The sequence below is a fragment of the Bubalus kerabau genome, chromosome 1 (assembly GCF_029407905.1).
Source record: "Bubalus kerabau isolate K-KA32 ecotype Philippines breed swamp buffalo chromosome 1, PCC_UOA_SB_1v2, whole genome shotgun sequence".
NCBI classification, from domain to species: Eukaryota; Metazoa; Chordata; class Mammalia; order Artiodactyla; family Bovidae; genus Bubalus; species Bubalus kerabau.
The window spans coordinates 76,042,917-76,115,005 of NC_073624.1; the positions used below are offsets into that span (position 1 = coordinate 76,042,917).

General features: G+C 37.1%; 1 protein-coding gene and 1 long non-coding RNA gene across 4 annotated transcripts; one reads left to right on the forward strand and one right to left on the reverse strand.

The window, feature by feature from the left end:
* Window positions 1-3,348: 3,348 nt before the first annotated feature.
* On the reverse strand, window positions 3,349-16,260 carry LOC129651214 (uncharacterized). The gene is made up of 2 exons (XR_008714073.1): window positions 16,121-16,260; window positions 3,349-4,117 (listed from the first exon to the last, which is right to left on the reverse strand). It is a non-coding gene; the product is annotated as an uncharacterized LOC129651214 (long non-coding RNA).
* Window positions 16,261-16,725: 465 nt separating this feature from the next.
* CAND1 (cullin associated and neddylation dissociated 1) lies at window positions 16,726-49,825 on the forward strand. Of its 3 annotated transcripts, none has more exons than XM_055579894.1 (15): window positions 16,726-16,858; window positions 26,072-26,215; window positions 31,905-32,059; window positions 34,272-34,395; window positions 35,363-35,619; window positions 35,700-35,805; window positions 36,896-37,041; window positions 39,611-39,903; window positions 41,504-41,645; window positions 41,988-43,481; window positions 44,350-44,445; window positions 46,886-47,055; window positions 47,132-47,296; window positions 48,365-48,472; window positions 49,205-49,825. In XM_055579894.1, exons 1-15 carry the CDS (start codon window positions 16,791-16,793, stop codon window positions 49,427-49,429), a joined length of 3,693 nt encoding a protein of 1,230 aa, XP_055435869.1. In that variant the 5' UTR covers window positions 16,726-16,790; the 3' UTR covers window positions 49,430-49,825. The 3 variants fall into 3 exon arrangements, with proteins under 3 accessions (XP_055435869.1, XP_055435875.1, XP_055435883.1); XM_055579900.1 differs by lacking the exon at window positions 16,726-16,858 and adding an exon at window positions 17,398-17,516; XM_055579908.1 differs by lacking the exons at window positions 16,726-16,858; window positions 26,072-26,215 and adding an exon at window positions 31,193-31,318.
* Window positions 49,826-72,089: the final 22,264 nt, after the last annotated feature.

Here is a 72,089-nt window from a genome sequence, read left to right on the forward strand (position 1 = left end):
GATTTAAAATGTTGTGTTAATTCTGGTATACAGCAAAGTAATTCAGTTATATATATATTCTTTTACATTATGGTTTATCTCGGGATATTGAATATAGTTCCCTGTGCTATGCACTAGGACCCTGTTGTTTATCCATTCTATGTTTAATAGTTTGTGCCTGCCAACCCCAAACTCCCGTTCCATCCCTCCTCCACCCCCACCCCACCCCCTGCTGTTGGCAACCACAGGTCTGTTCTCTGTGTCTGTGTGTCTGTTTCACTGATAGGTTCATTTGTGTCATGTTTTAGATTCCACATATAAGGGATATCATATAGTATTTTTCTTTTTCTGACATATTTTGCTTAGTATGATACTCTCTAGGTCCATCCATGTTGCTGCAAATGTCACTATTTCATTCTTTCTTTGCGGTGGGTGCTGAGTAGTATTCCACTGTATGTATGTATCATGTCTTCTTTATCCATTCATCTATCAATGGACATTTACGTTGTTGCCATGTCTTGGCTATTCTGAATAGTGATGCTATGAACATAGGGGTGCATGTATCTTTTTGAATTGTAGTTTTGTCCAGATATATACCCAGAAGTGGGATTGCTGGTTCATATGGCGACTCTCATTTAAGTTTTTTGAGGAAACTTGATGTTGTATTCCACAGTGGTTTCACCAACTTAAATTCCCACTGTGTAGGAGGGCTCCCTTTTCTCCACACCCTCTCTAGTATTTGTTATTTGTAGACTTTAAAATGATGGCCATTCTGACCACTGTGAGGTGGTACCTCATTGTAGTTTTGATTTGAATTCCTCTAATGATCAGACTTTATTTTGGGGGGCTCCAAAATGACTGCAGATGGTGACTGCAGACATGAAATTAAAAGACGCTTACTCTTTGGAAGAAAAGTTATGAGCAACCTAGATAGCATATTGAAAAGCAGAGACATTACTTGGCCAACAAAGGTCCATCTAGTCAAGGCTATGGTTTTTCCTGTGGTCATGTATGGATGTGAGAGTTGGACTGTGAAGAAAGCTGAGCGCCGAAGAATTGATGCTTTTGAACTGCAGTGTTGGAGAAGACTCTTGAGAGTCCCTTGGACTGCAAGGAGATCCAACCAGTCCCTTCTAAAGGAGATCAGCCCTGGGTGTTCTTTGGAAGGAATGATGCTAAAGCTGAAACTCCAGTACTTTGGCCACCTCAGGCGAAGAGTTGACTCATTGGAAAAGACTCTGATGCTGGGAGGGATTGGGGGCAGGAGGAAGAGGGGACGACAGAGGATGAGATGGCTGGATGGCATCACCGACTCGATGGACATGAGTTTGAGTGAACTCCGGGAGATGGTGATGGACAGGGAGGCCTGGCGTGCTGCGATTCATGGTGTCACAGAGTCGGACACCACTGAGTGACTGAACTGAACTGAGTGATTAGTCAGGAAGCAACAGTTAGAACTGGACATGGAACAGACTGGTTCCAAATAGGAAAAGGAGTACGTCAAGGCTGTATATTGTCACCCTGCTTCTTTAACTTATATGCAGAGTACATCATGAGAAATGCTGGGCTGGAAGAAGCACAAGCTGCAATCAAGATTGCTGGGAGAAATCTCAATAACCTCAGATATGCAGATGACACCACCCTTATGGCAGAAAGTGAAGAGGAACTCAAAAGCCTCTTGATGAAAGTGAAAGAGGAAAGTGAAAAAGTTGGCTTAAAGCTCAACATTCAGAAAACGAAGATCATGGCATCCGGTCCCATCACTTCATGGGAAATAGATGGGGAAACAGTGGAAACAGTGTCAGACTTTATTTTTTGGGGCTCCAAAATCACTGCAGATGGTGACTGCAGCCATGAAATTAAAAGATGCTTACTCCTTGGAAGGAAACTTATGACCAGCCTAGAGAGCATATTCAAAAGCAGAGACATTACTTTGCCAACAAAGGTCCGTCTAGTGAAGACTGTTTTTCCAGTGGTCATGTATGGATGTGAGAGTTGGACTGTGAAGAAAGCTGAGCACTGAAGAATTGATGCTTTTAAACCGTGGTGTTGGAGAAGACTCTTGAGAATCCCTTGGACTGCAAGGAGATCCAACCAGTCCATCCTAAAGGAGATCAGTCCTGGGTGTTCATTGGAAGGACTGATATTGAAGCTGAAACTCCAATACTTTGGCCACCTCATGCAAAGAGTTGACTCATTGGAAAAGACTCTGATGCTGGGAGGGATTGGGGGCAGGAGGAGAAGGGGACGACTGAGGATGAGATGGCTAGATGGCATCACCGACTCGATGGACATGAGTTTGGGTAAACTCCGGGAGTTGGTGATGGACTGGGAGGCCTGGCATGCTGCAATTCATGGGGTTGAAAAGAGTCAGACACAACTGAGTGACTGAACTGAACTGAACTGAATAATTGGTGATGTTGAGCATCCTTTCACATGCGTCTTGGTATGTTGTCTTTGGGGAAATGTCTATTTAGATCTTCTGTCCGTCTATTGATTGGATTATTTTTGAATGTTATGGAGTTAAATGAGTTGTATATTTTGGAGATTAAGCCCTTGTTGGTAGCATCATTTCTTAAGTATTTTCTCCCAAGCTATAGGTTGTCTTTTCATATTGTTTGTGGTTTCCTTTGCTGCACAAAGGCTGGTAAGTTTGATTAGGTCCCATCTGCTTATTTTTGCTTTTATTTCTATTGCTTTGGGAAACTGACCTAAGAAAACATTGGTATGATTTATGTCAGAGTGTGTTTTGCCTATGTTCTATTCTAGGAATTTTATGGTCTTGAGTCTTATATTTAAGTCATTAAGGCATTTTGAGTTTATTTTTATATATGGTGTGAGAGTGTGTCCCAACTTTATGATATACATGTGGCTGTCCAACTTTTCCAACACCACTTGCTGAAGAGACTGTCTTTTCCCCATTGTATATTCTTACCTTATTTATTAAAGATTAATTGACTATAAGTGTGTGGGTTTACTTTTGGTCTCCCTATTCTGTTCCATTGATCTATATGTTTTTATGCCAATACCACACTGTTTTGATTACTGTAGCTTTGTAGTATTGTCTGAAGTGTGGGAGGGTTATGCCTCCTGCTTTGTTCTTTTTCCTCAGGATTGTTTTACAATTCTGAGTCTTTTATGGTTCCATATAAATTGAATTATTTGCTCTAGTTCTCTGAAAAATGTAATGGGTAATTTGATAGGGATTGTACTGAATCTGTAGATTGCCTTGTATAGTACGGTCATTTTGACATTTTAATTCCTCTAATTCAACAACATGGGATATTTTCCCATTTCTTTATATCGTCTTCAATATCCTTTATTAACGTTTTATAGTTCTCAGTATATAAATCTTTCACCTCCTTGGTCAGGTTTATTGAAGTCATTTTTAATATAAATGGTTAAAAAGCATTTTTCTTAGATTAACTCAAATTTATTCCAGAAAAAAAAAATCAACCAGAGCATCCTTCATTCCCCTAATTGAGAGGCTCTCTCATTAACAACCTATTTTGGGGGGGCTAAAGGGTGGGTGAGGAAGGTGGGGGAGGGATGGCAGTGATGGTGGGGGTCTGGAGCTTCCACAGGAAGAGTTAACTAACAGTTTCTATAGCTGAGATTAAAGTCCTCCTCTTCTGGAGCTATGGCAGGGAAAAGAAGCCTGTCACTATCATCCATTACATTTTCTGTGAGATGCAAAATGAGTCAGTAAACAACAACAGTGCACTTTGTTTCATTATGAAGTTACTATTGTTTGCTATTGACAACCTCAAGCTGAAAAATCAGAACAGTACAAGGACATTTACTAAAACCAGGGCCATGGGATATGGGGTAATTTGAGGCTTAAAACAAAACAAAGCAAAACAGAACACCTATGCCCATGAAGCAAGTACAAAAGTCCAAATCTAGCTCACAAGTGTATCTAGTCTCTGGGAGAAGATATGTTGAATGACATCATGGGTCTGGCTTTTTCCTGCTGTGTAACCAACCCTGGCATAATCCCCAGAACCCAAGATTTAAAAGGCACAAATTCTCCTTGTGCAGCGTTTCAGGACCACAGCAGCTTCTGACAGGAGCACAGGCATGGTGCCCACAGCCCACGGAATGATGTAATCCAGGCTCTCTTGGACTGATGCTGCATCTGGAAAATGGGAAGAAGGGGGTGTAATGATTAACCTCCACCCAGTGTTTTTAATTGCATACCCGAACACATCTCTCCAGCATAGGTGATGTAGTCATTCACAAACTGTATACATGTTATTATACTAATAAATGATGCACATAATAAAACTTCTACAAGTAGAATTTTTAAATACAAATATGTAAAGCAAATTTCTATTTTCTGGCTGTATCTCCATGGGTTGTTTTGAATAATCTCCAGAGGGCACACACCCACCCTGTTCCCAATGAGTGGACCATTGGCCTGGACAGGACAAGTACAGGCTAACATGTACTTTCTTTCAAATCTACAAGTCCCCTGATTAGCAACTATCCGGATGTCTTTGTTAGGAATAGGATGAGGCAACACTTGAAAAAGATATTACATTTTCTCAAGAACAATATTTCTAGAGGCTGTGTACAATGGTGGAAAAGAATTTTCCTGGTATCTAAGCTGTTTGTCATATTGTGGAAAACATTCTGCTCAAAGTTAAAGCCAGTTTGAGAGCAGCCAGTATAACAGATTTAGGGTTATACAAGATTAATCACTGCAGATGGTGATTGCAGCCATGAAATTAAAAGACACTTACTCCTTGGAAGGAAAGTTATGACGAACCTAGATAGCATATTCAAAAGCAGAGACATTACTTTGCCAACAAAGATCCGTTTAGTCAAGGCTATGGTTTTTCCTGTGGTCATGTATGGATGTGAGAGTTGGACTGTGAAGAAGGCTGAGCGCCAAAGAATTCATGCTTTTGAACTGTGATGTTGGAGAAGACTCTTGAGAGTCCCTTGGACTGCAAGGAGATCCAACCAGTCCATTCTAAAGGAGATCAGCCCTGGGATTTCTTTGGAAGGAATGATGCTAAAGTTGAAACTCCAGTACTTTGGCCACCTCATGCGAAGAGTTGACTCATTGGAAAAGACTCTGATGCTGGGAGGGATTGGGGGCAGGAGGAGAAGGGGACGACAGAGGATGAGATGGCTGGATGGCATCACTGACTCGATGGACATGGGTCTGAGTGAACTCTGGGAGTTGGTGATGGACATGGAGGCCTGGCATGCTGTTGTTCATGGGGTCGCGAAGAGTCAGACGCAACTGAACTGAACTGAACTGAACTGAAATGTATATTAAAGCCCAAGATAGGTGCCCATAAATATTGTTAGATCGGATCATAATCACTCATTTATTTATGTATCTTCCATGGCCACTTTTGTGCGGCAATGACACAGTTGAGTAAATACAACAGAGACTGCAGGCCCAGAAAACCTAAAATATTTACTGTCTATCTCTTTACAGAAAAAGTTTGCCAACCTCTGACTGACAGTGATGAAAGGGAAAAGGGGAGGAATATAAAATTATAGATATGAATGCACAGAGAATTCTCCAGTGAGTACATGAATTTATATTTAAAAGACTTTTGAAAAAAATATGAATAGAAATATGAGGGAAAGATTCAGAAGAAGAAGGAAGGAATAATTTTGAGAAGCAGCAAGAAATATATGGAAATGTCAGTGAGGCTAAAAGCCCAGAAGATTCTGAAGCTTGTGAAAAGTATTAACAGCAAGAAAAATGACCCTTATAAGTAAAGGAAACAAGAATGGTGTGTAAGAATGCCACTGGGGTGAATGGTACAATGCTACTGAATAGAGAAAGTTAAGTCAATTACTTAACTCTCTGTTAACCCCTTAAGTATGTTTGTGTCTTTTCTATGAAGATTTATCATCACTTATAAAGAATAAAATTAGTGGTAATAAGAAGAAATGGAGATTAACACAGTAAAATAGTGAAAAATACTCATCTGCTCTTGTTTATTTCCAGGTTTGCGTGAACAATATCTCAAGATACCAAACGATATAATCTCAATCCACCAGGAAGTTATTGGTAATCTTTAGGAGTTGGGAGAGAACTGAAAAAGTGCTTAAAATATAGGGTTAGATTAAAAATCTAAAAAAAAAAAAAAAAGAGAGAGACAGAGAGAGACTGAAAACTATGGGATCAAGAGCTTGCTATGACTCCCAGTAAAACTCTAGAATAAATTGTTGCGCCTTTGAGAACTGAGGAAGGAAAACTGGGATTAGGAAGATAATAGAAAGATAATATTAAGAAAATCACACCAGATAAACCTCATATAAGTTTTAGATAGGATTATAATATATAGGGAGAAGGCAATGGCACCCCACTCCAGTACTCTTGCCTGGAAAATCCCATGGACAGAAGAGCCTGGTAGGCTGCAGTCCATGGGGTCGCGAAGAGTCGACATGACCGAGCGACTTCACTTTCACTTTTCACTCTCATGCATTGGAGAAGGAAATGGCAACCCACTCCAGTGTTCTTGCTTGGAGAATCCCAGGGATGGGGGAGCCTGGGGGGTCTGCCGTCTATGGGGTCACACAGAGTCGGACATGACTGAAGCGACTTAGTAGCAGCAGCAGCAGCAGCATAATATATAGAGTCCTTTGACAGGTTATCTCCAAATATCATTTGTAGAAGATTTAGAAGGGATGATGTTTGCAGTTATTAAGAGGTATCATCAGTGCACTTATGTGTATTTATAATTAAAGTACTTGATTAATGATATTCTCCGATGTGCTGATTAATGAATTAAGGAAATTAATGAATTTCTCATTAATTCAGCATTCATTCATTAATTCTCCAGGATTTATATTACTATCTTATTTCTTTCTCTTTTTTTACCAATTATTTGGTCAAGGGTATTGCTGCATGACACCTAAATTTGCAGAAACTCAGTAACTGCAAGGAATAGCTAGAATGTCTCATGGTAAAGACAAGATCCAAATAAGATCTTCAGTGCCTGCGTGCTAAGTCGCTTCAGTCGTGTCTGACTCTTTGCAAACCCATGGACTGTAGCCCACCAGGGTCCTCTGTCCATGAGATTCTCCAGGCAAGAATACTGGAGTGGGTTGCCATGCCCTTCTCCAAGATCTTCAGAACCTAAAGCAAATCTTATAATTAAATGCCAAACAAAACAAAGCAAAACACGAACAATAAAACCAAAAACAAACAAGCAAAACAAAATTGTGGTTCTCAAAACTAGTTGCACATTAGAGTTAGAGATTTTTATTTAATTGGTTTTGGGTGCAGGCTGAGTATTTTTAACAGGTATTTCAGTTGATTCTAAGTTCAGTCAGAGCTGAGAATCATTTGGAATACACTAACTGTGAAAGATGAGGAGGGAGTGACAAGTGGAATAACCACAGTCCAGTGCAAGTATGGAAATATTTAGAGGATTCTGTCAACTGTAAAATCAATGAAGCAATGGCGAGATGTGACAACCAAAAAAAGCTAAAATGACCATTAATTATAAATATTGAATAGAACTAGGAAATAGTAAAAGTAACTCCCATTTTTTCAGGCAATTACTCTTGTATCAGGCACAGTAAAAAAGACTTCAAGTGCATTATACAGTCATCCTCAATTTGCAGTGGAGAAAACTGAAGTTTAGTGAGGTTAAGGAACTTATCTAAATCACTCATCTAGCATCTAGTGTGGCAAGGGCTTAATGAATGCTATATAGTAGTAAACTGAGGAGGGCCTGGAGAGACTAATTGTATTGGGAATTTAATAGAAAGGGACATCTAAGTGATATTTTAATGAAGAACTGGTGTTGAAGTGAATATAATGAATATAGAAAAATACAAAATTCAAATATTTTCCCAAGATTTTCCATCTAAGAGCTGGAAATATTTGTAGGACCTATGAGAAGAAATGCAGTGGTAGGCAAGAGGGCTCATTTTTTGGAGAAAAATCACTTTGGCTTTTAATAATAATAGGTATTATTTATAAAGTAGCTGTGCCAAGCATTTTACATTCATCTCATACAACCTTAGGTACTATTAGCATTATTCTATTTTAAAGGAGTTGTCCAGATGATGGATTCAGTGCTATATTCGGGATTTGAACCTAGGTCTTTGTAAGTTAGAGCCTACACTCTGAATCAACTGGCTATATGTATAACATATTGAATGTAATGTAACTGTGCAATATCTAAGCAGAAATGTGCCAGAATCATTGGAAATATGGGAGTAGAACACAGACAAAATAATTGATTATATGTTCAGAAAACTAATAGCTTATAAATAGATTTAAGTTATTTTTAACTATTTAATTGAAATATAGTTGATTTAGAATGTGTTAATTTCTTCTGTACAGCAAAGTAATTCAATTATACATATATGTATATAGATTTTTTCATATTCTTTTCCATTATGATTTGTCACAGGATATTGAATATAGTTGGGTTTCCAGGTGGCACTAGTGGTAAAGGATTTGCCTGCCAATGCAGGAGATGCGGATTTGATCCCTGGGTCAGGAAGATCCCCTAGAGTAGGAAATGGCAACCCGCACCAATATTCTTGCCTGAAAAACTCCATGGACAGAGGAGACTGGTAGGCTACAGTCCACGGGGTTGCAAAGAGTCATACACAACTCAGCGACTAAGCACACACGGAATATAGTTCACTGTGCTGTACAGCAGGTCGTTGTTTATTCCCTCTATATATAATAGCTTACATCTGCTAACCTCTCTCCCCCTCTACCTCTCCCCCTTGACAACCACGTTTGTTCTCTGTGAGTCTGTTTCTGTTTTGTAGATGTTCTTTTGTGTTATATTCTAGATTCCACATTAAATGATATCGGGTGGTATTTGTCTTTACTTCACTTAGTATGTCTTTCCTTTATTTCACTAGGTCCGTCCATGTTGCTGCACGTGGCATTATTTCATTCTTTTTATGCCTGAGTAATATTCCATTGTATATACATCTTCTTTATCCATTCATCTGTCAATGGATATTTAGGTTATTGCTGGTGTCTTGGCTATTCTTAACAGTGCTGCTATGAACACAGGAGTGCCTGTATCTTTTTGAGTTACAGTTTTTTCTATGTATATGCCCAGCAGTGGGATTGCTGGATGATATGGCAACTCTCGTGGCTTCCCTTGTGGCTCAGCTGGTAAAGAATCCTTCTACAATTTGGGAGACCTGGGTTTGATCCCTAGGTTGGGAAGATCCCCTGGAGAAGGGAAAGGCTACCCACTCCAGTATTCTGGCCTGGAGAATTCCGTGGACTGTATAGTTCATGGGGCCGCAAAGAGTCAGACACAACTGAGCAACTTTCACACACATGGCAACTCTATAGTTCTTTAATTTTTTAAAATTTTAATTGGAGGCTAATTACTTTACAATATTGTGGTAGGAACTTTGATAATGTTTCCATAGTGGCTTCACCAATTTACATTCCTACCAACAGTGTAGGAGGGTTCCCTTTTTTCCACACCCTCTGGAGCATTTGTTATCTGTAGACATTTTAATGATGCCTGTTCTGACTGTTGTGAGGTGATACTTCATTGTAATTTTGATTTGCATTTCTCTAATAATTAGCAGTGTTGAGCATCTTTTCTTTTGCCTATTGGCAATCTGTAGGTCTTCTTTGGAAAAGTGTCTATGTAGATCTCCTATCCATTTTTCGATTGGGTTGTTTTTGTTGTTGTTGAACTGTATGACCTGTTTGTATATTTTGGAAATTAAGCCCTTATCAGTTGCACCATTTGCAAATATTTTCTCCCAATCTATAGGGTGGGTGCCTTTTCATTTTGTTTATGGTTTCCTTTGCTGTACAATAGTTTGTTAAGTTTGATTAGATTTCATTTGTTTATTTTTGTTTCTACTTCTGTTGCCTTGGGAGACTATACTAAGTAATTTTAAGTGAAGCATTAGCACATAAACATCTTTGTCATAAATACAGTATATAAAATGTATAAAACTATAGGTAGTATCTATCTATAGTTTATAATATATATATGAAATACATACTCTTTTTATACAATTCCTTGCTGCTCCTCTGGAGCAAAAATCTCTTGCTTTTTGTCATGATAATACTGTTATTTTTCTAATGCCTCAAGTCAAACATTGTCTTCTGAGGAACATTCGTGAAAGAAGACTAAAGTTACTTTGACTCTTGTATTCTAAATATGTTTGTTTTTAAATAACTTGGCTTCTGTTTTTATCATTATTTTTGCATATTTACTGAGATGTAATTGACATTTGATAAACATACATTTAAAGTGCATGCTTTGACGAGTTCTGACATATGTATACACATGTGATACATCAATACTGCAATTAAAAAACTTTTTCATCAATTCCAAGACTGTCCTAGAACCCTTAATAATCTGTCCCTGTCTCCACTCTCATTCCTAGGCAACCACTGATCTGCTCTGTGTCCCTACAGATTGGCTTTCAATTTCTAAAATTATATAAAAATAGACTCATAGATTATGTATGTTTTTTTCTCTGACTTATTTCACTCAGAATGATGATTCAGAGACTCATCCATGGGTGTGTATTAATGTTTTGCTCCTCTATCTCTAGGACGTATTCCACTGTATGGATACATCACAATGTGCTTATCTGTTCTCTTGTTGACAAATATTTGGGTTGTTTCCAGTCTGGCATGACAAATAAATCTGGTAAGGAAAAATCATGTTCTTGTCTTTATGTATACATATGCTTTCATTTCTTTTGGGTAGACAGCCAGGAATGGAATACCTGAATTATATGTAGATTATTTTAGCTTATAAGAAACTGTCAAACTGTTCTATACCAGCAGTGCATGAGTTCCTGTTTTGCTATATCCTCGCCAACACTTGGTAAGATCACTCTTTTTGATTTTAACTATTCTGATAAATATGTAATGATGTCTCATGTAGCTTTATCTTTCCCTGATACTAATGATATTGAGCACCTTTTCATTTATTTGTCATCCTGTAGCTTCTTCAGTGAAGTGTCTTTCAAATCTTTCACTTATTTTTAAGCATAGATTTCTGTCTTATTATGGAGTTATGAGTTCTAAATACAAGTCCTTTGTCAAATAAATGTTCTGCAAATATTTTTTCCTGTGTTAAGCTTTGGTTATACTGTTAAAAGTAATAGTTTGCCTCAATCAATAAACATTTTCTTCTAAACCACTTCTAGGTTGCACCATATCTTAAATGTTAATAACTACATCCATTATAACAAAGCTCTCACACTTACAAATTGATGAAAAATTTTATTGCATTCTCCATGAAGTACAAAGAGAGTTACTTGGTCACACAGAAAAGTCTGTTTTTTCCAAAATGATAAAAGCAAAAAATATATTTTATGATTGGCATTTTTTCTAGAAGGTGATATTTTTACCATTTTATCTGATAGTATAAGTAATAATAATGGACTAATTTCACTGTATAAATATTCATTGCTGAGAGAATCTCAGTACCACTTCATTAAATTCGTTTTCACTAAAATTAGTAATTTTCCCCTGCCTCAATTTTATTTTTTCTGATTTTTTTCCAATCCCTGATTCTGTGGGCTCATGATTTCTCTTTAGTCTTTCACACCTTTTCCCCCTCCTCAAATTACAACTTTCACTTGGTAGTAAGCAGATTACCTTTTAAAGTAACAGGACAAGTCATCGTCAGCAAACATCTGTATTTATAGTAAAATGCAGCATTTGCTGAATTCTAGCCCTTTCTTCTGCATCCTTCTGCCAAAACTGATAACCAGCTTTACATTTATAAAGTTCTATTTTTAGTTGTCTGAAAATCCTGGACAGTTCATATCAGAAAATGTTATAATTTTAAAATGTCAGATGATGGTCAATATTACTATAAAAGTCAAAAGTGAAAAAGAAATGGAAGATATTCCAAGTGAAGAAACTTTGTGACTTAATCTTTGTGATTTTATCTAATATGATGCAAATATATTTCTATCTCTAAAAAAGTAAGTCCTTCACAGAATGACAACTAAATTTGATCTAGAATGCCACTAAAAATTAAGAACTTCTATCAGTTATATAGAAGACAGTAGATTATAGGAAAAACTCTAGTTTTGGGGGTGTTTTCAATCAAATGGAAATAAATCTTAAGTGTTGTATAGCATTTACTTCCTTTTGCATCTAAGTTGAGTTCAGTACTGACAAATGATCTGTAATAGGAAGCATTTTATATCTGTTCATTTGTGTGCAAAGCTGTCTATACTGAAACACAAATCAGAATTGCCCTTTACCTCCCTTATTAACATATCAGCTTTGACATTCAACAGTTCTATTTCAAAAATTAATAACTAGTTGAAAAAATAGCTCTATTTTCCTTAGTTCCTTTAACTCAGTTTACAGTAAATGTAAGAAGTACAGAACTCAATTTACAGCAAATGTATGATGTAAGTACAGTTCACATTTACTTGGCATAAGGCTGTACTAAGATAAATATCAACTAAACTTCTCTACCAAGACTCTCTTCTTCCACATCACCAGTTCAGCATTCAGTTCAGAAAAAAAATTAGCAATGGAACAATGATTGCCAAAATATGTTTTATGGTACTCTTTCCCTTGAGATGGTAATAGGCAGGACCTTAAGAAAGTCTATGCTTGAGTATATCAGGTGGCTGCAGACTTTTATTTGTCAGCCTGGGCTACCATAACAAAATTCCATAGAGCTCTCTTTCTAGTTTGCAGGTTACTACCTTCTTTCTGTGTCTTCATATGGCAGAGAGAGGGCACTCAAGCCAACTTACCAATACTTTGGAGGGAGTTGTTTAGTTTGCCCATTGGAGACACACACATCCTTGACACACTAAATGGAGGGCACTGGAAGGATAATGGTAACAAAGTCACTTCTATAAGGGGTGACTGCCACCCACCCTTGATGGGTATCTTTAAAAATAAGAGGGAATGCTGCTGCTATAACACAATAACCCTCTCTAGCCTCCATTTCTCTTCTGCCCTACTCAAATAGGTATAGATTAATAGGTGGCCAACCAAAGGATGAATAATCTGAAGCTTTGGGGTACCTATATGAACTGTTTCTTGTTTTGTTTTCCGATTACTGCTTTCTGATGCATTCTGTCAAATATTTTCCTTCCTCTGGAATAACACCTTGGGCAAACCTCAAAGCTTTCCAAGTCCTTCTCTTCATACAGAGAGACTCATTTTCTCTGAGTGGGTTTCTTTTGTTTGTTTTCTTATTTGGGTTTTTCTTTTTCTTTTTTCTTTTTGAGTGGGAAGAGGAGGAAAGACCCATCACTCTGTAAACTAATAACCACATTTCTCCTTGAATCCTCTCTTCCCAAGGTGGTCCTGATATAGACAGGAGGGTATGTCTGGCACAGCGTAGACACTCAATAAATGAGAAACAAGCTAAACTACTACTGGTTTATATTTGAAGAACCTCCCAACAGCTAGAAAGACCCCATTTATTTAAAAATCAAATTTCTTGCCTCAGTTTTGCATTATAACCACTAACCAAGAAGAAAATTCTAAGAAGATAGGCTTATCTAGACTTATTTTCTTTTGCACTTATTATTAATTTAGCATTTACAGATTCTGAAAGCAAAACATTTTCCCACTATTGAGTGACAAGCTATACTCAGTGACATACAAATCAAACCTCTAAGTGGTCAAGAATACAAAATAAAATTAAGTACTATTGAGTGTCTACTATGAATTTGTTACAGGGTTAAGAACTTGAACAGAGCAGAAGTGATTTAAACTTGGTATAAACTCTAAGGAACTTACACTGTAGTTGGAGGCTAGCATATAAACATGATGATTGGTTCAAGACCTTAGAAAGGGAGACAGGGGAGATGAGAGGCATTCCAGTATAGACGTTTGGAGGCATGGGTTCTGAAGCAACACTGCCTGAGTTTTAATCCTGATTGCTCTTTACTGCTATCTCTGGAAAGTTTCTTAACCTCTCTGTGTCTCTCATACTTAAAAAGCAGAATTCCTGAGCAATTCCTATATTATAATAGAAGGAGAAAGATCAGAAAGGATTAGGGACAGATGAAGGAAGTCACTGATTGCAAACATTTGGACTTTATTCAGTAGCAGAGACCCAGGGAACTTAGAAAATTGGTGAGGAGCACCACAAAAACAAAGTTTTGGCAAACTCTAAACTGGTTATGTAGGATGGTTTGGGATAGGGACAAGACAGAGAATATAGTAATAATAATAGTCAACTTTTATAAGATGCTTTGCATGACCTTTGCAAGTGCAAAAAAATGCTATTATGTTCGGACAATGTGCTGAACACTTTATATGGGATATTTCTATGGACTGAATTCTGCCCCTCTTCAAATTCATATGTTGAAGCCCTAACCTCCAGTATGACAGTATTTGGAGACAGGGCATTTAAAGAGGTAATTAAGGTTAAATGAAGACACAATTAGGGTTAAATGAGGATAAAAAGTGGGGCCCTATGATTCGTGTCCATATGACAAAGAGACAGGAGGATGTGGGTGCATAGAGAAAAGGCTAGGTGAGGCCACAGTGAGAAGGTGGCTGTCTACAAGCCAAGGCCTCAGGAGAAACCAACCTTACTGGCTCACTGACCTTGGACTTACAGCCTCTGCAACTGTTGCGAAAATAAATTTCTCTTGTTTAAGTCACCCAATTTTGCTATGGCAATTCTGGCAGACTAAGACAATGGCTCATCTGACTCTTAACCAGCCCCATGGAGAAATAGTCTGTCCATCATTGTGTCACCATTGAAGAAACAGAGGCTCAGAGAGCTTAAAATGAATTGCCTAAGACAGTTAATAAGTAGCAGTAAACAGAATTTAAATTTAAGCTGTCTTACTACAAATATAGTTCAGTTGTAAATTGATAAATGAAAGTATTTATACACACAAAAGGCAGATACATGACTTATTAGATTTATTAGACTTATTAGATTCGGGCTAAAAAAAGGGAGGGTTATCACTAAATTATTGAGATTTTAGGCCTTGGGGTTCACACAAGTTAAATGAGTAGCTTGTGTGTGATGTGTGGTGTGTGTATAGTTTATATTAAATACTCTGAAAAGGTTGTTTAGAGCAGAAAGGAATTATGGCTTAAGTACTCATGGACCAGCAGACTTGGGTAAAATAAGGGAAGAGATATGGCACTACTGCGGAGGAAAACAGTATTAAAGAATACAAAATGGTAAACAAGTAATGAGATGACATTTAAATGTGAATGATGAGAACAGATAATGTTTCATCTATTTTGTTATTGCCTATAACTATGTCTGTCTTTTCTAAGACCCTGAATTAACATTTGGTGATATAGGAAAGAACGGTAGAGAAATGTTGAGATTTAACACTTGGAAGAAGCCATTTTTTTCTCCCAACAGGAGCAATAACAGATTGAGACTGAATTTTCCTCGTCTCTTAACTAGGCTTTCTCTTTTTTGTAGGAAGGCCTTTTAGCTAGCTTCAGCTCGAATGAAGGCGATAAAAACTTGGCCACCTTCGCACGTGATTTGGTATCCGATACCCGATTGCTGTCTGTGTATGTTTTAAGGAACAATGAAATAGCTGCAGGATTGTCAATTCCACAAACGCTGCACACAGAGGGCAACTGTTTAGTAATTCTAAACAAAAGGAGTAAGCCCCAAATACAATCATCGGTCATGGTCGTTGGTTTTATTACGTCCTTCTAGCTTTAGGGGTCTGGTTCTTCAATGCACGTCGAGAGACCCAGCAGAAGCACTGGTTGCTTTCTGACAATGAGGCAACTATCCCATTCCTGGATTAGTGCTAGAAGTCGCTACTAGGCCTCCGCCAACAACATCAACTCAGCCGCAATGCGCCTGCCCAGACCGCAGCAGCGTAGCTCTGCATACACCCCATAACACCAAAAACAACTGTACGAGAAAATTCGAATCTGCGGGAGCAACCTCGCCCCCAACGCTCAAGGTTTTAGCCAGCACGGCTGCCTTGCCAGACTACAAATCCCAGCATTCACTCCTCACACAGGAACCAATAAGGAAGCTACAAATTTCTTCAGCCAATCATACCCTAACCCAGTATAACATGCCGACTGAATTCTGGGGTTTGTGGTTTTCACGTGGCAACATTACACCATCGTGTTTAAGGCGATGTAGGCCCCGCGTCCGATTCCAAACGAAAGCTCCTTCTAATAATTATTCTGTTGGTGCCCCAGGCTAACCTGTTAATTCGTTTTATTCCCAGGCCTTGTGCGCCTTAAAAATCGTAAACTTTTTTTTCTTACTGTCGTACAGGAAACAAGATTTTTCGGATGAAGGCATCCTCATCCCACTGGCTACCCGGTCCTTTAACCGTCGCTTTTAAGTCTCGCGAGATCAGCTCCTTTGGTTGTAGGCAGGCCTCTGAAGGGCGGATCACGTGTAGATTGACATGGGCCTCAGCCAACAGGATTGCCCTTTATCTGGCGTCTCCACAGCGTGCGTGGGGAGACCTCCGTGAACCCTGACCTTAGCTTTCCGTAGCGTCCCGCGTCTACCGTGCCCGCCCCCGGAGCGAAGGAGGCGGGTTTTGGCCTCTTGCCCTAGGGAACGAGTGCGGAGGGAGTGGAAGTGTCCAACTCTTCGGAGAGGCCCTGCTCTACTCCACGCTGCTCATGAGCCCGTTCTCCGGCGAGCAGCGCCGTCGTTAGGCCGGCCCCTTAGCCTCTGCTTCCCCCGGGTCAGGCCCACGCCTTGCCGGGGAGGGGGCAGCCTGTCGAGGCGCCTCCCTACTCAGCGTCTGCGTCGCGCTGCGACCCTGGAAGCGGGAGCTGCCGCGAGCGAGAGGAGGAGCCCCAGCGGCGGCGGGCAGCAGCACCAGCAACGCCGGCGGGCGGGATTGAGGCCGTCAACATGGCGAGCGCCTCGTACCACATCTCCAATTTGCTGGAAAAAATGACATCCAGCGACAAGGACTTCAGGTGAGGCCGAAATCCGACCCTCAGTCCGCCTCGGCGGGCGTCCCCCATCCGCGGCCCCGGCCCTCACACAGGCCTTGCCCCACCCCTTTGGCCTTAACTGGTTCCTCGGCTTTCCCGACGCCTCCAGGCCACCCTTCGCTCCCCGATCCCAGCAGGCCCCTTTCCTCGCCCACCTAACCCCCTCCCCCCGTTATTTCCTCTAGGCCGTTGCCCACCTCCGGTCATAGGCCCCTTCTGCGTCCCCCCACCGCATGCTCTGCCCTCCCAGGACGTGAATTCGCGTCCTAGGTAGCGTGAAGGGGCGAGATCACCTACCACTGTGGGCAAGGGAGTCACTCTAGGCTTGGAGACGTGGAGGCCAGGCCTACTCGCCGGCCTGCCCGAGGCGCTAGGCCTCCCTGCTCGTGGGGCCCGAGCTGCTGCTGCTGCCCACGCGGGGTCCCAGCTGCGTCTCCTTTACCGCAGATGTGAGCAGGCCTAGGTGCATTCTGCTTGAACGATTTGCTTTTCCTCCCAAGTCTTCGGGGTTGTGTTATAAACTTTTCTTTGGATTATCCCTTTAGTGAAGGTGGTAAGAAGGTGGACGGGGTGCCAGGATGGTGGAAACTTGACTCCTAGAGTTTTCCCGCCAGCATCTCTTGTCATTTTTCTTTGGCAGGTAAAAACCCAAGCAGGAACTCAGGGTTTCAGTCCTATTTCCTTTTATTCAAAATTACTGCCAGAAAGGTGAATTGCTGAACCTTAAAGAAAAAAGTACTGGGAACAAATGAATCTTATTGAAAGGAGTTTTCTAATATGGGGGCGGTGAATATGAAGGTTTGTTATAAAGTTCTGTTCCTGGAGACTTGTGCTGTTGGTTCCAGACCTTGGTCACATGCATATTGAAGAATTGTTATATTTTCACAGATTATCTTGGATTTTTTCTCTTTTCTTTTTTGCACAGTAGTAATTGCTACATTCCTTGCTTCCCGCCTTCTAGTCCATCACGAATTAAATTTAAATAAGCTCCCGATCTGAAGCGGATTTTTATATTTTTTGATACTGGTTTGTTCTCTAGTGGTTGTATTTTCTGTGCATTTTAAAGGGAAGAACAAATAGTCTTCAATTTGAATTTTGGTCGAAGGGTTTTTTTTTTTTTCCAATATGAACAGTACGTTTTAAAACCTGAAAACACACCCAAACCTTAGGTCCTGGGGGAAAATTTTTCTGTTTGTTAAAGAATCATGAAAAAATGTAATAATCATGTTGCTAGTTAAATTGATATGTTGGTATATTAAGATAGCCAATTAAATACATTTTGGTATTGTGGCTTCAAAGCCAAGAATGATTTTCAAAAAGTTTTGCTACCTAGGGAGTTTTTAAGTATTGCATTCAAAACTTTTAAAATTAGTTAAAAGTTGCTCATAATAAATATTTTAGTGTTTTGGGAAGAGACGATTATTTGGGGTATTTTTAGGTTTGTGAGTTTTAGGGTGAAGATAAAAATTATTGGGGGAAATAAAAGTTGTTTGTTCCTTAAAAGATTAGAATGTTGTTTCCTTTTGGAGCTTTGCTTGCTTTCAGTGCAAGCCACTGAAAATACAGAAATCAAGTCATGTGATAATACTGTATATGTGATTATTGACCGAAGCCTCCTTACATTTTTTGTAAAAGAAAGTAATACATATATGCTTGAGGGTTTTTTTTTTTTTTACAAATTATATGGAAGAGTAATACTCAGTGTGGAACTTGATAAGGATTATCTACCAGTTTGGGCTTGAATAAATCAAAACGTTGCTTGGAGGATTACTTAATCTTCTAAAAATGATATATTTCTAATACTTGGTGAATATTATAGAAGATATGCCTAGGAATAGTAAGTGCCTTTCAGTAATTTGTCATAAAGATATTCTTAATAACTATTTTTAAGACCTGTAATACGCTCACACCCTTTAGTAATAGACAAGACTTTGAAACCAAAGCACTATGTATGTTAAATAACTGACATGTAAGAGATTGATTAAAACAGCATTTGCGGTCAAGTACAAGATTTTTCTGTATTTGAATACATGTGTTCTATTTTAAAATGCTTTCTAATTTCTCTTTAGAAATTTATATACTTGTTTATTTTGCTGGAAATATCACAGTTGTAGTCACGTTTTAAAATACCTAATGCTAGAAGGATCTTGAGGACACGATTAATTAACATTATAGAAAATCTTAACGTATGCAGACTACTTTACCTTGTGCAAGGGGAAAAGAAAACAGTACATCCAAAAGGAAAAAAAAATCATTTTCCTCATGGTGGAATCCAAAGAGAATATGACTACTAGTCACAAATATAGGTTCTAGTCCTGTAGGATTCTTCGTTGTAAACTGTCTGATATCTTGGGCAGGCTACTTTGAGATTAAATTTTTACTTTTGAGAGACTTGGATATGGATGATTACAAAAGGTTCCTTACAGGCCCAGATTTTCAGGTCTCTGAATAACTACATAGTTTTTTAATGTGAAGGGGGTAAATAAATGGATGCAGGCTTCTAAATTTTAGAATCTTTTTGTTGTTGTTGTTGTAGGACTTAAATTATAGGCTCAAGTTTATTGGGAGAGAAAACCAAAACCTAGTGTCCTTTTTCTTTCATGTTTTAGCATTCTGTATTCTTTGAAGATGGGATAATAAGGCTTGCTGCTGCTACTGCTAAGTCACTTCAGTCGTGTCCGACTCTGTGTGACCCCATAGACGGCAGCCACCAGGCTCCCCCGTCCCTGGGGTTCTCCAGGCAAGAACACTGGAGTGGGTGCTTGGTGATTCTGTAGATAACAGAATGAAAACTTTAATATGCACAAATAAAGCAAATGCTTCATTTATAAATACTAATCCTGAATATTCAGTGGGTTGAGGTAACTAATGGTATTCTGCTTTTATTTTCATGTACTTCACCACCAACTGAATTAAAGCATTCCAGGGAATCAAAAGCTAAACAAATTTTTTTACCATTGTTTTATCTCTCTGTGCATAATAGTTAATACTTACTGTGGACTTTATACACTTGATCCTTACAACTTTAATAAAGTAGACACAAGCAGTCTCTGTTACAGTTGAGGAAACTTCAATCTGGCAATAAGTGCTTGCCCAAGGGCAGTTTGACAGCAGCAGATCTAGGATTTCCAGATAGCCTCAGGGCATAAACTCTCAACTACCATACTCTACTTCACCAAGGTTTTTTACCAGGGGACGTTAAGAATAAGACCTTAAATTTCAGTTCTGAGTTAGGCTTGTGGAATATTTTGTGCTAGAAGACACTTTAAATTCCCTAAGAGGGACTCCAAAAAGTTGAAGATCAGTGCTTGCCTTCAGTATTGTCTGCATGCTTGTTGAATGGTTAAGACATTTGTAAAAAGATAATTAACCCAGGGCTGTATGTAGTTTTCAGACCTAAGTGGCAGAGAACATGAAAGCAAGGAGATTCACGTGCAAGGTGTGATCTGAGTTAGGTCTTGAAGTTCTAGTTAGAGAATATGAGTACAGGTGTGAGGGCACTGAGTTAGGTCTTGAAGTTCTAGTTAGAGAATATGAGTACAGGTGTGAGAGCATTCTATACAAAGCACCACTCAGGGAGAGAGTATAAATAATCTTGTTAGACATGGCAGGGACCTTTTCTTATTGAACTGAATCCTCTACTTAATTTAGGGCCTTGGTCCTGGGAGTTCTCAATAGATAACTTGTTTTAGTTGATTTCCAGAGTTAAGAAAAAAAAACATAAGGATTGGGAAAGTGTCTTTAAGAAATCATTGTAAAATCTATCCAAATTATTTGATGCGATCTTAAAATAATTCACTGCATTGTAGAATTTCCCAGCTTGATAATGGTTTGTCACCAAATTAATTTATATATTTTGACTATTGGAAAACATTTGCCCTTGAAATTAAGATGCTAATAAAAATATTAGGCCTGTTATGGAATCATCAGCTTTCAGAGTTGGAAGGGACCTTACAGATCCCATAATAGCTGAAAGTACTGTGTGGGCATTTACAGTAATGTGTTACGGGAAGATTGAGGGCAGGAGGAGAAGCGGGCAGCAAAGGATGAAATGTTGGATAGCATGACTGACTCAGTGGACATGAGTTTGAGCAAACTCCAGGAGATAGTAAAGGACAGGGAAGCCTGGTGTGCTACAGTCCATGGCGTCACAAAGATCAAACATAACTGAGCAACTAAATGACAACCATTATAACAGGAGAGGCTCTTTTGCTTGTGCTTGAAGAAAAGTAGGTTTGATCAGAAGAAATAGATTTGTAGAGATTTAAGAAGGTGACTTCTGAGTATTTTCTAAGTACTTTGCCTGTTGATGGCAGTAATTTACATGATTTCACTTAATGTGAGGGAGGTGTGGATGCAGGTACTGCTAACACTCATAATCAGCAATAGTTAGGTCTCACCACTGAAAAAGAGGAGAAAGGGACCTCATTGAGGAAACTGGGAAGAAGAAAGATAGCTAAAAATTAGTTTTATTTACATGAACAATATTAAGACTGTCCCAAGTTGATTGATGACTAAGAAGAAATGAGAAAAAGTGAGATAGCGGTGGGGTGTGTATGAAATCTTTGAAAGGTAATTTGTTCATTGGGAAATGCAGTTTGCCAATAGCCTTTAAATCTCTGTTGGAAGCAAGGGTAAAATTTAAAATTGTGTTTGTGTATTAGAAGTGTTGTGAAAACCACTCACTGTACAGTACAGAGTATCTCTTTCTACCATTATTTCTGCCTCTCCGCATTGGATTTATTTACGATGAGTAAGTTTACTCCTCCGGGAACTTTTAGTTCAGTAGAATAAGCCAAATATGTTAAGTTGCAGTCTCTGTCTAGCTTATAACTTTTTGTGCAGAGCCTTGGCACAGTTTCTAATGATGGTAGCACCAAAATATTTGAGTAAATGAGGTGCCACTGCCTGTAGGTTAATCCACCTGGGACTCCCATAGAAGTCTGCTTGTTAACAACTTCCTCCTCTCCCACCTTAAAACTTATTTTTTCTTATTTTGTCTTGTTAATGTTACCATCCACCAAATGTCCCATTTGGAACCCTTGATATCACCCTTTCTTCTTTACTTTAGTTCCCTGATGAGTATTTCTCAAATTAGTCTCCTTATCTCAGGCCTCTTTTTAATGCAGTATGTTGGTAGTTCTTCCATTAGAATTTTCTTCCTAAATATCACAGCTGATCATTGCCTTCTGCACCAATTCCCATAGACGAGATAAACTCATGAGAGGTTGCCCACCTAAGCTGACTGAAATTACTCTCCCTCAAATCGCTAACAGTCTCCAGGTAACTTAGTGGGTGGTTTCTTTGCTCTTTTTATTTCGTATGTAAACACTTTACCATTTTTTCCTTCTTGAAATTTTCATATGTATAGGTGTCCCTCCCATGGGTTGGGTTTGTTACCATTTGTCTCAGTAAGAGGTTGTTATTACCTATTTGGATAATTTTGGGAAGGTCTAAGGAGGCAGGGGTTTGTTTGCTTTAGAGTGGATGTTGTCAGAAAGGGGCAATTCGATCACTTGACATCTTAATAAATGTTATAAGGAGGCTTGGTAAAGCAAGGGAACAGCTATTGTAAAGCAGAAGTTGCAGTCACTCTTTTAGTTAGGAGGATGTTTGGTGTTTTGTGTTGCTAAGTGAACTTACCTGAAATGGATGTTCTGTGTGATTATATATAGGAAAACAATATCCTTTCACTGTAAGATAAGATCTGTTGATCTGTTTGGATTATTCATTTGGATATTGTAATTGAAGTTTAGGTATGAACCTCAGAACAGTTCCTGGACTGTTAAGGCTACTAGGCCCCCTTTCTCAGCATCTCTCCCCTCCCCCCAAATCTTCATTTTTTTGGCCAAGAGCAGATGAAGTTGGTCTTCAGGGCAGTAATTCATGATGTTGAGGGCTTCACTTTTGCTGGGATTTTGTTGATTAGGATTAGAGGAGTGGCCATTGAGTGTAGTCTGTAGTGGAACTAGGCTTGTTAATTCTCTCTCCCTCTGATGTAAGATGAGTGATTGAACCATCTAATGTGTGACAGTGGTTATTCAGTAACATTAAGACCGGACAGGATACATACCCACTGTAACACCAAAATCCTATGTTTTCTCTCCTATTTCTTTGTACTTAACTCATCCTTTACTACTCCCATATCTAATCCATTTCAAAAGCCTGTTAATTTTTAATCTTGTAAGTCTCAAATAGGGTTGTTTGTTGTTCTACAGTAGTTACATGTCTAATATGTATTTCTTCTGGAAGACACATCATGACCCTCTTGTGTGCTATCAGGGACAGTAGATAACGCTTCAGCACTGCACCCGGAGGGGTCATTTTAAACAGCAAAATTACCAACAAAAAGCATAGACATGCAAAAAAAAAAAAAAAAATGGCCCCAGATAGACTGAGAAGAGGATGCTTGTTTACATATGAGAGGCTAAGTAAGGCCGACCATCACCTTGGGCAGTGTCAGCTGGGAGGGTGTGCGGATGTGTGCTTCGGGTGCTTCAAATGTTTCGTGGTTCTTGATATGTCTGCAAATGACATGAAAGCATTGGAGAATTGATTTGGGGGTTACAACACATTTTACTTTGCTAATGAGAATTGGCTGTATGTCTATTTTTCCATCTCCATTGACTGACATAACTCTAATTCTAGCTACCATCATTTCTCACCTAGACCGCTGCAGTAGCTCTCCTTACTGTTCTCCATTCCGTCTGCTAAATGAAGTTTGATTCTCTTCAAACTATTTTCCACAGTGTAACTAGAGTAATACTTGGAAAATGTTAATCTGATCATTCCACTTACTCTTCATTTCTACCTCAAATGCTTTTCAGTAGCTTCCCATCACTTTTACAATAAAGACTAAAATCTTGGTAAGGTCTTCAAATCTCTCTGATCTTTTGGCCCTTGCTTACTTGGTTATAACCTCCCCACTCCCCATACACAGTTCCTGTTCGTGTTTAGGACCTCAGTCTTTTCTGATACACAACTTTCTTTGCAGTCTAGCTCATGTTATTTTGTTAGCCCATTGTCTTTGTATCATGTTCCTTTCCTTCATAGCATTTATCTTAGTTCATAACTACATATGATGTAAGTACTCATATATGTAGTTAAAAAAAATTATTATGCCTCCATTCGATTGTTACATAAGCTTCAAGGTAGCAGGAAGCACCTGTGTTTGCTTTTGCTAGCCCTTGTATCTATAGCACCTAGCATGGTACCTGACAAAAGGTTCTCAGGACATAGTGAATGATTATATACAACCTGTCCCATCTTAATTAACCTCAGCCTGTATTTCCGTCTTCCCTTTAGGTTTCCCTGTGTCTCAGACACACTGAATTGCTTCTCACTCTGGGGTGCTATGCTCCTCCCCAGCACCACCACCATGCACACAGATTTAATATCCCAAACCAGCTTTCTCCATGGAAACCCCTCTTAAACCTTTGAAATCCAAACTGTCAATTTTTTGGTGTGGTCATTGCCGCACACCCTTGAGTATTTTTAAAAGTTTGTGTGAGATTTGTCCAAGTTACCTGTTTGTCTGCCATGTGAGATGAAAAGTTCAAAGGAAGGGACTGGGTCTAAGTTTTATCATTTCAGCCCTTAGTGCCATAGCTAAAGCAATAAATGCATAAGAGACATTTTACAAATTGGCTTCTCAGTCTGCCATGAACAGCTTTCAAACTGGTCAAACTACTACTTTTTAAGATTTATAGTGCAAACTTTTTAACACATTAACAGGGAACTTTCTGGTTTTAGGGTCACAATTAAAAAGTAATTCTTACTATCGCAATCTAGTTTTCTGATTTTTAAAAATATTATCTATTGCTAATTTTGCTGATGCTCATTTCAGCTTTTAAAAATGTTTAACTTAATTATAGATTTTTGAAATCAATAAATTTCTTTATTAGAGTATAAGTTCTCTGAGGGTCCTTTGCTCATAATCCAGCCTTTGTAGCATAACAGGCAGTGAATAAATAAATGGTAAATAAAGGAAGGGATCTTTGTACCCATAGTTTCTTCAGAACTATAAAATAACTTTTTATTGGGATGATATGCTTTTTTAAATTTAAATTGATGATCACTGTGTTTTCTCTTCAACCGTATGATTAACATTTCAGAGATTCTTAGAGGTTCCTAACTGATATGCCTGTCTAATGGATTTTATCTAAGTAAAATAATTGGTGAAGATGCTTTTCATGCTTTGCGTGTAGAAGTGCGTGCATGGTTCTATTCAGTTGTTTTTTTCTTTTTAACTTTCTGGACTGTTACGTGATTTTAAATTCATTTTTTTCAGTATGTAAAATGGGAAGAGGCTTCCAGTTAGGAGAACCGTGTTAATTTTAAAAGGCACAGGCTTAATTTACCTGTGTTATCCCAATTTGACCATATGCTTTTCTTTTTAAGCAGTTTAACAAGACTTGATAAGAATTATGCTGGTGTGTAGTTTAAAACTTTGTCCTTTGGCAGTGGTCCTTAAGGAAAGTGGGCTAGATGTCTGGTGGAACAGCTTTTTGCTTCAAAACATCCTTTTGAAAATACATTTGATTCTGGTGGTGGGAGTTGGGATGGAGGTGAGGGTTTGCATTTTGTAATTTTCCCAGTGGTTTGTAATATGAGCCGCCCAGTCTGATACTACAGTATTACACAGGAAGGTATTCTTAATGTTAAAGACTTCCTAGATAAAATTCAAATCACACGTAAAGTAAAAGTAGAGAGGCACTTTTCTTCCCCTAAAAGCCTTGATGCAATTATAGTTGACTCCAGAACTATGGGTTTGAACTTCATGGGTCCCCTTAACATGGGAAAATTTTTCATTAAATGCATACCACATATATACTACATGATCTGCGATTGGTTGAATCTGCAGATGGAGAACTGTGCGGTTGTGGATGTTGACTGTAAAGTTATACATGGATTTTTGATGAGATGTGGAGGAGGGGGGTGGGGCATGGGGAGGCTTGGCACCTTTAATGCCCACGTTGCTCAAGGGTCAGCTTTATTAGACTGAACGAGCATTCATTGAAGGTCCTGTCAGTAAATTTGAAATCAAGGCTAACCTGAGGAAAATAAAGCCAATGATACCTTATTTAAAAGAGTACATCAGGACTTAGATATGAGTGATAGCATTGGATTTGAAAACAGTGATTTTTATTAATGCTTAAAAATTTTAATTGCTGACAAATTTTAATCTTTTATTAGGTTTATGGCTACAAATGATTTGATGACAGAACTGCAGAAAGATTCCATCAAGTTGGATGATGATAGTGAAAGAAAGGTAGTGAAAATGATTTTGAAGTTACTGGAAGATAAAAATGGAGAGGTACAGAATTTAGCTGTCAAATGGTAAGTTGTTTTTTACTTGCTTCCTACCACCTCAGCTTTTAAAAAGTTCAGTATGGTAACTGGTAAATTTTCTTAGTTTTGGTCTAAGTCTTTGTGGAGTGTTTTAGACTTTGTGGGTATCTTGACTTAGCATTTGTACTTGGTACGTAGACACATCCTTATATGTAGTTTCTATATTGGCTAGAACAGTGGTATTTATATCTTATGAAACTTTAGAAAGACTAGTTCTCTTACTTATTTGGCCAGATTTTTTAGCTAGGTTAAAAGGCCTACTTACTGTATATTCCAAGGCAGTGTGGAGTTTAAGAACCAATGATAAGGGAAGTAAAAAATAATAAGACTTAGTAAAGGATAGCAGCAGTTAAAACTATAGTTCACTTAACACTGATGATACAATAGTTTAAAGAATTCCCATTACCTTGGAGAGTGGTGCACTGAGAGCATCTTTTAGGTGTGATATTGACAGCTGGGTAGAGAATTTGAGTTCTTGGTAAATTGTATTAATGCACCTTTTTAATTTATGCATATCAAATATTAGAGATCCTTAAAAATTTACATAGTAAGTTATTGGTAAGTACAACCTTTGGCTTCCTATAAAGTTAAATTATAGAATTTAATCTCATTTTGTATGACATATAATATGTGGTATTAATTTAAATAGAGCATTCTCATTATTACTTTTGAATATTCTTACAAAAGCTTTAAATTTATTTAAGGCTAAGGATTTACACATCTGTAAAAACAGGCAAAGTGTGAGAAACCATTGGTCAGCATAGATTTTTCTAGACATGTAATACAACTTTCTTTAACTTGGGACATTTGCAGGTTTAAAATAAAATGGGTCTTCAAAAAAAATAAGTTGCAGTATAGAGCCAATGAGTATAGTTTTACTTTAGTAGTTATTTTCATCTTTTATTTTGGTATGTGCTTATTAACAAACAAAATTTTGTCTAACATATGTGCTGAGCAATTAACTAGCCTTTAAAAATGATAATAAAAAGTAGGTTTTGTCCCAGATTGAGAGGTACACAGATCTTTATTCACTTGAGTATGAATCTTGTTAGAAACCTGAGCTTTTGATGATCTTTTATACTTAAAATTTAACAAGTGGGGGGGAAATGACATATATTTAATAATATAAGAAAGAAATTAAGATAGAAACAAAGGTAATATATTAGGAGATAAAACTCAAGAACTGATTCTAGGAGGAGGGAAAGTCCTAATAGATAAATCACTAAGTAGCTTTATCAAGAAATTGAAAATCTATCAAAGAACTCATCACCCCAAAGAAACCCCTGCCCAAAAATCTTTTCACACACTCTTTGAAACTTCAAACAACAGATAATTCCAGTATAGATAGTTCTAGAATTATTTCACAACATAAAGTATTAAAACCTTTTAAACAAAATACTGATAACAAATTCTGACTAAATATAATACTAAAAGAGAAGATTACACATCAGTTTCATTTAAATGTTCAAAATAAAATCAGTAGCATGTTAAGTGCAGTTTACCATGACCAAGTGAATTTCATCCTGAATATAAGGACAATTTAATATTATGTGCTTTATTAATATTTTTATTTCATCATTTTAATAGATCAGGGGAAAAAACTATCTGGTTAGTTGTCAAGGTACTGATGAGATTCAACTTTTGTTCTTTGTTTAAAAGAAAAAAATAAAATCCAACACCTAGACTGCTTAATATAATTAGAGGAATGAAATACTTTCTGAAAACTGGCATCATATTTAATGTCAGAGTGAAGAACAGGTCAGAGATGCTTTATATCATTAAAGTGAATTTATCACTTATTTCAAGTAAAGCATTTAATAACAAGAAATCCATAGGTCCTTTTTTAAAAAGTGCACAAACACATTTATACCTCAACCCAAAAGCCACTAAATTACCAGATACTTTCACACTAAAGGCAGGAACATGAGTGTTTCTCTATCTTCATTAGGTTTCTTTTGAAGGCATTAGGTACTGTAAGATAAGGGGGAGGAAATTAAGACATAAAAGAATTTTAAAAGGTCATAGGCAAAAACGAGTCAATCAAGAAAAGAGAATAAAAAATTCAGTGAAGGAGTGTGCTGTAAAATTAATGAACAAAAATCAGCCTTCATATAAGCAAATAAAACAGAAGATATGGAAGCAAATGTCCGTTTATTACAGCACAGAAAGACAAAATGCCTAGCAATAAATGTAACAGATGTTACAGTGGTGACTTTGGGTGAGGATATTGTGTGGTTTAAAGTAAGCGTATAATTTTATTTGTTAAAAAACTTTTATAGGAGAAAAACTTTAAAATACTCTTGACCAATAGCAAAAATGTACTTGTGAACAAATGGCAAGACATTTCAGGTCCCTGGATAGAATAACTCAACAGAGTTGTTAGTTCTGGGTTATTTTAATGCTAACTTAACTCGAAAAATCAAGTTTTTCCCACAAGCTAGGGTTGATTCTAAAGGGCATTTTGCAAAGAGGGGCAGGATATTTGCTTGTTAGACCACAAAAGCCCTGAAAAATCACTGGACTTGGAGATGTGTTGGTTAACCCTGCTTGATATGAAAACATACTGTTACATTTATCTAATGAAAGCAGTGAGGTAGTGACGCATTAATAGAACAGTAGTGGAAAATAGGATGGAAACTACATGATGCAGTTGGTGGCATCATGAGAAAAGTTGAACTTTTTTTTTTTAAACTGTATTACCATTTGGAAAACAAAATTGTATCCTTACCTCACAACTTCTTACTAGAGGTCAACATTGTTCACCTTAAGTTGGTTTTATTTTGGATATATTAGTGTTTTGTGACTTTTTGCTGCTGATTAGTAGTTCATTGATATCTTTTTAGGGTTTGGCTATTGTGCATAAAGGTAGAGTGAACATTCTTGTATGAATCTCAGGACCTGTGGTCTTTCTTTATTTCTGAGGAAGAATGAAATTGCTGTTGTCTATTTGGTGGCACTAGTGGTAAAGAACCTGCCTGCCAATGCAGGAGACGTAAGAGACTCAGGTTCAGTCCCTGTGTGGGGGAAAATCCCATGGAGGAGGAAATGGCAGCCCACTCCAGTATTCTTGCCTGGAGAATCCCATGGATAGTGGTGCCTGACAGGCTGTAGTCATTTTCCCTATTGTGTGTTGCCTTATTTTACTGATTGCTTCTTTTTTTTTTAAACTATTTTTCTTTCCGCTCATTTTTTCCTTTCCTAATTCTTAAACATTTAAAGGTATATTTTCTCCAAGTAGTTTGTGATTAATTTTTTTTATCATTCAGTTTGAAGCATTTTTAATCTCCATTGTGATTATTCTTTGATTTATCAGTTATTTAGAAGCAATTTTCAAATATTTAGAGGTTATCTGGATGTTTATTTTTAATGGTTTCTGACTTAATTGCATATGATCCGAGAATCATACTCTTTAAGATTTCAGAGAGGTTTATTTTGTTTGTTTTGGTTTGTATTGTTCTGTCTACTCATTGAGATTGGTTTTATGATTCAGCATATGATAGCTCAGTTGGTTAAGAATCTGCTTGCAAAGCAGGAGACCCTAGTTCGATTCCTGGGTTTGAAGATCCCCTGGAGAAGGGATAGGCTACGCACTCCAGTATTCTGGCCTGGAGAATTCCATGAACTGTATAGTCCATCGGGTTGCAAAGAGTTGGACATGACTGAGTGACTTTCACTGTGGTGGATGCTCCCTGTGTATATTTGAAAGTGTTTTCTACAGAAGTTGGATATGATATATTATAAATGTCAGGTCAAGGTAGCTGGTAGTGTTCAGATTTATATATCCTTTGTGATTTTTTTTCCTTGATATTAAATACTGAGAGAAGGAGTGTTAAAATTTTCAACTATCATTGTCTGTTTATCTGTTTTTCTCTTTAATGCAATTTTTGCTTCATGTATTTTAAAGCTGTATGATTAGAGGCATACATATTTATAATTATGTCTTCCTGATGTTTGATGTTTTTATGAGTAAAAATGTTTCTTTTTAAATACACTGTATCTTGGACTATATTTTTTCTTATGTTAATATAGCTGCCCCAGTTTTTTTTTTAACTAGTATTTGCATAGTGCATCTTTTTTCTATTACTTTCAGCTTTTAATCTGTTTTTATTTTTAAAATATGTGTCTTGTAGACAGCAGATGGTTAAGTCTTGCTTTTTTTCCTATTCAGTTTCATAATTTCTTCCCTTTGATGGCATTATTTTTTTTAGTTCATTGTTTATTGTAAATATTAATGTAGGAAGCTTTCAGCATGCCATTTTGCATTTTTTCTATTTGTTTCTTTTGTTGGTGGTGGTTTTTATTTATTTTTGCAAATTCATTTTTATTTGTTGGCTGCTCTGGGCCTTCATTGCTGTGAGAGGGCTTTCTCTAGTTGTGCTGCTAAGTAGGGGCTACTCTAGTTGTGGTACACAGGTTTCTCATTGAGGGGGTTCTCTTGTTGCAGAGCTCAGGCTCAGGAGTTATGGCGCATGGGCTTAGTTGCCCCATGGCATGTGGAATCTTCTTGGAGCAGGGATTGAACCCACATTCTCTGCATTGGCAGGCAGAGTCTTAACCACTGGACCGAAAGAGAAGTCCCTGTTGGTTTGGTTTTCTTTTTTTTTTTTTTTTTTTTTTTTTTACCTTTTTGGGGGCAATATTTTATAGCAACAATTCTGAAAGTTTGAGTTGGGGTCCCTGAAAAGTGACCCTGAAAGTTTAAAACTAATATGAATAATGACTAAGTCAAGCAATTCTTTTGACTTCTCATCTCTTTAGTGTGTATTGTATTCATTCTAGCATCTGATCCTTCCATTTGAAATGCTCTTTTTTCTAACTGTATCCCGTGAATGCAAGTACCTAAAATTTGTCTCTGAAGTGCAGTCTCCTGTCTGTAAATAAATACTAACATTGCATTTAAAAGTTATCTTTTTTTTTTTTTTTTTTTTCAGTTGCGCAGAGTAGTGAATGCCTTCAGTTAATTTCTAAAATAGTTATGTGAGTTCCTTACCTCACCAACCAGATGGTAAATTTTTGAAGATCAGGGCCATACGTTTGTTATTCAGTACAGTCTTGAGTACAGTGGCTCTTCAATGGATAGTCATGCCCCAGGTATTATCTATGTACTAAATTCTGTGGGAAGGACACAGGAGGAGGGCTTGCCTTTATCCTCAACCAGTGGACTTACATGCAGTGCTAAAATAATAGCAGTGTGAGATACTAATATGAAAGGCATATTCAAGATGCTTTGGAAGCATGGAGAGGTTCTGACTTGTTTGGTTTCTGCAACTGATTACTTGATGCTTAAAACAAGAAAATAAATATAAATTCTTCAGCTTATGAATTGAATGAAGTTGGTGTTAGGTGGTAGGAAGAAAGGATCACAGTTGACAAAATGTGGTATGTTGGATGGAATTTCTATTGCTGGTAAATCATGGGATTCTTGTTAGGAACAGACTCCTAATTAGCTTTTTTATTATTACAAGATGTGTATTTGAAGGGTTTGCCAAGGGTGGGGGTCGGGTGAAAGCATCTTGAGTTTCATGATACTATGAAGAAAATAAATGGGAAGAAATTAGAAACTGCAAGAAGCTTATGAACCAAGAATTTTTTATACTCTTATTCGTATACTACTTGTCTCTCTTTCTGTTTTTTTTATCTAAGTTAATTTTTGTTTTGTTTTGTTTTTGTGTTTCAGTCTTGGCCCTTTAGTGAGTAAAGTGAAAGAGTACCAAGTAGAGACAATTGTAGATACCCTCTGCACTAACATGCTTTCTGATAAAGAACAACTTCGAGATATTTCGAGTATTGGCCTCAAAACAGTAATTGGAGAACTTCCTCCAGCTTCCAGTGGTAAGCAAGAGTGTTTTTTCCTGCTGTTTCCCTTTTATAAATGGAAGTGTTTCTCCTTTAATTTTTTTTTCCTCCTGGTCACAGAGAGAGAGAGAGAGAGAGAGAGAGAGAGAGAGAGAGAGATGTATTTACCCCTGAAAGATCTTTGTAAATATCCCTTTGAACAGTGAGGGGAAAAAAGTCTAGAGTCTTATTTTTGCTTAAAAATAAATTCAGTTATTTTGATTGAATTTAAGTATTTCTTTGGAATGCCAGTTCTGAACATTTTTGATGTTGGAACTTGATTTTATGTCATTGCATGTACAGTGACTTGCAGAAAAGAGTCAAACCAGTGTATGCAATGAAAGAAAAGATACCCAAAACCATGAGTTATTTTGATTAGCTTTCCATTTTCAGTATTAATTTTGCTTTGCATTAGAATTTATGGTGTAAAACTTAACACTATTAAGATAGCTATGAAAGATTTCAGTTTACTAGTATCTTTAATTCAGGCTGAGCCCTTTATAACTACTTACAATTTTAAAAAGTTTAAAACAGTTACAGTTAATGAATTTGTCAAGTAATTAGCTTTTGATCTCCAACAGAAATTTTTATGTAAGTTTTAGAATTGGTCTTGATTACTAAGCTATTGGCTTAAATTAACAGTCTAAAGTTACTGTCTCATCTGCAAATGGAGTGCAATTACTCTCATGGAAAGATGTATATTGGTAAAAATGTAGTCTTAGTATGTAGTTTTCATTTACTTAATATTTATTAATCACTGTGCTATCATGCTAGATAATGCATGTATACTATTTCACTTTGTCCAAATCATGTGGGAGGTCTTAATAATGTAGATTGTTGATAAGAGAATTGAAATTCAGAGAGATTAGGTCAATTCATCCAAAGTTTTGATTAGCTTGTTGGGTGAAGAAGATTCATACACATTATTTTCTAACCCAGAGTTGATGGACTTTTTTTCCCTCACTGTATCATGTCATTGTTACTTTACCCTTACTGAATTAGTTACTTCAAAAACATTTCACCAACTCTGAGTATGTCATTTATAGTTGTATTCAGTTCAGTTGCTCAGTCAAGTCCAACTCTTTGTGATCTCATGGACTGCAGCATGCCAGGCTTCCTGTCCATCACCAACTCCTGAAGCTTGCTGAAACTCATGTCCATCGATTTGGTGATGTGCCATCCAACCATCTCATCCTCTGTTGTCCCCTTCTCTTCCTGCCTTCAGTCTTTCCCAGCATCATGGTCTTTCCAGTGAGTCAGTTCTTTGCATCAGGTGGCCAAAGTACTGGAGTTTCAGCTTCAGCATCAGTCCTTCTAGTGAATATTCAGGACTGATTTCCTTTAAGATTAACTGGTTGGATCTCCTTGCTGTCCAAGGGACTCTCGAGTCTTCTCCAACCCCACAGTTTAAAAACATCACTTCTTCGGCAGTCAGCTTTCTTCATACTCCCAACTCTCACATCCATACATGACCACTGGAAAAACCAAAGATTTGACTAGACAGACCTTTGTTGGCAAAGTAATGTCTCTGCTTTTTAATATGCTGTCTAGGTTGGTCATAACTTCTTCCAAGGAGCAAGCGTCCTTTTATTAGCTGTATTGATAGTTTTCCTCATTTTTTCCCCCTCATTAAAACATGTTTGTTTTTAGCTGATTTCTGGCTCTAACAGGAATTCTGTTAACCATGCAGATTTTTACTTTCACAGTTTCTTTTTCCTTTTTTTCCTCTCTCTGGTCAGTAACAATACAGATCTACTTTAAAATATTAATAACCTTTTTGATGAGTCTCCTGGAACAACATTTCTACTTAGATTGGAAAGGATCTCATTAGGTTACTACTAAAGATGACTCAAGTAGAGAAAAATGTTATGTGCTTTCCAGTTTAGAGGTGTAAACATTATAGCTGCTAATAGCTCCATAACCAGCATTCCCACTGGTGCACAGAAATAGTTGTGCAGTATGAGTTTACTGAATCAATATTGTTTTCCCTGTTTCATGCACTCTTCTGCAGTTACCTCTATTTCTTGTTTATGTCTAATAACTTATTTTATTGAAAAACAGCCTATTTTGAAACATTTTTCTGACATGGATCTCTTGAGTCAGTTTTTAAATCAAGTCTAGAGTTGCTGAATATATAATAACTAGAATGAATTTAAGGTGGAATTCAACATACTCGCCTTGAAATTATTATGGTTCCTTTTTCATGCAGGCTCTGCATTAGCTGCTAATGTATGTAAAAAGATTACTGGGCGTCTTACCAGTGCAATAGCAAAGCAGGAAGATGTCTCTGTTCAGCTAGAAGCCTTGGATATTATGGCTGATATGTTAAGCAGGTAAATGTGACTGTGGTTTCTATTATATACAGATATTTGCATTTATTAAGAATGCTTTCTGATAAATATAATAAAACTTGGTCAAATTATTCATATTTAAATTGTTTTATAAATGTGTGGTTGGGGTGAGGGAAGAAAAAAGCTAATTATACTTACGTAATATTACATAGCAAGCATATTTCTTGTAGCTTGAAAAATAATAAAATTTGTAATTTAAATATTTCAGCACAGTTTTTATATTTTGTTTTACCCTTTATTTTCTTGAATATAGTTATCATTTGTGGCTAATTCACTTGAACTTGAAAGTAATCAAGTGCCTTCATATGGTACAAATACACAGTAAAAGTGAAGAGCTATCCTGGCACACAAAAAGCTTATACTTCACTATAGGAGATAAGACAAATGGCTGTAATGTAAGGCAGAGCTGGAGTAAATATTAATGCAGAGTATGGTGTATTTTGACATTTAGAATGGAAGGAGCCATGAAAGTCTGTTATGGAAACCGCATCTGGATTTAGCTTTGCAAAGTGGTTAGAGCACAGGTGTATGTGCTTAAGGATAAAATGTATCAGAATATATGAGTAGTCTTGAGTTGGGAAACATTATATTCTAGTATTCCAGAATATAGAATGAATAGAAGGTAGTCGGAGATCATTCTGATTGATTGGAGTCTTATTAATTTGATATGTAGTGAAAATTCAGTTAGACCTTTTGTCCTTTGTGTGACTTTATCACTAGCACTGCATGGGCACAGGACACAGATATTTGCTGTTGAGTCATTGACTGCACATGTGAAATGATTTGAGAGAGAGGAGTTGAACCAACAAAGTGGTTGAAACTGAGTGTATAGATTTGTAGAGAAAAGACAATAGGGAGAAGAAGTAATCGAGAGATGGTCAGAAGGCAGAAATTGTAGTAGTTCTTGGACATTTTGAATTTATTTGTTTTCTTCTCATTTTATTTTAAGGCAAGGAGGACTTCTTGTTAATTTCCATCCTTCAATTCTGACCTGTCTGCTCCCCCAGTTGACCAGCCCTAGACTTGCAGTGAGGAAAAGAACCATTATTGCTCTTGGCCATCTGGTTATGAGCTGTGGAAATATAGTTTTTGTCGATCTTATTGAACATCTGTTGTCAGAGTTGTCCAAAAATGATTCCATGTCAACAACAAGAACCTACATACAATGTATTGCTGCTATTAGTAGGCAAGCTGGTCATAGAATAGGTAAGAAATATTTATATAATTAAAAATTTTCTTTAAAACATATTAATGAATATTTATAAGAACCAATATGCTTTTCTTAGGTGAATACCTTGAGAAGATAATTCCTTTGGTGGTAAAATTTTGTAATGTAGATGACGATGAATTAAGAGAGTACTGCATTCAAGCCTTTGAATCATTTGTGAGAAGGCAAGTTTTTAAGATCTCTATTTTTCAAATATTTTTTCTTAAGAATAGAATAATAATGAAGATCTAGATTTGGTGGGTGAGGAACAATGGATTATTTTACTCACAGCTGGATTGAATTTTGAATTTCAGATGTTTTAATTAAGTTTTAAATAAGTGATAACAATACAGTATTTGAAGTGCATATCTTTATTTTAAAATACAGTCATCACATTTATTTGGAAATGTTTCCTCCTTACTGTTAGAACTTAAAGAACTTGGGAAAAGTATATATAGTTGTCTTCCAGTTGTCTTAATGTGGTTTACCAGAACAAATGAATGATCTGGTCAGAAATATATACTAGTGAGTTTTGTATCTCTTCAACAATTTTTGAGATCTGTTATATTTGCTAGGGCAGTGATTCTCAGTTTGAAAACCTTGGTTCTAATAATAACTGCATTTATGTGTGAGAAGATCATACTGGCTAAGTAGCGAGATTGTTTCCCCCCCTCCTCCCCGGCTAGAATTGACAGCATTGTAACACAGTGTTTTGTGACTTGACTGTTGGCTGTTTGTAGTAATAGTAAGTAGTTTTCACTCATGGTTTTTGATAAGTAGCTTTATAGTCATGTAAAATCGCTAAAAATTGTGGGGTTCATTTCTATAATACCTTTAATTGAGAAATACTTATTCTTGGGCATTTACTATACGTTCTGTCTTCTGAACATTTAAGTTATAAGACCAAACCTAAATTAATGTACCCTGCCATTTTTACCAGTAATGCTAGTTACTGAAGAATGCATTTATTTGGCCTTTGTGTTATAGCTGTATGTTGAAAAGATAGACTGTGTACAGATCTCTCTTTGTATGACCCCACACTAACCATGTCATATCATTTATTGTAAGAATCATCCTGACTTCAAAGGTGTTAAATGGTGGTGGTGGTGGTGGTAGGAGGGAAGAGTTCATCTTAAAATTGATTAAAAAAGAGTAATTTGAAAAGTAAATCTGTTTTAAAACGTTAAAGGGAAGACAATCTGCTAATAAAGTTGACAGATCCTGAATCAAGAAGATAAGTACAATTATTCAAGGTAGCTTTTGTTTTTTCTACAGATGTCCTAAGGAAGTGTATCCCCATGTTTCTACCATTATAAATATATGTCTTAAGTATCTTACTTATGATCCTAATTATAATTATGATGATGAAGATGAAGATGAAAATGCCATGGATGCAGACGGCGGTGATGACGACGACCAAGGTATTTCAAATTAAGTAGGATTTGTTATATTTTCATGAAAGAACTAATTATAGATGGAGATGATTCTTAGCCCCAGAATGTACTGTTTGTTTGCTTGCTTATAATAGTGAAAGTGGAAATAACCACAATATTCAACAAGAGCAAGTTGATTTAATTACGGGGCATCCAGCTATTGAACTGTATGCAACATTTTCAAAATCATGTTCTAGGTAAACATTTGTTAAAGTGGTTAATAAGTTGAATGAAAAGTAGATAACAAAATTACTCTGTCCCAATTTAATTTTTTTAAATAAGCTGAAAAAAAAGTTAGTGTTTTTTTTCTTGGCAAGCACTTATCAGTGATTACACAGTGTTTTTGTAAGGAGGGTAATGAATAAATTGTACCTATAGATATCTATAACATATTCCTAGCAGTTTGGTTTGTTTTATGCATCCGGGAGTTGGTGTTGGACAGGGAGGCCTGGCGTGCTGCGATTCATGGGGTCGCAAAGAGTCAGACACGACTGAGTGACTGATCTGATCTGATGCATAGTTACTTTTAATGAGAAATTTTAAGTATTATTTGAGGCTCTACTTAACTTTCATGAATAATCCAAGTATTTCTGAGGTTCCTGAGATTGATGTCATTGTGCTGAGATTTGTGGCATTTACTGTGGAAAGGAGTAACACATCAAAGGCACAGGGTTGCTCCTGTGTAGTTGTCTCTGTTCTGTTAAAAGAATCATAATAGCAATGTTTAAATAAGTTATTGGGTTTATGTGTTGGTGGATTTCCTGTTAATTATACTTTTTAAGTTTGATTCTTTGAATGAATTTAGGTAATGCCTTTGCTCTAAAGTCTGTAATTTCATCCATCTGAAAAAAAAAAAAGATGCAAAAACTCTCTCTTAATCTCATTTTAGACTTTTAACAGATACTGCTCAGTTTCTCTGCACTATAGCAGAACTCCTCAAAAGAATAAATGCTCTCCAACTCTTTTTTCCCCCTTTTCTTTTGAATCCAGTTTTGCAGTGATTGCTAGTGACCTCAGATGTTTGACTTTGCTTGTTCCTCAGTTTTCAGCAGCACTTCTTTATTTAACTGCCACGATATCACATTCTCCTGGTTTTAGTCCTGTCTTTGTGATTACTCCTCCTCTTTCCCTATGCTGATTCCTCTTCATCACCCTGATCACTAAACTGTGGAGTATTTCTGGGCTTAGTTCTTGACTTCTCTGTTACGTTCTTATAATCTTGTTGATCTCATCTAGTCTTTTGGCTTTAATATCAGTATGCTGAAAACCCAAACTTGATCCCAGATCTTTCCTGTTAATTCTAGGTTCATATATGGAAAACTGCTTAATTGATACACTGCCTAGATGTCCAGAATATCTTCTTCCCACCCTTCCTCTACTGCCTGGTTATTAACCTGTTTCTTCTTTAGACTTCTCCATCTCAGAATAGCACCTCTATTCTCCTTAGTTTCTCAGGCCAAAAACTTTGGGGTTATACCTGATTACTTCTTTTACATACCTCCCTCATCCAGTCCTCCATCTCAAGACTTTGCCATACTGCATACTCCTATTTCCCTTTTTAGCATTCTTACTTTCTTCATTACACCTAATATTTTCTGATACCTAATATTTTTTTTATCATAGTGTTATTGTAACTTATATAACCATAATTTTAGTTATTAGGCTATTTAATTTTCATAACTTTTTCAATAAAGTATATTTCTATAAAGTTATTCCCATAGTTGGGTTGCCATTGGAAATTTTTACATTCTCTAAAAATTTTTACTTACTTGCTTTAAATAGTCTACTTGATAGTGCCCTGTAATTTTTCTTCAAATCAAATGCCTTGATTTAGCAGTATTTGGTATAAGTGAGATGGAATTGTTAATACTTAAGCTTAGAATATTGTTTTAATGTTTAGCAGGAATTTGGAGAAGCTAGTGCTCTATTCTGTGGACAGAATTTTATTGTTGTAACTGAGAAAGTATAGGTTCTTTAAGCTATATTAAGATAATATTTTAATAAGTTGAGAATATGCATATTTGTTCCTAATAGCCCATCAACAAATTTAATGGAAAGCCATGTAGCCACAAAGAAAGCTAATGTCAGGATTCTTTTTTACCCCTGAAAAATTAGTTTCACAGTATGATATGCCATTGGTGATCATTATTTTTATGGTTTATCTTAGAAACTCCCCAGTTGTTTGATTTTTCTGTAGTGTCAAGTGAATCTTTTGAATTGAACTTCTATTCATATTATTTAAAAGGCTGGGACATTTATACATATTTGTAATTTGAAGATGTTTAATGTGTTAATAAATGATAGTTAATAAGCAGCTCATTATCCATCAACGAGAAAATGTTAAATTAAAAACACAATCAGATCATTTTTCTTTAGAGGTTTATTTGTAGATTTTTAAGTAAACTGCTTCTGGTTTATGAACTAGTTCTTTTTAAACCTGTCTCTGGCTGTGTATCTTAAAAGTTAGAAAATTATCTTAGTTATGAGTATCAATTTACTTTCTGTATTAAACTTTTCTTATGATTAATAGTCTGCTAACATTAAAACTTCTCTTTAGGGAGTGATGATGAATACAGTGACGATGATGACATGAGTTGGAAAGTGAGACGTGCAGCTGCTAAGTGCTTGGATGCTGTAGTTAGCACAAGGCATGAAATGCTTCCAGAATTCTACAAGACCGTCTCTCCTGCACTGATATCCAGATTTAAAGAGCGTGAAGAGAATGTAAAAGCAGATGTATTTCATGCGTACCTTTCTCTCTTGAAGCAAACTCGTCCTGTGCAAAGTTGGCTGTGTGACCCTGACGCAATGGAACAGGGAGAAACACCTTTAACAATGCTTCAGAGTCAGGTCAGTTTAAAGTGTGGTTTTGAAAGTCCTGCTAGTAAATGTGATGTTTTAAAATGGTGTTTTTGTATGAAAATAGGAGTTCCAGAATAGCTTTAGAGAAACATTTCTGGGATTTGTTTGTATAATAGTTTATGGATCCTCATATAACATTACTTACTTACAATTTATTCTGATTGAAGTTTTCTTGATTTTTCTTGGCTGAACAGTATTAGCTTTAAGATTCAATAAAATATCTTTATCTTTGATGTATTAATGGAGAAATCTTAAGGCAGTAGAATTGGACTACTTGTGTTCATAGCTTCTTTCTCTCCTAATTTAGAGAAATTAGGACTCTGTGTGTGTGTGTGTGTGTGTGTGTGTGTGTGTGTGTGTGTGGTCTTGGGCAAGTTATTTAGACATTTTATTAAGCCTCAGTTTTCTCATTTGTAGTAATGGTTTACTTAAAACTGTCTACCCAAGGTGGAAATGATATGCTCTGTTTAAACACACAGTGAAGCCTGCCACACAGGCTTTTATATGCCACGTATTATTATTGATATTATTATTGATTTTATATGCCACCTATTATTGATAAAATACATATTTTTTCACTTTAGGACATCTTCTTTAGGATCTAAATATTAGGTCTGTATAGTCCCCATTTACTGAATATTTAGTACACACTAGGCATTTTCCTATCTTATATGTAATCTCTAAAGCATCCCCATGGGGTACATATATGTCCATTTTTATGGATTACAGAAGAGATCTTGAGAGAGACTAAACAACTAAACCAGGACCAGGGATGTACATGTCATAGCTATCTTGTTTTAAGTAGTAAAAATTTTAATAGATTGTGGTGAACTTAAAAGGTGAACACTGAAGATTAATTGTAGAAGAAAAAGAAAGTGTATCCAAGATGTAAGTAATTGACTATATGGAAAGCAGATAAAAATCACAAAAAATTTTGACGGTGCTATGATGAATTAATTAGATAGGTGTTTTCTTTTGCCTCTAGTTCTCACATCATTGTTCAATATGGTATGTGTCTGTATCCTGCTATCCTGAAGACTTTAGCAAATACCCTATTTAGGTTTCACTAACATTAGAAAGTATAGAAGTGATGTCTTTGACTCCTATTCCTGCTGCTTGTAACTACATTTGAAGTGAGGTTGATTTCATTGTAAGCCAACGAAAAGCAAAGACAAGGACCCATTTAATGGTTTCTTTTCTGTAATTTGTCTTTTTTCCTATAATTGCTTATACAGCTATTTAAGTTTATAAATTATGTTCCTAAAGTTTTGGTTGAAAATTATTATTTAGATTTCTGTTTAGTCGGGTGCATTTCATAAGTAAAATTAATCAAGGAAGACTAGTCTGTTGTTCTGTAGAGCTAATGATAGCTTTTCTCTATTTATCAGTATCAAGCAAATATAGTTACAAGAGAACATGCATAGTATATGGCAACAAAGTTTGTATCAAAAAAATTGTTAGCGGTTAGCAGAATTAGGAATTTGACCAGAAAAATTCTTCCATTCGTCCCCATCCCTTGTAATTTGTGTTAAGTGAACTGAGGAAGTACCAATAACTGAACCAGCTAATGAGCACTTGATAATTACAGGTTCCGAACATTGTTAAAGCTCTGCACAAACAGATGAAAGAGAAAAGTGTGAAGACCCGACAGTGTTGTTTTAACATGTTAACTGAACTGGTAAATGTATTACCCGGGGCTCTAACACAACACATTCCTGTACTTGTACCAGGTATGCAAGAAATAGTAAATCACTTTTGGGATTTATTAAGACTTAGATAAGCTTAAATAATTGTTTCCTTGAAAAGGATGATTTGTGACAACTTAATTTGTACATGGAACTAACTTTTTTATAGGAACATTGAATATCTAAAGTTAAAAGTAAAAAGTTCGAAACCATACTCTGAAATACTTTACTTTAATATTTATCGCAGCTTGTGGAATTTCTGTTACTTTAGAGATAATATAAAGTGGAAGCTCTAGCAGTCTTTTAGGGATTAGTTTTATATTTTTGCTTTCATAAAGTTGTCATGCATAAAAATATTGGATTTTTCTTTTTTGGTTGGGTTTTTAGGAATCATTTTCTCACTGAATGATAAATCAAGCTCATCAAATTTGAAGATCGATGCTTTGTCCTGTCTATATGTAATCCTCTGTAACCACTCTCCTCAAGTCTTCCATCCTCACGTTCAAGCTTTGGTCCCCCCAGTGGTGGCTTGTGTTGGAGACCCATTTTACAAGATTACATCTGAAGCTCTTCTTGTTACTCAACAACTTGTCAAAGTAATTCGTCCTTTAGATCAGCCTTCCTCGTTTGATGCGACTCCTTACATCAAAGATCTATTTACCTGTACCATTAAGAGGTTAAAAGCAGCTGACATTGATCAGGAAGTCAAGGAAAGGGCTATTTCCTGTATGGGACAAATTATTTGCAACCTTGGAGACAATTTGGGCTCTGACTTGCCTAATACACTTCAGATTTTCTTGGAGAGACTGAAGAATGAGATTACACGGTTAACTACAGTGAAGGCTTTGACACTGATTGCTGGGTCCCCTTTGAAGATAGATTTGAGGCCTGTCCTGGGAGAAGGGGTTCCTATCCTTGCCTCGTTTCTCAGGAAAAACCAGAGAGCTTTGAAACTGGGTACCCTTTCTGCTCTAGATATTCTAATTAAAAACTATAGTGACAGCTTGACTGCTGCCATGATTGATGCAGTTCTAGATGAGCTCCCACCTCTTATCAGCGAAAGTGATATGCATGTTTCACAGATGGCTATCAGTTTTCTAACCACACTAGCAAAAGTGTATCCCTCCTCCCTTTCGAAGATAAGTGGATCCATTCTCAATGAACTTATTGGACTTGTTAGATCACCTTTATTGCAAGGGGGAGCACTTAGTGCTATGCTAGACTTTTTCCAAGCTCTGGTTGTTACTGGAACAAATAATCTAGGATATATGGATTTGTTGCGCATGCTCACTGGCCCAGTTTATTCTCAGAGCACAGCTCTTACTCATAAGCAGTCTTATTATTCCATTGCCAAATGTGTAGCTGCTCTTACTCGAGCATGCCCTAAAGAAGGACCAGCTGTAGTAGGTCAGTTTATTCAAGATGTGAAGAACTCAAGGTCTACAGATTCAATTCGTCTCTTAGCTCTACTGTCTCTTGGAGAAGTTGGGCATCATATTGACTTAAGTGGGCAGCTGGAACTAAAGTCGGTCATATTAGAAGCTTTCTCATCTCCTAGTGAAGAAGTCAAATCAGCTGCATCCTATGCATTAGGCAGCATTAGTGTGGGCAACCTTCCTGAATACCTTCCGTTTGTCTTACAAGAAATAACCAGTCAACCCAAAAGGCAGTATCTATTGCTTCATTCCTTGAAGGAAATTATTAGCTCTGCATCAGTGGTGGGCCTTAAACCGTATGTTGAAAACATCTGGGCCTTATTGCTAAAGCACTGTGAGTGTGCAGAAGAAGGAACCAGAAATGTCGTTGCTGAATGTCTAGGCAAACTCACTCTGATTGATCCAGAAACTCTCCTTCCACGGCTTAAGGGGTATTTAATATCAGGTGGGTACCTAGATTTTCTTATTTAAGAAAATTTTTATTTTTAAAATTTTTTGACTGGAGAAAAATGGGTTTACGGTATTGTGTTGATTTCTGCTGTACAACAACATGAATTAGTCATATATACATATATATATGTATCTCCTCCCTGTTGAGCCTTCCTCCCCTCCCCTTCCCCCGCAAAATTGTTATTAGTATTTGGTTGCCTGGAAAGATGGCTAATGCTATATCTTGTTACATGTAGAACTTATGATATGGAGCCATGTTCAAATGACATTTTGTTGTTTAAAAGAATTAAGAGTGTAGTTAGATAATGATTAAATAAATCTGGTGTCATTTCTAGTGTTCAGTATATTTTAATGTTACTCTTTTGTCTTGAATTAATAAAGCCAGAGAACAATGCTTATATTAATTACAGTACTAAAATTGGTGAACTAAGTTCAAATGAAAAATTCTGGGAACAGTTTTCAGATTTACCAGTGTCAACCCTTATTATCCAAGGAGAAGGTAAAAATGGCCATTCATTCTTAGAAATTGCTTCCATTTTTAATAAATTTGATAATCTTATCTGCTGATGTGGTTAAACCAGTTCCCTTTTAGGAGGGGTAGATCCTTCACTGCTGGTTTCTCAGGCTGCCTCCTTCTTGGATGAAATTGTTCCTTTTGAGATCTAGCGAGATGATATTTCACAAAATGAATAAACTTTGCTCCATTGGTATCCTGAGGGAAAGAAGAAATACCCTTCTTGATCAAAGAGAATTTTAAAGAATTACAGACACTGGTGTTACTTGAAGTGGTTTGAAAATGATAAAGATGTCCATGGATTTTAGCGGACTTAAATACCGTAGACTTAGAATTTATTTTTAATTAGGTTCATCATATGCCCGAAGTTCAGTGGTTACAGCTGTGAAGTTTACTATTTCTGATCATCCACAACCTATTGATCCACTATTAAAGAACTGCATAGGTAAGTGCAAATGAAGATGAAAATACTGCCTAAATAGTAGTTAATTGTCAAAACCTGAATCATTTCAATAGCTAAATATATCCCCAAGGAACTAAAATACTTTTAAGGGTCTGATAATTGTTTCATTAAAAACATAATTTTGCAAATAATTGAAATTAGGTAAATATGCTAGGATGTCTTTAAAGTCAACTACACATTTGATAATAGTGTTTTGGGAATGACCTAAAGTAAACTAATGGGTAAAGGGTAATATTATATGATTTGACCAGTCTGAAGTTCTTCCCAGTTGTAAATGAATCTCATTTGAGTTGTATGGCTGAATTTTCTGTTATTATTTATATCCCTCTAGCTTCCAAGGGGCTCTGTGGAGGCTTCTAAATTTAAGGTGGAAATTTAAGACTAAAAAAGATAATTCTTGAGGTATTTAGCCCTGTCAGCCTAAGAGGAGATACACAAGAAAGAAAAAGGTCATCTCTTTATTATTTTTCATGATTTTATAACTTCCTAAGTTGTTTTCATCATCAGTTTCCCTAGAGTCTTTAGTAACTAAACTCTTGGTGTTTTCTTGACAAAAGAATGGGGATATCAGCAGAAAGGATAGAGGGGTATGCATAGAAAGTTAGCAGCTTCATGCCATTCTGCAGTGGGCCAGAAGGGGCAAAAACAGTCTAAAAGAACTACACAAAGGGATTACTAGTTCAGAGTAGGAGGGACATAGAGGATAAATGGATGACAATGCTGAGACGTAGAGATAATTCATAGGAAGTCTCTGTCAGAAGATTCTTGCCTTTGTTCTCCTCCCCCTCTTTTTTCTTTGTTTACTCTCATTTTTGGCATTGTACAAGATACAACAAAGGAAGAGACCTGTGCCAGATCTCTAGAGACATCTTTCTAGGTTGATTAACAGTCAGCAAGTGTGCATCACTGGAGTAGTTACTCAGTTAGATGCTGATCATTCTGGTTGTTTAAAATTGAAATTCCTAGACCAAGTTGTTGGGGACCACTGATCCTAGATTGTGTCACCATTTGTCCATAATGATAGAAGTACTTTAGGAGCTTTACTTAAAAGCAGTTTACATGTATACCTGTGGCGGATTCATTTTGATATTTGGCAAAACTAATACAATTATGTCAAGTTTAAAAATAAAATTAAAAAAAAAAAAAAGCAGTTTACCATCATAGTAATTCTAGACAGACAGAGGTGAGGAGCTTTAAATTCTTTTTGAACACAAGCTATCTCTTAACCTTTTTTGTAGTCAGAACTTTCCTGGGTGGTCAGTCTTGAGGTTACCAATCTATGATGTTTGAAGCATTTTTTTCATCTCCCATTTTAGCAAATCGCTGTTGTGATACATTTAAGTCTTCTGGCACCTTTTCCCCACCATGTATTCTAAAAGATTACTTATCATAGGGTTGAGATTACATATTGATGAATAGCTATGAATGAATACATGTACCAGACACTGTGTTCAGTAATGTACATGCTATTTATTCTGTTCCGTGGCCCTAAAAGTTTATAATTCTCATTTTATAAACTGGGAAACTGAGGCTCTTGCCTATAATAAACTGCTAGAAGTCAGTCTTAGAGTTGACAAGTGAAGCAGTTTGGATCACCATCTGTGTGACTCCAAAGATACTCTTTCCCCCATGTGCAAGAACAGTCAGACTTATATCTGTGTTTAGAGTGGCTGGGCACTTTCTCTAGCTTTTTGTCTTATGTTAGGCTTCAGTTTCCTTCTTTTCTACTCGTAGACCTCTTGTCAATTTATACATTTCTTGTGAAAGATAAAAATAAGCTTTTGGAGGCACATTTCTCTGTCATCTGATAAATTGTTTACTTGTTAACAGTATTCCAGCTGTGGCTCTGTCCCCACCCTTGTTTATCTTTTGAACTCAGGTTTTAAGATTTCACCTTTGGAATGTAAACTATAGCATACATATAATGTAAACTTCATATGAGCATAAATTTGACTTTCCCGCAGCTATATCCCCAATGCCTCATGCGATAAATGCTCAACAAGTACTTTTTGAGTGAAAAAAATTCCACTTCTGTTGGTGGTTTTTTTAGTGTGAGTACTAATTTTGAACTTTAACGAGAGTCATTCACGTTACTAGTTCTTGTGTTTGCTGACTCCATCACTTCTGTTTGCCACCCACCTTTTTATCAACTATCTATAAAAGTAATTGGGAGCTTTGGGGGCCCTCACCCCTGTGTTTAAAGGTGCTGAGAATAGGTTTATCAGTTAAATGCACTCATATTCGGACATGATGGTGTAGCTGTTGTCAAAAGAAATTATATAGTTCACTTAGTATTTCATCATATTTCATGATCCACGTTGAAGAAATGGCAATAATACCAACACTAGTAAAATAGCAGTATAATGCATATTTAATTTTAAGCTTGCCATATAACCATGTTGCTTCTCTTTGACTTCTTCAGGTGATTTTCTAAAAACATTAGAAGACCCAGATTTAAATGTAAGAAGAGTAGCTTTGGTCACATTCAACTCAGCAGCACATAATAAGCCATCATTAATAAGGGATCTTTTGGATACTGTTCTTCCACATCTTTATAATGAAACAAAAGTTAGAAAGGAGCTTATAAGAGAGGTACGTTAGATTACACTGTTTACCTAAGCTTGTCTTTTACTTTCTAGAATATTTACATATCTTTGTATTTCAACAGGTAGAAATGGGTCCATTTAAGCATACAGTTGATGACGGCCTGGATATTAGAAAGGCAGCTTTTGAGTGTATGTACACGCTTCTAGATAGTTGTCTGGACAGACTTGATATCTTTGAATTTCTTAATCATGTTGAAGACGGTTTGAAGGACCATTATGACATTAAGGTGAGATGTTTGTGCCTGTTGATAAAATGTTTTAGAAGAATACTTTTTGCTAGTGACTGTCACCTTTGTAATTTACTCTTGTTACTCAGTGAGAACGATTGGTTTACTTGTCATGATTTTAGTGTGTTAGAAACTCTCTCATATGCAAACAAAGTAGCAGTGCAGTGTAATAACATCAGTTGACATATAGGAAAATCCAGAAACCTTTTCATTAGTGGAGGAAGTCAGAATCAGAGTGTTGTTAAAGGATGTTATACACAAAGCTATCTGTAGACGCAACCACAGAGAAATTATACCGCCTCTTAGGCTTAGAGCATGAACTTTGCTCATAGCTGCTTTTTATCTTCCTATTTAAAATGTGAACTATAAAACAGTGATTTGAAAAATCTTCTACTCAGGGCCTTTGGTCAAGCAGGGCAAAAGTGGTAGTTGAGCAGTAATTCAGCCATACTATCAGAACTCTTACTTTGATGTTTCCATAATGTAATATGGAATAACCTGATTCTCCCAGAATTCAATGAAAAGAGCCCTGAAAGAATAGGATCCTTCTACAATTTATAGTCTTAAGATAAAAGACTATGGGTTATTGGACTTTAATGGATTAATCTGAATAAGCAGGCTTTTTGGGGTTTTTTTTGTTTGTTTTTTAGAAAAATCTAAGACAGTAGAAACTTGTTATAAAGCTTTTCTAATAGTTATTTTCTCATTCACTGGTTTTTTCCATTTGGTGCACATGAACTTTTTGAAAAACAGTTAGTTTATGACCCTATCCCAATGAGTGAAGTAAAAAAAAAATTGGAAAGCTCCCCAGCTCTAACTCATGTGCAGTCAAGATTGAGAATCATTTTTCTAGTTCTGTATTTTTGGACCATATGATAGATAACTTTAGTACTTGTAGCTAAAATTTCTTAGATTTGAATTCTGTGTGATTCCAAATGGCAGACTACATAAAAATGAAACTTTGTGGCACAGGCTAGTCATTTTCTTTTAAAAACTTGGTCAGAATTTGGGATTTGTCTTTAGAAAATAAATTCAGAATCTAAATTTTGTCTTTTTTATTCATAATAGATGCTAACATTTTTAATGTTGGTGAGACTCTCTACCCTTTGTCCAAGTGCGGTACTGCAGAGGTTGGACCGACTTGTTGAGCCGTTACGTGCCACATGTACAACTAAGGTAATACTGATGATGTTGATTTAGGCCAGACTTGGTATGTTCAGGATTCTCAGTTGATTCTGTACTGTGGTTTTCCAAATTTAACTGTGCTGGCACCCTGGGTAGCAGTTGGCTTCAAAAATTAATTTATTAAATGTGGATGTTTTAGAAAGCTTACCACTGTTAAATGCAATTCTTAAAAGTTTGTTATAACAGTGTGACACATTTTTAAAGTACTGATATGGTTAAAGTGATAGGTCCACAAAAGAGGAGGAAATGTTTAATTCTGTTGGAGGCGGCGAATGGGAGTGGGAGTCATAGAAGTTTCATATATGCACCTGACAGTATTTAAAATGGACCTTGAAAAAAGCAGGATTATTTTTAGGTTCAGAAAGTGAAGCAAGACTTTTCATACAAAAATGATTATATGAATTAAGGCACAGAGATTTCAGTACATGACATGTTTGAAGAATAATGAACAAATATGGTAACATCAAATGGTAGTTTGATGGAGGACAAAGTAGGACTTGCTAAGCAGGTCCCACTCTGGTTTTTATAATGGGCTTTATATAAAATATTCCCTTAAAAGGAGACAGTGATTGCTAAAAAAGTTTCAAAACACCTCTGCTTGAAGAAGAATGTGCCTTTTGGATCTATGCAAAAGTAGCTTTGCTTTATTTTTATGTGCTTGGATTTTGTTGGTATAAGAGCTGCCTTTTATAGCATGTAATATAAATTTACTCAATGTTCCAGGTAAAAGCAAACTCAGTAAAGCAGGAGTTTGAAAAGCAAGATGAACTAAAGCGATCTGCCATGAGAGCAGTGGCAGCACTGCTAACCATTCCAGAAGCAGAGAAGAGTCCGCTGATGAGTGAATTCCAGTCACAGATCAGTTCTAACCCTGAGCTGGCAGCCATCTTTGAAAGTATCCAAAAAGATTCATCATCCACTAACTTGGAATCAATGGACACTAGTTAGATATTTGTTCAACCTGGGGACCATTACATTGACCATATGATGCACTGATTTGACAGGTTAATCATAAGACATGAAAAGAGAAGTATTTAAAAGCTTCAAAATGTTCCACTTTTTTTTCCCTTCATGGAGACAGTTTGACTTTCTTCCATTGTTGTTTTTGTAGCATTTATTTCAGAAATATGTATTTCCATAATCCAGAGGTTGTAAAACCACTGATGTTTTAGTGGTTAGAGCAACGTTTAAAATGACAGCTAAACATTAGGATTGATGGAGATAGGGTCCAGTATATTTACCCTGTAATGTTTAGGATTAAAATGTTAAAATTTTGTGACCATGAATTTCTTTCTTTTATAAATTTTCTCTTATTTAAAAATCAAAAATTCTGCAAGACAAAAACCATGTTTCTTTTTCTTGTGTAACTTTGTTTCAGCAACATAAATTGATTTTTAGCTGGCAGACAAGAATTATCTGTGTAAGACTTGTTACATTTCAGAGGGGTTGGCGGTTTAAGAGAGACAATAGGGTATCATTTTTTAAGTATGGGGATTAACAATATCCCTGTTGCGCACACTAATTTTGCATGAGCAAGTTTGCAAATATGTATTGTCTGTAAAGCAGCATGTGCAGATTATTCATAATACAAAAGTTAAAATAAGTATTATTGTATTAGTGCAATTTTCAGATATTTATTTTTGCACAGAAAACACATATCTGGAGAGAGAGGGGAGTAAATTTTTGAAACTTTGGTTTTCTTAATGCCAGTGTGAATTTGCAGGTGTTTTCAGCAAATCAAGTCCAAATAACAATTTGCCACTTTTTCTATTATAAATTTTCTTAGACATTTAAAATTTGAATATTTAAGTACTCAGTTTTTCTCGGTTACCCATTTGTGTGCGTGTGTTTCCCCTTAGAAATTCTTAGTCAGATTTTTTCTTTGATTTCCTTTGGACCTCTACATTCCATATCGAGTGATTCTAATAACTGTGTGCTTGTGAATTTTATTTTTTGGAAACTTCTGAAGCTGCCTATCCCAGGTTTGTTAGCTAATAATAGTATTTTCTTTTAGTTGAGTTAGATTTTTTCCCCCCTTTCTTCTAGAGCTAATTTACATATTGTATTTGGTAAGTGTTGACTACTCCTGATGAAAGGGTCTGTGCTCGGGAGGGAAGCAAAGCTTTGCAGTACCTTATATTGTAGTTAAAATTTTATTTAACATATCCTTCAGTGAGCTCCTTTCACACTGTAGCCTATTCCTTCAAATTTGTGGTGCTCCTGTAACAGTAAGAACTAACTTCTGAAATAAAAGACATCTCCTAATGCTGTGCAAACATAGTTTACATGTATTGAAGGAGGCAGTTGTTAAATTGAGTGACAAGTTTTAAGCATTCAGATATTTGAAAACTGCACCCTTTATTTTTGAAACTGTGAATTAGAAATATTTTTCCTGCTGTTTGACTTACCTGCTTTAACATGCAAATATGAGGTGATTTTAATTATAACATACTGTGGTTATTAGACGAACAGCTTAACTTCAGGTATTCAGATGATCGTGCATAAGACTTCATTACCAGTAAGGATTTTGATTAGTATGTGGACATGAAACGTTACATGAAGTTGGTGCTGTTTCAGAGTGTGTGGCAGGTGATAATCATACTATAATTTGCAAAAAACTGTAATAGAAATTTATTTCAAGCTGTTAGTATATTATGTACTATGCATTACCGTGGTACAGATGTTGTGGATATATTTTAAGTATTTGGTTTCACGGTTTCACAATAAATTACAATACTATAGGCTCTAGGACCAAGTAGGAGACTGACATGCATATGTTGTGTGAATGTCTTAGTTAATTGAAGTTAAATCCAAACTCTTTTCACATATTGGATTTCACCTTCAGTTTTTTTTAACTTCTAAAATGCTTGTAGTTTTTGGTTTTTTGAGTCTCGCAAAATGGCTAATTTTTCTAATATAGCTGAAATTCTATCTTTTAAAGAGGTTCTGCTCTTTTCTAGTAGTCGATATGATTTGTTTATATATATGATATATATATATTATAATGTATATATTCACATATATAACAGTTAGTAAAAGAAGAATACTCAAGTTTTAAATGCGGAGTCATACTGATCAAGTTCATCTTTCTAGTGGTGATGTCCTGGTACTCGGATGGAAGGTGTGGGTTCAGTCACAGTCGGTCACTCATACTGCTCACTGGTCTTTTAATAACTATTAGGAAGTTCTGCTTAGCGGTTCTGCACATGATGATTCCTCAGGAGAAAAAAACAGCTGTTCACTGATGAGGACATTTAAATTGTTTAGATTTAACCAAGTTCTTTTTAAAGACAGCTCAATATGGGTTGTTTTTAAGTTGTTGGTTACGTTATGAGACTCAGGCAGAAAGGAAATTTGGTATGGCAAAGCCTAACCTAAAAATTTAAAGTCAGTAGCACTGCATGATAATTTTTAAAATGTGGTCATATATTAGTGATATCTAAAGCTGCTTAACCATTTGGAATTCTTCACAAATTGGAGTATGGAGACTTCAACAAATGTTTGATATTTACATAATTTTTATATAACCATAAATAAGCAGGCCACTTTTTTGTTTTTGCACTTCTGTTGGGTAAAGGATAAATAATATGGACATATCTAACCGGTTTTAAAGGCATATTCTGATACCTTTTATATCTAACTCAGTTTCAGGTATATGAATATGATTATATAGATAGGCATGATTGAAGTTTAATGAAATACACAAGATCCTCAGTCAGGAAATTCAGTTAACTAGTTAATAATCCTTTTAAGGTGTATTTAACCACATGATAAAGTAATATAGTAATGCGTGACAATTTTTTAAAAGTTGAAGTAACATTTTCTGCCGAGGTAAAAACTTCTACCAAAAACTTAAGTTGTAAAAATTAACTGCCAGTCTCTAGATATAGTATACTTGGTAAATACTTTTATATTAAAGAGCTTTAAAATTTCAGGAGATGTTGATTCTAGCTCTTAAATTAAATCCTAATTTTTAAATTACTGCTACTCCAGAGTCACACATGTTTTTGAAATTTTAATTTATCCTTTGTGAAATGGAAAATGGACAGTGGTAACAACAGTTCCATTTTACTATTTGGGAAGAGGATATTCTGGTTTTAATGGATTTTTTTTTTTCTAGTTAAGTACAACTCCTGATACATTTGGCTACAAAATGGAACACATCGGAAATAATCACGTGGCAAGCTTGCAAAAGTTGACCATACGTGGTCATTTTCTTAAGAAATATGCACACTGAAATTACTTCTTTTCCCTTTATAGTACAGTAAGTTGCTGATTTTCCTGTTAATACTAGAAAAATAAGATTTTGTGAACACCTGTAATTTAGGCAAGAGTTATCAGCAATATGTTTTTGCTGTTTGTAACTTTCAAAGTTAGCTCTTAATTGAAAATGGAATTTGTTTTTCACAAAAATCAACTTCAATTAAAACTAATGGGAGTATTGCAGATAATTTTACTTTGTTAGACTTTGTAGTGTTAATGTGTCAGAATGCTTTTTAGTGGAGGAAGTGTGGATACCCTGACCTCTTTGTATTTTTTAGTTCTGATCTTAAATGATTATTAGTGATTACTTTGGCAAATTGAATTGTTTCACTAAAGTATTAGATGAGAAAAGGCCATCTGAAATTTCTTTCTAAATTAGGATGTGTTGGAATTAGTGTATTTAACCATTATCAGTAACTTAGTGGTTGATGCACATTGATTTTATTCTAGAATGCTCTCTCACAGCGAAATTCTGAAGAATTATATTATGGAACTGGTTAATGTATGATACCATGATGACCTCATGATTTAATAGCCTGTAGTAATCCTGTTACTCTGAAAAGCTGTTTTACTTGTTTCATAGACATTTCACTTTTAATATAAAACCAACTGCTTACTTAGGTCAGGGCAGCTAAATGTGTGCGATGGTATCTTATTATAACCCTAATGCATTATTGTTAAGAAACCAAATGTGTACTTTGCTTGGAATCCTTACCATCCATGAACTAAACTAGGCATTCCTAAAAGGTCTAGAAATAAACTCATAGTTTCTTATTCTAGAAATCAGTTTTGACTTCAGTAGAAAAATGCATGTTCTTTTAAGATCAGGATTTCTCAGCCTAGCACTGACATTTTGGACTGAATAATTCTGTGTCATGGGGGCTGCCCTGTGCATTGTAAAGTAATAACATCCCTGAGCTCTACCCACTTAGATACCTGTAGTACCATCAACAACCAACCCTCAGTTGTGACAACCAAAATTGTCTCCAGATATTGCCAAATGTCCCCAGGGGAGTAGGGAAAGAGGGGGAGAGTGCAAATTGCCCCAGTTAAGAACCACTATTATAGAGAGCTTTTTCTTGTGAGCTATAACCAACCGAGATTCTGTACACGCAGAAGTTTTCATTCTTGGTATCAGTTCATCTTCCTAACTAAATTTAAGTACACTGTACTGTTTTCAATCTATTTTCTTCCACCAAATTAATTAGAACTATCATGATCTAGTGAAAATGTGTCTATTCTATATTACTACCTCCTCTGATTTAAATGGATGGTCTTTATTAAACCACTTAATATACTGGCTTTTTTTTTTTTTTTTTCTGGCTGTAAAGTGCTTCCTCAGCTGAAAGAAATAAGAGTATAAAAGGGGCTTCTGCTGTACCAGGCGATGTGAGGCAGTGAGTGCTTTGCAGTTGGTGTACTATATCAAAGGGCAAGTAGTACACTTTACTTGGGTTCTTAAAAGGTGGAGTTTCAAAGTTACTCATTTATATTCTCTTCAAGAGAAAAGTTTAGTTCAAGAAAGTAAATACAATGAACAAAGACTTGCTTTCCAGTACAGGTAATTTCCTGCTTAGCTGTAATATTTAAAGACATGCCAAATAGTGGTTTTGGGGGAGTATAATTTCAAAATTATATATTTGAACTTTGAAAGTAAACCTGACTAGCACATTTTTGTTATTTTTCTAGGATTAGTTGATGTTTGCAGATAATAAAATCCTTGTGAATAAAGACTGGTTGGTGGGAGGCAAGTGGCAGAAAAACTATCACAAATCAGATTGCTTATTCTTTGAAACAAGATCATTGAGTGAGTCTTTCAAATTTCTGAACCATTTTAGTCCCTCTTAGCAGAATTGGCATAAACAAAAATAAAAGTTAATTTCCTTTTACATGATGTTTTTTGAAGTATTCATGAGGCTGATTGGTCAACAGATTTAGTAAATTCAGAATGCTCATTTTGGAACCTTGAAAATTCAGTCTTTAAAACCTACATTTAAAAGATATAGAGATTTGTTTCAGCATCAGTTGCATTCGCAGAGGACCATGTATGTACCCAGATGAGACGCCCCACTGCTGGTCTGTACTGCTATAGGCCCTGCTCACAGTGTTCAAGATTTATGTAAAACTTACTATCATGCCTTCATCCTTCTAATTGGATCAAAATTACCTTTTCCCCTCCTTTGCCTTGGTACTAATAGTCTTTAGTACTATGTGCTTGCCACTGGAGACAGTACGGGAAAAACACATGTATGTGTATGATTTGTGGCACAGGTTCCTGGTCTCGGGTTGAGGACAAACCCAAGCCAAGGAAGTCATGTACTCCATGTAGTGAGAACAGAATAAGCAAAAGCATAGAGACAAGAGGTTTTAGAAGCTGAATATGGCTGTAGTGTGAAATATGAGTTAGAAGCTAGGATGGGCAGATTTTATAGAGGGCTTTGTAAACATTTTGGATTTAATTTCAGGGGTGAGGTGATGGCAAACCTAGAAATACTTAGGTGCACTTTAGAGAATGGATTGGAAGGAACGTAAGACATTTGTTGATGAATTAAGACATTAATAGAATAAACTGTATGAAAGGGAATGTTGTGCTGAACCAGTATAAATTTGGAGAGGCACTCAGGGTGTTTGAAATAAAATTGACAGGACAACAATTGATTCGTTGCTGGGAATAAACACAGTTAGTTATATTATGCTGCAATACAAACAGTCCCCAAAATAGGTGGTTTAGAATACATTATTATTCTGCATAGTATTGTGGATAGCACAGCGTTAGCACCTCACGGGGACCCTGGATAACCAGGCTGCCACTGGGAATGTGAGTTGCTGTGGCAGAGGCAAAGTGAGAAGTGAGTCATGTCTGTCACCTAATGCTTTCCAGTGGGCAAGAAGTCATAAGGTCATATCTAGCAGCTAAATACTTGTTCATGAGGCATTGGTGAGAACAGTCAGCTCTGTTGAGCTGTGGAGGGCCCTCTTTTGACAGGCAAAATGTGGGCAGAAGAGTTGAGGTCACGGGAAACAAATCACAATTAGACGTTCCTACCTATTCTTACAAGTTTTTTTCAATCACCCCGCCACTCAGTTGCTTCTAAGCACTTCCTCCACTCACTGGGTCCTCTCCATCTTTTCCATATCTTCTACAACCATCTTTACACCTTTCAGAGGGACAACTTTTGTTACCGCCTGTGGCTCCCAGGCCCATAGGAAATGGATCATCTACCTCAAGCATTTTTTTTTTTTTAATCTTCACATTTCAAGTTGTATACAAAAACAGCAGTCTCCTAAAAGTGCCAGCAATTTTTATGTTTTCTGAAATTATGTAGGTACCATTCAATATTGGTTTTGGTTTTGATCAACCTTTATCTCTGCTACCACTCTGAAGGCTACAAGCTTAGATATTTTCATCCAGAGCTGTTTGAACCTAAACTCTGTCTAACTCTAAACTGCAATCTCCTGTTTATCAAGGTCTGCCTTCACTTGCTCTAAATTGACTTTTGACCTCAGAGTCCTGTGATCTATATTTCCCACCATTTTCTGTTTCTTTTAGCCTTTTGTTTACCTACTCAGGATCTCCTGGGTTTTGTAAATGATTTATTCATAAAATTCTGGTCCTTCTATTGCATCTAGGGATGCCCCCTCTCCCATTCCTTATATCTTTCTTACACGTAACCCTGTCTCCGTACCCAGTGGATTACCATTAACATCATTTTGTCAATAAAATTAAGGCCATTTTCTAGTCCTTCCAACCTAAGAATTTCATATCCATTCCCATCTTTACATCCTCATCTCAGAGGTTGAGTTGGTTGTCCTTTGCTCAAGTCCAGCGTTTCTCCCAGAGCCTACCTTCCACCGGCCTGTCCTAGAAGAAAGAAAGTAAGTGAAAGTCACTCAGTTGTATCTGACTGTTTGCGACCCCATGGACTATACAGTCCATGAAATTCTCCAGGCTAAAATACTGGAGTGGGTAGCCATTTCTTTTTCCAGCTGATCTTCCCAACCTGGGGATGAAACCCAGGTTTCCCGCATTGCAGGCGGGTTCTTTGCCAGATGAGCCACAAGGGAAGCCCCCAACCTGTCCCAGGTTTTGGTTAAATCAGTCCTCCTCCTCTTCATCTTCAGTACCATGAACACTAGTTCCATTTGCTGGACCCTCAAAAATACCCTGAAATCTCATCTAAAAAGACTTAAATATTTTTTTTTATTGTATCTTCTACAAGATACCATCTCTGTAGAGAACTAGATACGCTTTCCTGATTTTTTGTGTTTTCACTTTAATCTGGCTCTCATCCCTCTATAGGTGATCATTACAAACCAATTACAGTGAAGTCTTAGATGCCAGAATGGCCTTCAGTCTTTTTCTTAACTGAACTCAAATTGATACCAGTCTTGTTGATCACTCCCTCCATGAGACTGACTACCTGTTGCCTTGGCTTCTAGGATGTTACTCTTTTATGGAGGCTTCCTGATACCTACGAGGCCACTGTATCTTAGTTTTGCTAAAATATTATTCACTAGGCCCTTCAGTTCACGTATTCTCATTATATATAATCCTGCCTGGATCATCTCATCCATTTCTCATGGTTTACATGTTGATTTCTAAATCTGTAAACCTTAGTCCTGTATTTCAGATTTATATCACTTAACTGGACACCCCATAACGGTATGTCAAACACAGGATAGCTAAAGCTGAACTCCGCATCTTCCCCTGGTTTCCCTGTCTTTCTCTCTTTGCTGTTGGCAACCCATTTATCCAACCACTCAAGCTGGAAATCGTAACACAAGTTTGGAGGCAAAAAGTGGTAAATAACAATATAAAGATGCCTGTTGCTAGACATCTGGCCTTTAATCTTGGCTCAATAGTAGCTATTTGACTTTGGTAAATTACTTAGCCTCAATTTCTTCATCTAAAAGTAGCTACCTTATTGGTTTAAATAGGAATACTTGTACTTAAAACTGACTGGTACCTAGTGTTGTATAATTGTTAACTCTTACTAACTTTTGCTAATTTGATTTGCTAAATATTTCTCAGGTCCATCCCCGTACTGTGTGTTCAAGACCTCATTCCCTCATCTGTTGATTGGATGACTGCAGACGTTTCTTAATTGGTATTTTGGTTCACTCAGGAAACTAATTTCTTAAGTACTTAGCTAGGTCCTGCCAGGCCTGTAAAGGCAGGGGAGAGAACATATTTGACATAAAGAAGTGCTGGTTACCAGAAGAAAACTGACATAATAAACACCACAGAATTCTACTGTATAAGAATTATATTCAGGGGACAGAGTGGGTAACAATGGAGGATGCGATCCATTCTACATGGGGCAGGAAGGGTTCTTGGAAGAGATGGAATGTCTTGAAATAAGAGGTATTTTACCTTGGAAGAGTTGTTTTCAAGTGAGTGTGCATCACAGTAACCACGAGGACTTGTTAAAATGGATCGCTGGGGCCTCCAGAGAGTCTGGTTCCATAGGTTGGAGTGGGGCCCAATAATTTTCATTTTTTTTTTCGTCCTTTACGTTTGCAGTCCTGATGCCTTCTCAGACCACACTTTGGGACCCACTGCCTTAGGATACCCAGAGAGCATTCATTCCCAAGGCCGCTCAACTGCCAAAACCATGGTCCTGACCATTTATAGTCTTGAGCTATATCCTTCAATGACTCCTTTTTGCCTGTAGGGCAAGTATAAGTTCTAGATCTGGCTACTGTCAGCCCCTCTAGCCTCAGCATCTGTCACACCTAAGACTGACCTTTATCCTCAGGCAAGGGTGAAATATTTCAGCTACCATGCTGCTCCTAACCTTTATACCTTTGCTCAAGCTATACCTTTTGCCTGGATATCTTGCTTTTTCTTCATTTTATGTGTTGTCAGTCACTAAGTTGTGTCCAGCTCTGCGATCCCATGGACTGTAGCCTGCTAGACCTCTCTGTCCGTGGGATTTCCCAGGCAAGAATACTGGAGTGGGTTGCCATTTCCTTCTCCAGGGATTCTTCCCAGACCAGGGATTGAACCTGTGTCTCCTGCATTAGTAGGTGAATTCTTTACCACTGAGCCACCAGGGAAGCCCTTCCTTTATGCAGTCGACTGCTATCCTGTAGGCTGAGTCAAGGACTCCGGAAGCCTCCCATGATGCCAGTTGACAAGGACATAATCAAGGGGCCAACTCCCAACTTTAGAGCCTGTTCCCCCTTTTGTGCATGTAATACAGTCTCAGTTCCTTTAGAAAGCATCTCTCTTTTAACATTGTGCAAACACTGCTGAGTGGGGGAGGATGGGTGGGAAGAGCTGAGTGGGCTAACTTGTTCACAAATAGCCCTTTATGTAAAACAGTACCGCCAACAACCTTGTCCCTCTCTGTGCCCAGTGTCTCACAGATTTGGGTCCTTTCTAGAGCTTGACTGGATGGAAAGGATCCCTGCTTTTCTGGTTTGTAACTTCTCTAATGCCTCCTTGCTTCTTGTCTTCTAGGAATTTGTCGGAATTTTTGAGCTACGTGGGCCTTCCCTTCTGGTCTATATATTATTTTGGATTTATTTTCATTCACAGATGTTTACTGTCATTTCAGTAGAATTTCGAGACAATAAATAGCACATTAAGTTGGTCTGCCATCTTGGAGCTTCTGTTATTTTTTTATCTTCTCAAATATTTTAATGAGAAACATTTTAAAATAGATGTTAAAGAGCTTAGGCTCTCAACTTGGGTTCACATCTGACCATCCTATCCCTTAGTTGTGGGACTTTGGGCAACTTGTTAATATCTTTGTTTTTCCATCTGTAAAATGGATATGTACCAGCCACAAAGAATTGTTAAGAAGGTTAACATATATAAAGAAGATGAAACACAGTAAACACACAAATGTATATGGATAAGTATGTTAAATCATGAATGACTGACTATAGGAGCTTAATAGTCCACTCTGATTTTTCTTATGCTATTTTTGATGATTCATTGGGTTTTTTCTAAAGAGGGAGAGGGAAGTTATAAAATACACATGGAGAGAAACTTTTTAGCCACTTTTGAAAATATTAGGATGCCTCAGTATTAGAAACTATCAGCATAAACTGTTTATTTTTTGGCTGCACTGGGTCTCTCTCTAGTTGTGAATGAGCTGCTTGTGGCAGGCTTCTTTAGTTGCAGTGTGCAGAGCGTGAGCTCTAGAGCACATGGGCTGCAGCCTACCAGGCTCCTCCGTCCATAGGATTTTCCAGGCAAGAGTACTGGAGTGGGTTGCCATTGCCTTCTCTGGAAGACTGGTTAGCAAAAACCAATAAATAGTATCCTAAATGGTGCAACATTAAGCTAATTTGATTTAAAGTCAGTGCTGGACTGCCAACATTATTGTATATTTGGAGATTAAGAAAAAAAAAAAGATAAGGATATGAATTAGATAGAGGAGGACAGTCCAAGAGGCCACCACAGGAAGATCCTGGACTCAGCTCTTCCCACTGACCTGCCAAGTCTGCAGCTACATAGGGAACCATTTCCTCTGAAAGAGACCTGAAAGGTAGTGGAACAGCTTCACATGGCAAATGAGAAAAGGGCCACACTAAGGGGGGTAGGAGAGGCTGAGACGTGGTTTCACCATCAATCCATCCTTGGAAATGAAGGAATCTCAAACCTGGAGCTCCTCCCTGAGGCAGCCCACATCAGGCACCCCAACTTTGGAGGCTTGGACCTGTTAGAAGCCTCCCAAATACCTGGTTGTGAAAACCAGTGAGGCTGCATGAGACACAAAGGGCTGTTATGCACAGAATCACTCACCCCAGGGCCCAGCGAAAAAGCAGTTTGAGAGTGCCCAGGCTTTATGTGACAGAGAACTGCCAGTTAATCTTGCAGGAACCACCAGAGAGGCAGGGACCTACAGGGACACTTTATAGGGACAAAGGCCCTGGCAGGTGCCAATTCTTTTCTTTCTTTTTCCTCAGTGGGTGCCGTCCTCACCTCCTCTGTCTAGCCCACTCCGTGACACCAGTATCTCCCAGATGGAAGCCTTTATACACCTCTGATGCCCTAGTTTTCTGTGGCTGGAACTCAAAGGACACTCTGATCACCTGACTATAGAGGCCAGGGTGGGGCTTGCATTCCTGATTCCCAGGGGACTGTGACAGAGACAGTTCTTGGCAGACTACCATCCCCAAGACACTCAGACTGACGAACACCCTGTCTTTCTGAGAAAGAGGCCAAAGGAGCAGACTTCTAGGCTAACACTCTTAGAGGCCACGGAGGTGCTCTTGGGGAACAGAGGCTGGTAGACCCAATCTTTGTGCTCTTGGCCTTGCTTCAGCTCCCAGAGAGCAGCTTAGGCCATTATCTGGTGCCCTCCTTTGTGCAGCTGCTGCCAGGGGACATTTCTACGTGGCCTGGTTCTGGTGGCCAGCAGGGCTTATGCTTGTAGGTCTCATAGTGAAACCAACACAAAGTTCTGTAAAAGCTACCAAGAGGCAAAGAATCCAGGAGTTCAGTCTGCAGGAGGCCCATCATCATTGCAGCCTTAGGGGCAGGCTTCTAGTTAGATGCACGCACATTAAAGGGCTGAAAGTAAACCGTTGCGGAGACCTGGGAAGGTGAGCACTATCTTTGTATTCTCCCTCTGCCCAGCTCCAGAGCAGAAGTACCTCCTGGAAGGGAGCTCTTCCACATGTCTGATGTCCTGGATTTTATGGCAGGTGTGCCTGGTTTGTATGCCCAGGAGCCAGACTTTGAACACGTGGATCTGGTGGACAAGCGGGCTTATATTCCTGGGTCTCCTGGGACTGTTAAGTCAGAGAGAGTGCTCAGTCGAGCATTGCACAGATGGCGGACTGAAACATAGCCCTAGTGTTTCTGTGAAAGAGGCCTGTTTGCTCATCCTAGAGTTTTGGCCTAAGAGGCAGGCTTCAGGTTTGACACACATCAAGGAGGTCTACAGAGATGCTCTCAGGGAACTTAAGGATGCCACCTTTGCACTCTCCCTCTGCCTTGCTACAGCTGACCAGTATCTCTCAGAAAGAAGCTTATCTACTCACCTGGGGCTCCAAATTATGTGACTGTAGCCCAGGGCACACCTCTGAATCACCTGGCCTTGTGGCCAGGAGGGCTACATTTATGGTTCCACAGGATTGTATTTATTTGCATGCTTTAAAGCTGCAGCCCAAGTGTCTGGCCTCCAATTAGCGTACATGTAGTTGCTGAGCCAGAACTCCACCCTTTTAGTCCATCCACAGTAAGTGGGAGTGATTAAAAATAAGACTGTTTGGACACTCACAAAGGTTCTAGAGACAACCAAGAGCTAAGGCAAGATTGAATGATCAGATCAGATCAGTCACTCAGTCGTGTCTGACTCTTTGCGACCGCATGAATCACAGCATGCCAGGCCTCCCTGTCCATCACCAACTCCTGGAGTTCACTGCTGAGACTCACGTCCATCGAGTCAGTGATCCCGTCCAGCCATCTCATCCTCTGTCGTCCCCTTCTCCTCATGCCCCCAATCCCTCCCAACATCAGAGTCTTTTCCAATGAGTCAACCCTTTGCATGAGGTGGCCAAAGTACTGGAGTTTCAGCTTTAGCATCATTCCTTTCAAAGAAATCCCAGGGCTGATCTCCTTCAGAATGGACTGGTTGGATCTCCTTGCAGTCCAAGGGACTCTCAAGATTGAATGATAAGTTCATCTAATACACTTGACCACTCCTTCAGGACTCGGAGAGAGAACTGCTTCATCTAATACATAGAAACCAACACAGAGACTCAAGAAAAATGAAGACATAAAAGAATATGTTCTAAATAACAAAAACATTGGGAAAAATTTATGAAACACAAGTAATTTACTTGAACAGTTCAAAGAAATGACCATGAGAATGCACACTGAACTTGAGAGAAAAATGGATGAACGCAGTAAGAAATTCAACAAAAGATAAGTATCAAGTAATAGAGCTGAAGAATACAATAACTACTGAAAAATATGTTAGAGGGATTCAATACAGACTAGCTGAAGCAGAAGAAGGGATTAGTCAACTTGAAAACACAGCATGGAGCTCACCTAATCAGAGTAGCAAAAGGAAAAAAAGAATAAAGTGAAGATAGCTTAACGAAGTTATGGGACAACATCAGGCAGACCAATGACTTATATTATACAGGGACCCAGAATGAGAAGAGAGAGAAGAGGACAGATGACTTATTTGAAAAAATGACTGAAAGCTTCCCTGACTTGGGGAAGGATACAGACATCTAGATCCAAGGAGCCCAGAAAGTTTCAAATAAGAATCCAAAGAAACCCACATCAAGACACATTATAATTAAAATGTCAAAAGTTAAAGACAAGGATAATATATTAAAAGAAAAAACAATTTGTTACATACAAGGAACCCTTCACAACAGTCAGCAGATTTTTCACTAGAAAATTTGCAGGCCAAAAGGGATTGACATGATATATTAAAAATGCTTAAAAACAACCTTATAGGCAACCCCACAAAGCTATAATTCAGAAGTGGAGAGAGTTTTTCAGACAAAGCAAAGGAATTCACTACTAAACCAGCCTTATCATAAATGTTAAAAGGGACTTTATGCTGAAAAGAAGGGCACTACTAATTATTGACAGGAAAATACATGAGAGTAAATTTCACTGATCAAAGTAAATATAAAATTAGTGGATGAATTACTTATAGAGCTAGTATAAAGTTTGACAGATAAAAGTAGTAAAGTCAAAATCAGAATACACAAGATAAAAGGATGGAAAGTATAACGCTGAAAACAAAATGTGGAGGGGGGGCAAAAATTTTGAGCTTTAGAATGCATTCAAACTTATCAACTTGGATAAGACTTTCTTAGAAAGAAAAGACAAAGATTTAAAAATACAGGTTATATATAAGCTTCATGGTAATCACAAAGCTAAAACCTATGGCAGATATACAAAAGAGAAAGAAAGGAATTTAAGTTTACCACTAAAGAAAGTCACCAAACTATTATACAAAGAAATAGAGTGGAAGAACAAAGGAACAGAAATAACAAAACACCCAGAAAACAGTTAACAAAATGGGAATAAGCACATGCCACCAATAATTAAATATAAATGAATTAAATTCTTCCATCAAAAGATAAAGCAGGAACTTCCCAGGTGGTTCAGTGACTGAGACTCCACACTCAATGTAAGGAGCCCAGGTTTGATCCCTGGTCAGGGAACTAGATTCCACATGCTGCAACTAAACCTCAGTGCAGCCAAATAAATAAAAATCTTTTTAAAAGATAAAGCAGTTGAATGGATTTTTAAAAACCTGTGTACATGCTGCCAATAGACTCACTTCAGATATAAGGACATAGACTGAAAGTGAAGGGTTGGAAAAAGGTGTTCAATGCCAATGAAAATGGAAAGAAAGCTGAAGTTAGGGTTGCTTATATCAGAAAAAATAGACTTTAAAACAGAGACTCTAACAAGAGACAAAGAAGGGCATGACATATGATAAAGCATCAATTCAACAAGAGGATATAAATTTGGAATATTTATGTGCCCAACCTAGAAGCACCTAAATATATGAAGTAAATATTAACAGGCCTAAAAAGATAAAAAGACAATACAGTAATAGTAGGGGACCTTAATATTCCATTTATCAATGGATATATCATCCAGATACATCAAAAGAAACATCAACTTGAAATTACATGTTAGACCAGATGAACTTGACATACATAGAACATCCTATCCCAAAGCAGCACAATAGACATTTTTCTCAAGTACATGTGGAACATTTTCCAAGGTAGATCATGTTAGGTCCCTGGTAGCTCAGACTTTATAAAGCATCTGCCTACAATGTTCAATCCCTGGGTTGGGAAGGTCTCCTGGAGAAGGAAATGGCAACCCACTCCAGTATTCTTGCCTGGAAAGTCCCATGGACAGAGGAGCCTGGTAGGCTATAGTCCATGGGGTTGCAAAGAGTTGGACATGACTGAGTGACTTCACTTTCACTTTAGGCCACAAAAAAATCTAAATATAAGAAGATTGAAATAATATCAGATGTCTTTTTCAACCACAATAGTATTAAACTAGAAATTATACAAAGAAAACAAGAAAACTGACGAATAGGGATTAAACTGAACACTCCTGAAAAACCAATGGGTCAAAGAAGAAATAAGAATTTTTTAAAAAATATCTTAAGGCAAATGAAAATGGAACTAAAACATAGCAAAACTTATGGATACAGCAAAAGCAGTTCTAAAAAGGAAGTTCGTAGCAATAAATATCTACCTCAAGAAACAAGTCTCAAACAACCTAGCTTAACACCTCAAAATACTAGAAAAAGAACAAATGAAGCCCAAAGTTAGAAGGAAGGAAACAAAGATTAGAGGAGAATTAAATGAACTAGAGACTAAACAGACAATGGAAAGGATCGAAGAAACTTAAGAGCTATTTCTTTAAAAATAGAAAAATAAATGGACAAACTTTTAGCTAGATTAGCTAAGAAAAAAAGAACTCAAAATCAGAATGGAAAGAGATTTTATAATGGTTAACACCAAAATATAAAGGATCATAGGAGACTAAGCAATTATATGCCGATAAATTGGACAACCGAGGAGAGACAGATAAATTCCTAGAAACATACGATGTCTAATGACTGAATTATAATGAAATAAGAAATGTGAACCAACTGAGAGTAAGGAGATTGAATCAGTAATCAAAAACCTACCAACAAACACAAGTCCAAGACCAGATAGCTTCCCTGGTAAATTCTATAAATTCTAGCAAACATTGAAAGAATTAACACAAATTCTTCTCAGACTGTTCCAAAAAAAAGAAAAAAAAACTCTTCCAAACTTATTTTATGAAGCCAGCAATACCCTGAATTTAGAACCAGACAAGGCTATCAAAAGAAAATTATAGGCCAATATCCCTGATGAACATAGATTTTAAAACTTTCAGCAAAATATTAGCAAAGCAAATCAACAGTATATTAAAAGAATCCTACACCACGATCACTTGGGATTTATCCAAAGAATACAAGGGTAGTTCTACATCAGCAAATAAGTAAATGTGATATGCACATTAACGAATTGAAAGATAAAAATCACATAATCATCTCAATAGATGCAGAAAAATATTTAACAAAATTCAACATCCTTTTATGATTAAGAAAAAAACTCAACAAAGCAAGTATAGAGGGAATGTACCTCAACATAATAAAGGCCATATATGACACACCCATAGCTAACATCATATTCAACAGTGAAAAGCTGAAATCTTCGCCAAGATCAGGACCAAAACAAGAATCAGGACCAAGACAATCACTACTTTTACTCAACATAGTATTGAAATTCCTAGCCAGAACAATTAGGCACAAAAAATGAAAGGCATCCAACCTAGAAAGGAAAAAGTAAAACTACCCTATATGCAGATGACAGGCTTCCCTGGTAGCTCAGCTGGTAAAGAATCCACCTGCAACGCAGAAGACCCCAGTTTGATTCCTGGGTTGGGAATATCCCCTGGAGAAGGGAAAGGCTACCCACTCCAGTATTCTGGTCTGGAGAATCCCCATGGATAGAGGAGCCTGGTGGGCTACAGTCCATTGGGTCACAAAGAGTTGGACGTGACTAAATGACTAAGCACAGCACAGCAGCATAAGCAGATGACATGATATTGTATGTAGATACCCTAAAAACTCTGCCAAAAAACTGTTAGAATTCAGGAAAGTTGCAGAATATAAAATCCAATACTTGTTATATTTCTATATGTTAATAATAAACTATCAGGAGAAGAAATTAAGAAAATATCATTTATGGTTGCATCAGAACAACAAAATACCTAAGAACAAATGTAACCAAGGAGGTGCAAGACCTGCATATTGAAAAATACAAGGCATTAATGAAAGAAATTGAGGAAGACACAAATAAATGCAAAGATATTTTATGCTCATGGATTGGAAGAATATTGTTAAAATGTCCATACTACCCAAACTATAGATTTAATTCTAATGGCATTTTTTACAAAAATAGAACAAATAATCCTAAAATTTGTCTGGAACCATAGAAAACTCTGAACAGCCAAAGCAATCTTCAGAAAGAAGAATAAAAGTGGAGGCATCATGCTCCCTGATTTCAAACTGTATTACAAACCTGTGATGTTTAAAGGAGTACATCAAGGAAAGGAGTACATCAAGGCTGTATATTGTTGCCCTGCTTATTTAACTTATATGGAGAATGAAAGTGAAAGTCGCTCAGTCATGTCTGACTCTTTGTGACCCCATGGACAATACAGCCCATGGAATTCTCTAGGCCAGAATACTGGAGTAGGTAGCCTTTCTCTTCAGGGGGTCTTCCCAACCCAGGGATTGAACCCATGTCTCCTGCATTGCAGGTGGATTCTTTACCAGCTGAGCCACAAGGGAAGCCCTATATAGAGAGTACATCATGCGAAATGCTTGGCTGGATGAAGCACAAGCTGGAATCAAGATCGCTGGGAGAAATATCAATAACCTCAAATATGCAGATGACACCACCCTTGTGGCAGAAAGTGAAGAGGAACTAAAGAGCCTCTTAATGAAGGTGAAAGGAGAGTGAAAGAGCTGGGTTAAAACTTAACATTCAAAAAACTAAGATAATGGCATCCAATCCCATCAGTTCATGTCAAACAGATAGGCAAATAATGGAAATAGTGACAGACTTTATTTTCTCGGGCTCCAAAATCACTGAAGATGGTGACTGCAGCCATGAAATTAAAAGACACGTGCTCCTTGGAAGAAAAGCTATGACAAACCTAGACAGGGTATTAAAAAGCAGAGACATTACTTTGCTGACAAAGGTCCAGATAGTCAAAACTATAGTTTTTCCAGTAGTCATGTATGGATGTGAGTTGGACCATAAAGAAGGCTGAGACCTGAAGAATTCATGCTTTTGAACTGTGTTGTTGGAGAAGACTCTTGAGAGTCCCTTGGACTGCAAGGAGATCAAACCAGTCAATCTGAAAGGAAATCAATCCTGAATATTCACTGGAAGGACTGATGCTAAAGCTGAAGCTCCAATACTTTGGCCACGTAATGAGAAGAACTGACTCATTGGAAAAGACCCTGATGCTGGGAAAGACAGAAGGCAGAAGGAAAAGGGGACGACAGATGATAAGATAGTTGGATGGCATCACTGTCTCAATGGACATGAGTGTGAGCAAGCTCCGGGAGATGGTGAAGAACAGGAAAGCCTAGTATGCTGCAGTCCACGGGGTTGCAAAGAGTTGGACAGATCTGAGCGACTGAACAACAACATAATATTTAAAACTGTAAGGTATTGATATAAAAGCAGACACATAGACCTTGGAACAGAAGAGAGAACCCAGATATAAACCCCAACATATATATCAAATAATTTATGACAAAGTGGCCAAGAATATATCATGGAGAAAGGACAGTCTCTTCAATAAATGATGTTGGGAAAATTAGACAGCCACATGCAAAAGAACTGGACATGGAACAACAGACTGGTTCCAAATAGGAAAAGGAGTGCGTCAAGGCTGTATGTTGTCACCCTGCTTATTTAACTTATATGCAGAGTACATCATGAGAAATGCTTGGCTGGAGGAAGCACAAGCTGGAATCAAGATTGCTTGGAGAAATATTAATAATCTCAGATGTGCAGATGACACCACCCTTATGGCAGAAAGTGAAGAAGAACTAAAGAGCCTCTTGATGAAAGTGAAAGAGGAGAGTGAAAAAGTTGGCTTAAAGTTCAACACTCAGAAAAAAGATCATGGCATCTGGTCCCATTATTTCATGGGAGATTGATGGGGAAACAGTGGAAACAGTGTCAGACTTTATTTTTTTGGGCTCCAAAATCACTGCAGATGGTGACTGCAGCCATGAAATTAAAAGATGCTTACTCCTTGGAAGGAAAGTTATGACCAACCTAGACAGCATATTAAAAAGCAGAGACATTACTTTGTCAACAAAGGTCCGTCTAGTCAAGGCTATGGTTTTTCCAGTCATCATGTATGGATGTGAGAGTTGGACTATAAACAAAGCTGAACGCTGAAGAATTGATGCTTTTGAACTGTGGTGTTGGAGAAGACTCTTGAGAGTCCCTTGGACTGCAAGGAGATCCAACCAGTCCAGCTTAAAGGAGATCAGTCCTTGGTGTTCATTGGAAGGACTGATGCTGAGGCTGAAACTCCAGTACTTTGGCCACCTGATGCGAAGAGCTGACTCATTGGAAAAGACCCTGATGCTGAGAGGGATTGGGGGCAGGAGGAGAAGGGGACGACAGAGGATGAGATGGTTGGATGGCATCACCGACTCAATGGACATGGGTTTGGGTGGACTCCGGGAGTTGGTGATGGACATGGAGGTTTGGCGTGCTGCAGTTCATGGGGTCACAAAGAGTCAGACATGACTGAGCGACTGAACTGAACTGTTGGAAAAGAATGAAAGTGGACCACTATTTTATACTGTATCCAAAATTAACTCAAAATGGATTAAAGTTTTGATTTTAAGACCTGAAATTATAAAACTTCTAAAACAAAACATAGGCAGTAAGCTCTTTGATATAGATCTTCATGATGATTTTTTGAGCCTAAAATATGCAAAGGAAAGGCAACAAAAGAAAAAACAAATTTGAACAAGTGGCACCACATCAAATGAAAAGCCTTCATAGCCAAGAATCCATCAACAAAATGAGAAGATAACCAATAGAATGGGAGGAAATATTTGTAAATCCTATTTCTGACAAGGGGTTAATATCCAAAATGTATAAAGAATTTTAAATCAATAGTAAAAAAAAATGCCAAACAATTAAAAAATAGGCAGAAGATGTGAATAGACATTTTCTTCATAGAAGATATACAGATGGACTATAGGCAAATGAAAAGATGTTCAGCATCACTAATCATCAGGGAAATGCAAATCAAAATTACAATGAGATATCACCTGTTAGAAAGGCTATTATCAAAAAGTTAAGAAATAGCAAGTATTGACAAGGATATAGAGAAAAGGGAATCCCTGGGCACCGTTGGTAGGAATGTGGATTGTTATAGCTGCTATGGAAAGCCGTATGGAGTTTTCTTGCAAAATTAAAAATGGAACTACCATATGATCCAGCAATATTATTTCTGGGTATTTATCAGAAGAAAATGAAAACACTAAGCAAAATATATTGAATTCCATGTTGAATGCAACATTACTTACAACAGGCAAGATATGGAGACAATATTGATGGATGAATGTAAAAGAAATTTTGAAATACATAGAAATATTATTCGCCCATTGAAAGAATAAAATCTTGCCATTTGTAACAACATGGACAGACCTCAAGGGCATTATGAGAACTGCAATAGACTGAGAAAAACAAATTCTGTATACAGTCTCATATGTGAAATCTAGATAAACCAGGCACATAGATACAGAAAACAGATTCATGGTTGCCAGCGGTTGAGGAGTGGGAGAGATGGGTTAACTGTGGTTTGTTATTTCTAAACGAGATGTTTTTTTCTTTCCTTTTTGATTTGTTTTGACCACTTTAAAATGTCCCCCTGATAAGTATAAGATATTCAGCCTTAACTCCTAATCAGTGACCATCTCTAGGATTTAAATCAGGATCAGTATGGGTCAGATGGTCTCTGAAGTTTCCCTGTTATTTTTTGAACTCCTTCCTTCCTATGCTCCATCTGCTTGCCAGCACTTAAACACTCTGCTCTGCCTCACCAGGGAAGCATACTTCAGGAGAGCTATGTAACCAGGTGGTTATTGGACTGTTATCCATCATTCAAAGAAAATTATGTACCCATTCTTTATCCTGAATTTTATTTCTTTTGCAAATTACCTTAATTATCTTTTAAACTTATTATTATGCATTTTTACTAATGAGTCACTGCTTAATGAAACATTCTATTTTTAATCTGAAAATAATGATGATGGACTCTAGGTTGTAGGAGTCATGAGTATACTGTTGCTGACCCTCATACACCCTGAGGGTGAGAAGTTGGGAACTGGATCTCTGGAGCGTAATATCCTCAAGCATATTATTCTCCATTATTCTCAAGTCTGGATGGCACAGGCAATCCTCAGATTTCTAACAGATACCTTGTTTCTCTAAGCTATAAACCTGCTTAATAGTTAAGATTTGAAAACGCCTTTAAAATTGGGTTTTGGGAAAGAGTTGTGACATCCTTGGCAGTTAACTCAGTTTTAACAGACTTAAAATATACTTTACAATGGCAATGACAGATATTGCAAAACAAAAATCCAAACAACAGAGACTTAAGGAAAATAAAAGTCTCCTGTAGTCAGGATTGGGTAAACGGATGCAGTAAAAAGTTAGCTGTGCCTGTGTTGCCTATTATTATTTTTGAAGACTCAAATTTGTTTTTGATGGACTACTTTGATTTAGGTGTGCCAAAACTGCCAGGTGTGTCAGCATTTTATTTTCATGACTGCAATAATAGCTTTAGGTATAGGAATATGAGAATAATAAACAATTCTAATTATGAAGGAAATGAAGTAATCAATAGGGATAGAAAGGAGTTTTCTCTAGAAGTAAACGTTGGAAATAGTTTATGTCACTAATGTGATATTAACTCTTAGAATTAGTATGTTTAACATAGTAATGAAAATGGAGAAAGAACATTATTTAATATGTGATATTTAAAAGTTAAATGAAGTATTTTCTACATAAAGGAATTCTAGAATACGATAATCTTATGATATTGGTATAATGTTTCAAAATCTAAGGAATCTTAAGGCTGTTTCAGAATGTTTGTAGACTTCTTAAAATTCTTTTATAGATCTCTATACAGTTTTGATTTACTGAGGTTAATTTTTCCTTTAAGGAAATGATACAAAAGTGAAAGTGAAGTCACCCAGTCTTGTCCAACTCTTTGCAACCCCATGGATTGTAGCCCTTGGAATTTTCCAGGCAAATGACACTAGGCTATAAAGAAATGACTTATAAGAAAAAAAATGAGTCACAACGTTGCTTATATTTAAAATTCCACGACTCCACAAGATTAGTTCAGTCACTCAGTTGTGTCCAATTCTTTGCAACCCCGTGGACTGCAGCACCCCAGGCTTCCCTGATCATCACCAACTCCTGGAGCTTGCTCAAACGCATGTCCATCGAGTTGGTGATGCCATCCAACCATCTCATCCTCTGTCATCCCCTTTTCCTCCTGTTCTCAATCTTTTCCAACATCTGGGTCTTTTCCAATAAGTCAGCTCTTTGCATCAGGTCACCAAAGTATAGGGCTAAAAAAAAATCTAACTGAAACGAAACTTTGTGGAGGAGGACAATATCCTGTGTTATTTATTTCATTAAAGCATTTAAATGGCATTTGAAAATGATCAACTTTAATCAGAAGTTGCCATGAACATCTAGATGTAAAAGATTGAGGCTAGAACATTTTCTC

What these genes read in the sequence shown, in the direction of transcription:
- CAND1 (XM_055579894.1), top strand. Translation starts at nt 16,791, where the DNA reads ATGGCGAGCGCCTCGTACCACATCTCCAATTTGCTGGAAAAAATGACA. An exon ending in CGGTGATGACGACGACCAAG is followed by an intron (nt 37,042 to 39,610) that starts GTATTTCAAATT and finishes ACTTCTCTTTAG; the next exon opens with GGAGTGATGATGAATACAGT. An exon ending in ACTATTAAAGAACTGCATAG is followed by an intron (nt 44,446 to 46,885) that starts GTAAGTGCAAAT and finishes TGACTTCTTCAG; the next exon opens with GTGATTTTCTAAAAACATTA.